General features: G+C 35.2%; 1 protein-coding gene, 1 long non-coding RNA gene and 1 other non-coding gene across 3 annotated transcripts; all 3 read right to left on the bottom strand.

Moving 5' to 3' along the window:
- Positions 1–9,755: 9,755 nt before the first annotated feature.
- On the bottom strand, positions 9,756–9,863 carry LOC122298017. The gene has a single exon (XR_006239075.1). It is a non-coding gene; the product is annotated as a small nucleolar RNA R71 (small nucleolar RNA).
- Positions 9,864–34,395: 24,532 nt separating this feature from the next.
- Positions 34,396–36,597, bottom strand: LOC122295791. Its single transcript, XR_006238272.1, has 2 exons — positions 36,212–36,597; positions 34,396–36,105 (listed from the first exon to the last, which is right to left on the bottom strand). It is a non-coding gene; the product is annotated as an uncharacterized LOC122295791 (long non-coding RNA).
- Positions 36,598–52,391: 15,794 nt separating this feature from the next.
- On the bottom strand, positions 52,392–54,251 carry LOC122296743 (protein FAR1-RELATED SEQUENCE 5-like). Its single transcript, XM_043106541.1, has one exon. It carries the CDS (start codon positions 54,249–54,251, stop codon positions 52,392–52,394), a length of 1,860 nt encoding a protein of 619 aa, XP_042962475.1.
- Between the last annotated feature and the right edge of the window lie 17,838 nt (positions 54,252–72,089).

The raw sequence follows: 72,089 nt of genomic DNA, 5'->3' as shown, positions 1-72,089 counted from the left end.
GACTTGACATTAATTTGATCTAAAAATTGACTTAATATGAACTTGGACTTGAACTTAAACTGAAACTTAACTTGACATGAACTTGAATTTGAACTGAAACTTTACTTGACATGAACTTGAACTTGAACTTAACATAACAGCAAATTATACTCATTTACTGTAGTACTCAGCAGTGCATTACCTTGACTGTAGTACCAAGCATCGTGTATCATCCATCTATAGTATAGCAGATTATACTCATTCACTGTAGTCCTCGACATTGCATAGTCTTGACCGCAATACCAGGCAGTATCATCCTTGACTGTAATATAGCATAACCTATTTGTCCATCTGTAGTACGGCAGATTATACTCCTTCACCTTAGTACTCGGCAAAGTATAGCCTTAACCACAATACCAGGTAGCACATATCATCCTTGACTGTAGTACAAATTACTTGATCACTGAAACTTAATTGAATTCTGACAATCAAACTGATTTCGCTAGAAGTACCTCATGTGAATTACAAATAGAGATACTTAGATAATCATAGTGATTACATCGCGAGTATCCTAGACATAACAAACTTAAACGTAACTTGAGAGACATGACTTACTTAAGATAGAAACATTTCATAAATGACGTAACATGTAACATACAACATTTCATAACATAGCATGTTATGTAACATACAACATTTCATAACATAGCATGTTATGTAATAGACAACATACTTAACATGACATATTTGTAACAATGAATATTATATGAGATAACATACATATAACAGATGACATACTTAACATGACATATTTGCAATTTATAGTAATATGTGACAGAATATCTCACATAACAGATGAATAATTCATGACAGAATAAATTTTGTATAACAAATGAATATATAATGACTTAACATGGCACATATGATAATATACATATATACACTGTATCTTTACTCTTCACACATACGCATTAAACTGATAGTAAGTTAAAAGCTAACTTACCTCGTGTTTTCTAAGCAAATTCAAGCGTGATCATGAGGAACTAAAAAATATTGATTTCTAAAAGTTAGAAATAAATCACTAACAATTAGAAAATATGGGAAAATAACCATTTTACTTCTAATTTAAGGATTTTGCATCTTAACTCAAAAAATCACCAAAATTTACTTACCTTATGTAAATTTTGTCCTAAACTCAAATATTAAATTAGAAAAATTTAAAACTAAACACAACCATGAAAAACCTATAGGGGCCGAAACTTACATAGGCAATTTTCCCTTAATTTTTGTTACAATTCTTTCAATTTCAAAACTCATTATCAAACTAAATTTTTGCAACAAAGATTGCAACAAAGATCTTCATATCCTAAGTTTAAAAGCATACTTAAAACATCCACTAAAAATATGCTAGTCATCAACACCAAACTTTTTAGAAAAAGGATCCAAACTTTTTAACTAAAAATGCAAACCCTTGAATCATATGGTTTGATCTATTTCAAAACATCTCTAAGAACTTCAAAAAATCATAATCTTACTTCTAACATATTCGTAATATACCCTTAAGAATAATCATGTTTTGAATCATGAACAAAAGTCATCAAAATTACTAAAACCATACTTGAACTTTTTGGTTTTTTCTAAGTTCAAAAACAGATTTTTGTTTCTAACTTGTTTTGAATAACCACTTGATCCATGACTTATAAAGATGTGATCTTCAAACCAAAATATTGCATGGTTTAAAAGGTGTCCTAAAACAGATCTAGGCTTCGAACTCAAGATCACATGGTTAAAAATTAACCAAAACATAAATTTAGCCAAGAACATCAACACTTTGGCCTATCCAAATATCTCATTGCATAAAAATTCATATCTTTGAATCTAACATCAAATATATTCAAACTAATATTCTAAAATGTATATAAGAGGCTTAGGATCCTTCAATAAAATTATCAAAGCCATTGGAATAGGTTTAAACCACAAAATATTTAAACTTTCTCAAAACCAAACTTGTTTTTCCTCTTTCAGTTTCAAAGTTTCTAGATCTAAGAAAGTCTTTCATCAAAACCTCTAACCATGCAACAAATTCTCAACCAATAATCATATACACATGTTAAAAATACTCCATAAAAATTTCAAACCAAAATCTATCCATTAGCTTAGTCAAAAACTCCAAAATATAACATACTCTCTAGTTTATCACTTAGAATGACCTTTCTAGAGTTTAAATAACATTTGACTAATCAAAAGATCTTAAAATGGAACAAATAAGGTATCCATGTAAATTAAACTAAAAAATAAACAACTTTCATGAAGGACATGTTGTGAGAAAATACTTAAAAAGGCTTTGAATAAGGCGTGCAAAAAAGTTCAGAAAACTGCCTGAGAGTGTGTTTGGTGTTCTTTCAATGAAAAATGTAAAGGAAAGATGAATTTCATGGGAAGTGGGCTGGGGAGATTCTTGGACAAGACATGGAAGAGGATAGAGCTGAAGTGAAGCTTGAGTGTTGGCCTTTCTTATCCAATACAATACACAAAAATCAGCTCAAGATATTTCCTAATGGTGGAGTGAATACTTGGAAGGGTGAGGTGGCCCTTTAGCTTTTCCCTTCTAGTACCTTCCAGGTCCTATTGAAAACATCTGTTCAACCATGAGGGGGATGAAATTCTTTGGTCAAAAGCAATGCTAAGGTGGCCAATTTTGTGGACCTTAATGGGCCTAAACTGAATGAGCCTGAATTTGTGGTTTTAAGAGGTTTTGGGTTGCTATCAAGGCTAAATCCAATTACTTTTGACTCAATCAATATTCAAAGTTAAAAAGGTTGGATAGATGTTCTAACACAAATTAGAAAGATTAATAACATGTGAAATTAATTTAATCAAGCAATTAAACACAATGCTAAAAATTGATTCAGTTATGTTTTGAGGACAACTTTAGGATTTGAATAAAACCGTTTAGGATTTTGGTTTTAACCATGCTTTTGGGTTCTCATTTGGATTACAACCATATAGGGTTTTACTAGGGTGTAAATCTTCTTTGATTTGGCATAATTTGATTGGTCGGATGGAATAGAGTTTTTGCTTTGATGGCATGTCTCACATATTGATTCCTTCAAATGTTTCTCATGGTACCATGTCTCTAATACTATTCATCATAAGTGGCTAAGATCATTTCAAGTTTCCAAATAAAACTTCTCTAACTTAATTTAGACATTCCTCACTGTGATTTTGAACACACTACACTTAGTGTGCTTATTGAAGTTACTATTTACTACGAAAAAATGATAATAAACTTTATACTAAAAAATTGTAAATATTCATATGAACTTACAGTGAAAATCGTTTACCAATATTTAACCCCAAAGTGCCCCTAAAAAGAAATTCATAATTTCAAACGGGCGTTTCATTCGAAAATATAAAAATTGGTTATTGGGTCATAAAATCCTAAATAATCAATTGAGTTTAATGGTGTGAACCATAATATATTTTGACACTTCTAACTATCTCAAATAATTAAAATTACATTTCTAGCACCATAATGAATTATACAATTGACTTTGTTGTGATAGTCCTTAGACTCCACCACAAGTACATGGGTCATGACAAATAGAACATGGCAAAAAGAGTATCGTTTCCACAATGAGGAGATTCAAGTACCAATTTATAAAATTTCCTATATTATTTAGATGATCCCAAATTGTTGTGATTGACTACAAATTATTTACTTAAAAAAAATCAAATATGAAAGATTCCTAAGGCTTGGATTTCATCAATTGAATTCTTTCAATGAGTTTAAACATGGTTGCTTGCATTAATGTTTTGCTAATTACATGTGACGCCCCCAAATCTCCACGCCCGAACACGGGGAAATTGAGACGTCCGGATGGTGACAACCCGGGTCACCATCCCATCGACGGGTGCCGAGTGTGTGCAAGGCAACAGATGTGTACAGAGAAACACGCAGCGGATAACGAAAGTCATAACTAAGTACCAGAATTTTTCTTTTCTTAACGTAATACAAGCTGTTTAAAACATACATAGGAGAAATATTACAAAATACAAATACAGATTTAAACGAATATAAAACCTATCATAAGCAACCCGGCGGAGCCGCATCCTCGGGCTCAGCCTCCTCCTCCTCATCCTCATCTCCTGCACCAAAAGCTACGGAACCAAAAATGGTACCGCAGGTAAGCAAAACCCAAACACTACCAGATAAAAACACATAGAACTCAAACAATATGCATGATACATGCCCAATGCACCAAGCCCAGAAAACACAAGTTTTCCACACACGCCAAAAACCCATTTGGCCCAAAAACACAACCTTTCCGAAAAACACGCCAGAAGTCACATTTGGCCCAATATCCCGCCAAAAGTCTCATTTGGCCTCTCGAACCATTATTCAATTTTTAACCGTATGCACCATGACCTCCCCTAGGGGTCATCCGCACACCCTGGCTCCAGTGCCACACCGCAGAGTCCCACCACGCATGTGACACCTAACGAGCGATGCCCAGTTCCATGCCCCGCGTGTTCGTAGCCAAACATCCTCTAGCCCTCGCCAGCGAAGGGCCACGGAGTCGGTGAGTAGAGCGATGCCCGGTTCTACGCCCGGCGCGTTCGTAGCCAAGCATCCCCTAGCCCCGCTCCCGTCGTCTAGCGACAACTCAGGGGACGTCACTCAGTTTATTCCGCTCCCGAGTGACCAGAGGAGCTCCACCGGGATAATACCCCATCCCGGCTTGGGGTCGTGATACACACGCACCCGTAAAACCACTCACGCCAATACACAGGCTTTTCACACATTGCCACAAACACACGTGCATGCACCATGTAATGCCATAACAATGCATAATAAAATAATCCAACAAGCATAATTCAAATAAACAGGCAACTCCGTCCTCCATCCATCCGACCCCCGAAACTCCTCGGACTCAGTCCGGAATCAACAACCAACAACAGTAAATAATTGAATGAGCAATATATATTAAAATCTGAAAATAGGGTTTGGAAAATACTTACAGCTCTATATGGCAATTTTAGAAAACAAGCGGCGTTGCAAACGGCGGAAAAACAGCAACGTCACAGTGAAAATTCACTGTGGCCGTGGGTCTGAAAAACCCACTTTTGAACGGGGACAAACTAGGACACGAGATTGATAGGGAATGGTCTAGGGATGGTTGTGAAGCTATTGGAAGTGGTGGTTGGCCGTGGGTGGCGGCTGAATCGCCGGAAATGACCGGATTACCCAAAACGGAAACTAAGCTCGTAGGAGCTGTTCCGGTGGTCGTTGGAGGCCGGAAATGGGTGGGTTAGGACGGCAAGGGACCGGTGATGAAGTGGTGAAGAAATGGTGGCCGGAGGTGGAGCGACGGCGGCGGATCGGAGCAAAATCCGTGCGCCCTTCTTGGAGCTTTTCCGGCCAAACGGCCGGCCGGTTGGGGGTGGGTTTTGGAGGGGTGGTGCACCGGAGGGAGAGGAAGAGAATGGGACCGGTGGGAGGCCGAACGGTGGCCGGACGGCGGCGGTAGGGGCTGGAGAAGAGGACGCCGGCGTGAGGGAGAGGGAGGAGAGAGAGAGCACGGGGGGGTTCGGTCGAGCGGGAGAAGAAAAGAAAAAAAAAAAAAAAAAGAAGAAAAAAGAAAAAGAAAGGAAAAAGAAAAGAAGGGAAAAAGAAAAAAGGAAAAAAAGAGAAAAAGGAAAAAAGATGTGAAAAGAGATGAGGTCCAGTCCTCACTCCGGGAAAACGAAACAAACCGCCAAAAAGATTAAAACCACAAAACAACTAAAAGAAATAAAACACAACCTCAAATAAATTAAATTAAATTAAAAACCAATTTTAAAACGCAAATAAATTAAAATAAATAACTGATATATTAATTAAAATAAAAATAATTATTTCAGCGAAAATACACTTAAAAGCGGGTCATCACATTACAATGATTGAATTCCCTTTTTTTTATGTGATATACTCTTTCAAGGTATAACACATATATCTATATTAATCCTATATCTACTGTCGTGATCATAGAAATTAATATAAACTCATTATGCTCTGTGAAATTCTTGAATGTAGGTCACAAAAGTGTGTATTTATTTCTAAAATACACTGCTAAGGTTTGATGAATTTACTAACTAATATTAAACTTCAACCTTTATTACTTCATTCAACATGTTAAACATGCAATTCATGGTTAGTAAATTGCATGAATGAAAACCGAAATCATCAAATTCCAATTAACAAAGGATATTCAATACAACCATATTCAAATCATATTAAAAATTCAATGACTACATCCTAGCCCTAAAATAAGAAAACTAGCAAATCATAACTGATAAAACAATCCAATTATTTCTCAAACATAAATTCAAATTCAATATCCTTAATAACAATTTAGCAACTAAAAATTATAGAAAGAAAAAAAAAACTTTGTAATTGTAGAAATTGTGAGCTTTGCTTTTCGTCTCAGAATTACAACTGCTCCTTTCAATCCTCATCTCTTAATTTTGTGCCAATAATATACTTATATATCGTATAAAAGAAACCCTAAGGTTTTATTATTTCTCCTAAAAAATCGCCTGACTTTTTGGACTTATTTCGTGCCAATAATATTCTCTAACAAAAGTCTAAATTTTGAAATAATTATTAGAGACAAAGTTGTAGGCCTTTATGATAGCTTTACAACCCATTAAGAATTGAATCAATCTTATATGTGAGCAGGAAGTTACGATCAAAATATTAACATATGGCTAGGCTATCTCCTAGCACATTTCGAATTTGAATTTCTTGTGGATTCCTTCTATGATTTCTTTTTTTTTTTTCTTTTTTTTTTGTTTTTTTTTTAATTTTTATTTTTAAAATCCTCCTTCCAATATCTTCAGGCCATCCAATCCATTTAAAATCAATTCTCTTTTCAAATTTTAAAACAAAATATATTCCCCATATATGCTGCTGAAAATTTAGAATTCTTAGCTTCCCGACTTCTAGCTAGATTTAGAGCATCATAATGACATATTTTCAAGCTAGACCCTCATGAATGTTTTATATCTCATTCTCATATTTTCAACGCACCTAAATTTGCTTTATTCTGACTTCTAGAACTCCAAATACAGGTTGAAAACCAAAACAGGGTCTTGGCTGCAATAAACTTCCAGATAGATTCTGACTTCTCTATTCCTACTAAATTTTGAACTTCAAAAAGGCAAAACTAGTTTTTGAGCTCTTGATAAAATTTTAGGTAAATGTATTAGCTTTCTCCAACAAGCCAAATAAAACATGAAACCAAGATATGTACCTCCAGTTAGAACCCAAAAACCAAACAGTGTTCTGGTTTGACTAGACCAAACAAACTAGGATTTGCTCTCTAAGCCTAGCATAATTTTTGCCTCTTCACATCATTCAAATTCCAACTGATATTAATAATTAAAAACCTGAAAAATATCAAGAATTCTAAAGAATTAAATAAATGTAAAAGACACCTAAAATTCTACACAAATGAGCTATGAAACATACAAAACACTCTGAATCGAAACAATTAGGATTAAGAAAATATGTGAAATAAATTTTCATATCATGTTGACAAACTAAAACCTATGCAATTGGTCGATTCATGAAAACTTTTGAAGTTTTTACAAGATTTCTAAATCCAATAGAAATTTTATCATTGAATTTCTAGCCGGCTGTTACATAGAGTAACCTTCAACCCACGACCAACAGAAGACTCCTCAAGCCACACAGTTCCACCAGTGATGAGTGTGCGAAAGTGCACTCTAAATACCCTATTATTAGACTAAAATGTTAAAATTTGAATAGAAATCATAGGAATTAATGTGTATTTTTAAATTAAATTTTTATTTACGTTGAGATACTCTTAAGCAGTTTTTTTATGTCTAATTTCAGAGTTTATAAAAGAGCAAGTCAAGCCCAGTAAAATTCAAAAAAGGACATTCATGGGGTTTGAGAGCAATTTGGAAGAAAAGAAAAGGAAAAAGAAAATCAGAAAATGAAACCACAAGAAGCCCAAGTCTGAAAGTCACTAGGAGACAGTCTGGATATATTTTAGTCTTTTGACTGTATCTTTTTACTCACATATTAGATTGATGTAATTCTTGATGCATTAGAAAACTATCTTAAAGGGATATAACTTTGTCTCTAATAAGAATTTCTAAATTTTAACTCCTGATGGTCATACATAGCTGCCAAGATAAGTCCTAAAATTTAGGTGATATTTTTATATGGAAATTAAGAGGATATTAGGGTTTCTTTCCTACCCTATATAAGCATATCATTAGCACGAAATGGGGGGCAAGGAGAGGCATAAGAGGCAGATCTGAAGAGAGGAAAACATCACTTCCATGGCCATCGTTCGATTCAGTTTTTTTTTAGAGATTTTTATTGTCCAGTATATTTATGGGTAACTAAATTCTCAAGAAGGGTTAGGGATGAACTTGCACATTAGATGGTATTTATAATTTATTTTTAATTCATGTATTTAATCTTCAATTACTAAAACTCTTTTGTTTTATCATTCTCAATTCATCGTTGATGTTTTCTTCTCCGAATAATTATAGAATTTATTCTGTTTATAGATTCAGTCATGCTTTTTCTATTGAATGGATTAGTTATTTAATTATGTTTGGATCAATTATTTATCTATATTGATTTAGTTTTTTGCTATAATATCGCTCTCTAAATATATTGTCGTCATTGGATTTTCTCAATAGGGCTAGTAATTTATGTATCTTAAAAGTAGTGAATGTTTTTTCAAAGGATTAAATTTGATTTAATTTTGGTTTATAAATCTATACATTTCGATTAAAAATTTCGTAAATTGAGTTCCTAATTGAGTTATCCAATGAATTAAGAATAATTAAAATACTAGATTTGTGCAAGGGATTCTCGACGCTCTACTGTTCATCAAATTTGAATACTTTTTTCCGTTAATCACTTTGCTTTACTTTAATTTACATTTAAAATTAATCTTTGTTCTCCATTACTTATTTAATATTTTTCTTTAGTTTCTTTATTCCTCTTGTCATTCTTTTAATTTGTCTCCCTGTAGAATTGACACCCCAAAGATGTGCTACAATTACCGCATTATTCTTTGGGTGTAATCAAATTTTGACGCTGTTGCCGGGGAGACGATAGAAGAATTGTGAAATAGTTTTTCTTTTTAACAGTTTGTAAAAGCGGTAACTTTGTTCCCTCTTTTAGCTTGCTGCATCTTTATTTTATTTTTTATTTCTTTTTTTTAGTTTTTTAAAGTGTTACATTTTTCTCTACCTTGCATGCACAGGAATTGAGACGCATTGGGTCGGTTTGCTTGTAGACCTGTGTTAGAGTCAGAGTTTAATTTTTCTGATCATTTGTTTGATAATTCTTTTAATTCTGAGAAAATGAGTGAACACAAAGATCAACCCACTAGGACCCTTCAGGATTACCTCCACCCTACACGCACAACCACACCATCATGCATCATGTTTCCAACTAATATTCGCCAATTGGATTTTAAAACAGGGATGATACAAATACTCCCTACTTTTTATGGTTTGGAAAATAAAAATATATATGTGCACGTTAGGGAGTTTGAGGAAGTAGTTGCAACTTTTCATAGTCAAAATGCAATTGATGACATTGTGAGACTTAAGTTCTTTCCTTTCTCTTTAAATGATTGAGCTAAGAGTTGGCTATACTCATTGAGACCACGATCTATTGGGTCATGGAATGAGATGACTCAGGTCTTCTTTAATAAATACTTTCTCCAACATAAAACCAATGCTTTAAAAAGGCAAATCTCCACCTTTGTACAAAAGGATAGTGAGACTTTGTATCAGTCTTGGGATAGATTTAAGGAGCTATTGAGTATGTGTCCTCACCATGGGTAAGAGAATTGGCGCTTAGTGAGCTATTTTTATAAGAAACTTACACCTAGAGAGCGTCAATTTGTGAAGATGATGTGTAATGGTGAGTTCTTACAGAAAAATCCTGATGAGGCCATAAAATACCTCAATGAGCTTGCTGAAAAAGCTCACACTTGGACTGGACCTAGTGCTACTGAGAGCACAAATAGGTCACGACTTGCAGGAAACCTAAATAGTGGTGGAATTTACTATCTTAGGGAAGAAGATAACCTAAAGATTAAGGTTGAGATGCTCACTAGGGAGCTAGAGGTGTTAAAGAATAAAGACTTAACGCCAACACACGTTACTAATCATGCAGAGTCTTTTGGACCATGTTTTGTGTGTGGCGGGGTAGATCACCTTACCCAAGAGTGTCCCACATTTGCTGAGATGAGAGGGATATATGAGGAACAATGTGCCTTAGGTATGTACATGAAGCCTGTTGCACATTTCTATGATACCTACAATCCTAGGTGGCATAATCACCCCAATTTTAGTTGAAAATCTGAAAACCAACTACTTGCACAACCCCCTAGATCATATTTTGTACCATATCATGCACCTTCATCCTCTAGGAGCCCCTTAGAAGATACTTTACATGCTTTTCTTGAGGCACAGAGTAAAACTAATCAAAAGTTTGAATCTTTGATTATGCAAGTTGTTGAAGAGAACAAAAAGATAAAGAGTCATATATCCAAGATAATGAGCTCCTTGAGTGTGAATAAGCATGGCAAGTTTCCTTCTCAAGCCCAATCTGCACCCCAAGGTCATCATATAGCACAAAAAAATTTAAAAGAAGTCAATGCCATTATGACAAGAAGTGGTAAGTCCTTACACATTCCAACAACAAATAAGCAAGAGCATGTTGAAGAGGAACAAAGCAATAATAGTACCGAGTTCCCCAAGGAAGCCGAGGTAATCAAGAGTCCAGTTAAAGTACCATTTCCTCAAGCTTTAAAATCTGGTATGCGAACTTTGGATCCTAGTAATGAAATCTTGGAAAACCTCAGGCAGGTAAAGATTAACCTTCCTCTTTTGCATGTTATTAAACAAGTTTCCACTTTTGCAAAAATCTTTAAAGATTTGTATACAGTTAAGAGGAAGCACCATGTTAAGAAGATAGCATTTCTGACACAGCAAGTTAGTGCTCTAATTGAACAGTGAATTCCTCCTAAGTACAAGGATCCTGGTTTTCCAACCATTACATGTAATATTGGGAATCATAAGTTTGGGCAAGCCTTGCTAGATCTAGGAGCTAGTGTTAATTTGATGTCTTATTCCATTTATTTGCAACTTGGTTTGGGTGAAATTAAGCCTACTTCTGTTGTGCTTCAGTTGGCTAATCGTTCAATTAAGAAACCAAGAGGGATAGTTGAGGATGTTTTGATCCAAATTAACAAGTTTTATTATCTTGTTGATTTCCTAATTTTGGACACTTAATCAGTTATTGAGTCTAACTCTAAGGTTCCTCTCATATTAGGTAGACCTTTCCTTGCTACAGCTAATGCACTTATAAATTGCAGGAATGGATTGATGAAGCTATCTTTTGGAAACATGACCATGGAGGTCACCATTTTCCATATTGAGAAATAGCCAACAGATGACAAGTGCCACCAAACGTACAACATTGACGCACTCATAGACAAGGGAGTTCACACAACTCATGATTTTGATCCCCTTGAATATTCCCTTGTGAATTCTGAGTTTGATACATCTGTTAGTGATTTATCTGATGTTATTGATATTTGTGTTGTTTTTTATGAAACTCAGGATTATGGCACACAAGCTTGGCAACTGAAATTTGAAGAGTTGCCTAAGAAATGTGGAAAACATATTCCTATAAGTATGAAAGTACCAAGAGTTAAATTGAAACATTTGCCTAAGTCTAAAGTATATAAGGTTAAAATGAAAATGTTTCATGATAAAAATATTCTTAAGAAGAGGTTTAAACCTAATGACTGAATATACTTATATGATTTTGGATTTCACAAGCACCAAGGAAAACTTCAGTTTAGGTGGACTGACCCCTTTGTAGTGAAGAATATTTTTGTAAATGGGGCGGTAGAAATAGAAGAACCTAAAGATGGTCGGATCTTTAAATTAAATGGTCAACGCATTAAAATATTAATTGATAGGCAAGTTCCGAAAGTGGAATACATTCCACTTGTGGATCCAGTCTATCAACCTTGACCACACCAACCAGATATGTTTTTCTTTATTTATTTTGTTTTGCTTTGTTTTGTTTTTGTTTTCTCTTATTTTCTTTCTTTTCCTTTTTGTTTACTGTTGTTTTCTTTGTTTTTAATTGCAGGATAGTTTCATTTCTTCATTTCAGGTTACCATCTTTGGTGTTTAGCGAGCTACCCACGTCACTCATCAGGTGTATTCTACCATTTTCAGTTTCTCCCCGTTCAATTTTGATTCTTAAACATTGAGAACAATGTTTCATTTAAGTTGGGGGGTGGTGGTGCAAATTCAGTATTTAAAATACTTGTTGGAACTTTGTGGCATATTTTTATGTGTCAATTTTTTTTAATTTGCATCACACATGCATCATTTTCACATGTGTACTCATTCTCATTCATAACCATATTCGTGAATTCACCAAATCCACCATAATCATTTTTGCTGAAACATTCACAGAATCCTTAATGCACTTATCCAAATTTTGTGGTAAGATAGTGGTTTGACACATGTAACTAGAGAACTTTTTTGCTTAAGTATTCATGTGAGTTTGGAAAGGATCGAGAGCATACAAATATAGTAAATTGTGATAAAAGTTCATTGATCTGTTGAATTGGGCACTTCTTTTGAGAATATCATTACATGGTTTGTGGTACGATAGTGGATATACTTGGGATATGACGAAGGTCAACTTAGGATTAACGTTTGAGCCTTTCAAGCTATCCTTTTCCATCATAGACCCCTAGTAGCCAACTTTGAGCCAATAAACACATGTAGCTTTTTTTTTTCTTTTCATATGCCCATATCATCCATGCCTCTCCACATTGGAGTATAACCTATACACTGATTTTCTTACTCTTTTTACTTCCAAGTGTATATTAGGTGTGGAATTTGTATTTTCTTTCTTTTATTTTAGCATTTTCAGTTTTTTAAAAAAGAAGAAGAAGAAGAAGACGACAGAAAAAAGAGAAGAGTACAAGTTGCAAAGTGTTCAATTAAGTGAGCTCCGAAAAAAAAAAGTTGGTAGAAATGGAAAGAATACAAAACTGGCATGTGTTTGTCCATCAAATTGGTGAAAAAAAAAGAAAAAAAAAAGAGGAAGAAGACGGAAAAGTATTATTATTTGATGATCTGAAAAATTGGAGAGTACATCAAGTGAGAAGTGTAGTCTATTGAGATATTTAATAAAATTCCCTTTGTATACACTTGGAAGTTTTTGAATCCCTTTCATCCTTTTTTTTTTCATATAACCCCGAAGCTAAGCTACATTACAACCTTTTGTGTTGATCGTTTTGATCCTAAGTAAGCTGTTGGAAAGACTGGTGGAAGTCTCATTCGTTAGTGTTCCTATCATAAGATCAATGTTTGCTTGTTACTTGTATATAATTGCCTAATTTTTCATGAGAGTGTGTATACACCCATTCTCAACTCTATAGAGAGAGTCCTTACACCAAACACTATTATACCCGTGAGTTATAGAGTTGAACCTTTTGGTTGAGATGTTCTTGATGTTGCATGTGTCAAGGTTAGTGGTACGATGGTTATGGCTTGGAGAACACACACACTCTCTGTGAATTGCTATAGGTGGATTGATCTTGATGGGTTATTGGATTCCTTAAATTGTTTTGATATATAAATCTAGAAAGTGTGATTTGATGGCCTTTATGTGTGATTTTATTTGGTTTCTTTCGTTGTTTTGACATCAAAATTGATAGGGACTAGCAATGAATAAGTTGGAGGGTGTGATGAGTGTGCGAAAGTGCACTCTAAATACCCTATTATTAGACTAAAATGCTAAAATGTGAATAGAAATCATAGGAATTAATGTGTATTCTTAAATTAAATTTCTATTTACGTTGGGATACTCCTAACCAGTTTTTTTATGTCTAATTTCAGAATTTATAAAAGAGCAAGTTAAGTCTAGTCAAATTCAAAGGAGGACATTCATGGCGTTTGAGAGCAATTTGGAAGAAAAGAAAAAGAAAAAGAAAATCACAAAATGAAACTACAAGAAGTCCAAGTCTGATATTCGCTAGGAGACAGTCTGAATATACTTTAGCCTTTTGACTGTATCTTTTTACTCACATATTGGATTGATACGATTCTTAATGCATTAGAAAGCTATCTTAAATGACTATAACTTTGTCTCTAATAAGAATTTCCAAATTCGAAATCCTGAAGGACGTACATGGCTGCCAAGATAAGTCCTAAAATTTAGGCGATTTTTTTTATGCGGAAATTAAGAGGACATTAGGGTTTTTTTCCTACCCTATATAAGTATATCATTAGCACGAAATGGGGGGGAAGAAGAGGCACAAGAGGTAAATCTGAAGAGATGAGAAAATCACTTCCATGGCCACCATTCGCTTCAGTTTTTTCTGAAGATTTTTGTCATCCAGTATCTTTATGGGTCACTAAATTCTCAAGTAGGGTTAGGGATGAACTTGCACATTAGATGGTATTTCTAATTTATTTTTAATTCATGTATTTAATCTTCAATTGCTAAAACTAAAAGTTTTATCATTCTCAATTCATCGTTGATGCTTTCTTCTCCGGATAATCATAGAATTTATTCTGTTTATGGATTCAGTCATGCTTTTTCTATTGAATGGATTAGTTCTTTGATTATGTTTGCATCAATTATTTATCTATATTGATTTAGTTTTTTGCTGCAATATCACTTCCTGAGTATATTGTCGTCATTGGATTTTCTCAATAAGGATAGTAATTTACGTATCTTAAAAGTGGTGAATATTTTTTCAAATGGTTAAATTTGATTTAATTTTGGTTTATAAATCTATACCTTTCGATCGGAAATTTCATAAATTGAGTTCCTAATTGAGTTATCCAATTAATTAAGAATAATTAAAATACCAGATTTGTGCAAGAGATTCCCGACGCTCTACTGTTCGTCAAATTTGAGTACTTTTTCCGTTAATCACTTTGCTTTACTTTAATTTACATTTAAAATTAATTTTTGTTCTTCATTACTTATTTAATATTTTTCTTTAGTTTCTTTGTTCCTCTTGCCATTCTTTTAATTTGTCTCCCTATGGAATCGACGTCCCAAAACTATGCTACAACTACCGCGTTATTCTTTGGGCGTAATCAACTAGCAACCGTCGAATCAAGCCAAGAAAAAGAACCCCCGGCAACTCCAAGCTCTCACCAGCAAGGACGACAACCCCACGTTCAAGTTTTGTTTACCACGACAACCATCATAGCTTCATCCTCCAACACACCCTTCATGTAGCACCTCCCTCCTTGCCAGGACCCAAACAACCATAATCCTTCTCCTCCCTACAACCACCAAGTGACACCAAATAAGTGGAAACCAAGAAATTGAGTCGATATCAACATGCACCATGACCACATACGATGCAGTATAGCCATACGTGCCCACAGCCTTGCACCACCTCAAACAACATTAGAACACAACCCAAGCTCATTTGCGATGCTTCGTGAGCCACCACCAACCCATGGCAGAACCACCCTCGCATTTAGACTACCACAAAGTTGATGTGAACAACAATACTTGTCTCCTCCATTGAATACTATCGAAAAGAGCCCAAACTCATGAACTCAAGGTAACCACCACCCTCCTCGACGGAATCCCCAGGGAAAAATACAGAAATCATTGGAAGGTTCACCCTCATCACCTTGCGCCACTCCATGATCTGCAGTCATGCCATCCACTGTCAATCTTGTTAGTATTTTTTAATAGATTGTATTTGTTAGTAAGATTTTTTAATATTATTACCGTTGCTTTCCTTACATTTTTTTGTTGAGGAAGTTGAAAAGCAAATGATTCAAAGTGCCTAACAATCTGGTGAAAATCTTCAAGCTTGTTTTTAACGAGTATGGAAAAGGATAGTTGTTTGGTCTGTTCAGGTGGTTTTCTAGAATCTAGGAGTAAGACCATTTATCGCACATGATGGGATCTGGAAAAACTACTAACGTATAGCATTTTGAAAAAAAATTTAGTTGCCTTTATTCTAATTAATTCCCTATTGCATTTCTAGGTCAAATGTCTCCTTTTCATTATGGTGTTATTTTCTTTCGGTACAAAATAGAGAAAAACCAGTAGAAAAAATATGTGTGAACTATATAATTTTGAGAGTAATTTTTCGAGATAAAAGAGAGGTGTTTTTTTGGTGGAACTTTGGGCTTAATCACTTGTACAGAATTGGTTTGAGTTATATAACGATTAGTTAGGCTATTGTATCCTGGAAGAGACAAGTTAGGAAGCGATCTGCTGCATCGGTTCAATTGAAACTTTATATTCCCTAAAGGGCTTAGATCTCCTTAAAGAGAGTGAAATTTCTATGCCTCAGTCCAAACTGGTTTTGTTTGAATTTTTATTTCATTGTAATTTTTATTTTATTACTATGTATTTCATTGGCAATTTAAAGGAGAATCAAATGGAGCCTACAATAAAAAAATGCACGGAAAGCATTGGAGATCTTAAAAAACCCTTTCGTTTCAAGGGAGCCTATTTCAAGAGATAGAAGTGCAGGGTGCTTTCTTCCATCTAAGCCTTTTGAACGTCTCGTACGTTCTCACAACAAAGGTAAATTTAATTTATGAAAATTGTGTCTTGCCCAAATGTTGGGATTCAAGAAATAGTCTTTTGAAGCTACGAAGAAAATTTTTTAAAAAATTTAGTATACTTTAAAATGGCTTTTCAAGCCAAAAAGAATAAGAACCAAGAACCCCCTTCACAAAATCAAATCTTATCTTGTTTGTGGTAAAAGTGGGCAATATACTCGAATTTGCAAGTTTTTGAAGTGAGAAAATAATCTTCAAGTTAATGTAACTAAGGAATAATTTGTAGCAATGATTATAGACATTAACATGATTCGATTTATTGAAGCATGGTGGGCAGATTCTAGTGCCAGTAGGCATGTATGCTATGATAAACAATGGTTAAAAAATGTACTCCCTTTGAAGAAGAGAAAACTATAAAGCTTGGTGATTCAAGTAAAACCAAGGTTGTTAGGAGTAGTAAGGTTGAGCTGAAATTCATATCTAAATGTATATTAATGCTTAAAGATGTGCTCTATACACCGTCTAAGAGGAAGAATTTAATGTCGAGGTTTTTACTCAATAAAGCGAGCTTCAAAGAAACTATTGAATCTGATCAATATGTTATTACAAAAAATGGAACTTTTGCGGGAAATGGCTATGTTTAAATTGCATGTTGAGAATAAAGCATCGAATGTTTCTATTTATATGCTTTCTTTAAATTTTTGGCATTCACGTTTATATCATATCAATAGTAGATATGTTGCTATCATGAGTAGTTTAGGATTAATTCTCAAATTGGCAAAGGATTTTAAAAAATGTGAAATTTGTAGTCAAGCAAAAATTGCAAAAGGACCTCATAAAAGTGTTGAAAAAATACTAAATTGTTAGATTTAATTCACACCAATCTTTGTGAATTTGAAGGAATTTTAACTCGTGGAGGAAATAGATATTTTATCACTTTTATTGATGATTTTTCAACATACACGTATGTTTATTTATTAAAAAATAAAAGCGATGCTTTTGAAAAATTCAAAGCATTCCTCCATGAAGTTGAAAATCAATTTTATAGAAAGATTAAAAAATTTAAAAGTGATAGAGGCTAAGAGTATGATTCAAATAAGATTAATTATTTCATTTAGTCATTGGAAATTATCCATGAAACTACTGCACCATACTCACCTGCATCTAACGGTGTGGTTGAGAGGAAAAAATAGAATGTTGATTGAATCAACGAATGACATGCTTATTGATTCAGGAGCTCCCTCAAGTTTTTGGGGTGAAGTAATTTCGACTGTTTGTCATGTTTTAAATAGGATGCCTTATAAAAATTCTAACACTACAACTTTTGAATTATAGAGAGGGTGTAAGCCAAGTTTGGGATATTTTAAAGTTTGGGACCATTTGGCTTTTGTAAGGCTAACAAATCCTAAAAGGCCTAAATTAGGTGTTAAAACTATCACTTGTGCCTTTCTTGGATATGCAAAAAATATCAAATCCTATAGATTTTTTTTTTTTTATATTGAAAAAGAAAAGTGATTTTTGAATTAGGCGATGCAATTTTTCATAAAGAAAAATTTCCTTTCAATTCCAAAAAAAGTAGGAGTCAAGAATTTAGATAAAATATTTTTTCTGAAAACAATTCTTCTACTCCTCCAGAAAATGAAGAAAATTTTGAATTAAGGAGTAAGAGAACTAAAATTGAAAAAGATTTTGGTCCTGACTATTATATTGATAATATTGAGGAAAACTCAAATACTTTACAAGAAGGTTTAGCATCACCTGATTCTATGTTTTAGAAAGAGACTGTAAATGATGAGATGGATTCACTAATTTCTAATAAAATTTGGAAATTAGTTGAGTTACCATTGGGTTGCAAAACCATAGGGTGTAAATGGGTCCGTAGAAACAAATTTAGACTGTATGGAACAGTTTAGAAATTCAAGGCTACACTTGTCGAAAAAAGTTTTAAACAAAAAGTTGATCTTGATTTTTTCGACACCTTTTCTCCAATTACAAAAATAACATTTATTAGATTATTGATTGTTGTTGCATCAATCTATAATTTAAAAATTAATCAAATGGATGATAAAAGAGCCTTTTTGAATGTGGACCAAGATTGAAAAATTTATACGGATCAAGTCAAAGGCTTTGTAGAGCCTGGCCAACAAAGAGAAGTGTGTAACTTGACAAAATCCCTATATGTCTTAAAACAAGCCCTTAAGGTGTGAGAAATTTGACTCTTGCATGATCAAGAGTGGCTATAAGGCAAACGAGAGTGATAAATGTATTTATTGTAAATCTTGGGATAATTTTCATGCACGGTCCCTACTCATCACTTCTTAGGTGTGCACCATGTCGAGGTCTCCCCTCAACCATGCACCAGGACCATGGCTCTTTTGCCAGTACACGTCCATGCCACTTCCCCGCCAACCTCTTCAGCTATTGGCCAGCAACTAGCTCTTCTGCAATATGCTTCTCAACCATGAACTCCTCTGATAGACTTTCCCTGACCATTCAAGCTCCTTGGACAGATGCTCGTCGACCAGCTACTCCTCGCCCACGACCTCCCCTCCCTCGACCTGAGATCTATCTCAGCTTCCCACTCAGCCATACACCTCGCCTACTGGAGTTTCTCTCTCACCCATGTATCCCGCCCACTGCATCCTACCATGCATGGGTGGGCAAGAGCATAACAAACTGCACCATGGCTACATGCAAGCGACCATCACAGCCAATGCACGTGGGCAAACAGACGATCGTAAGTACCAACGCCATGCATCCCGGCCCCCTCCATTGCCAGGCACGACCTCACCATTACTTAGACCCAGGTAGCCATGCCAAATGCACTTGGCCAGCCCATCTCAGCCGGGGGGCAATGAGCCACCAAGCCACATGCGAGCAATGGACAACGACCACCTGACCACGACCACACTGTTAAAAGTCGTGGACAAACATACAACTCAGCCACAAAGGAAAAAGCAAAAAAGAGGCTCGAGGGGGGAAGAAAGAAAATAGAAAAGTAAAAGAAAAGCAAGGAAGGGAAAGAAATAGAAGAAATGACAACTGGTAGTAGGCAATTTTCAGTCAAGTAAAAATTGGCTATAGCAGCTAAAATACTCTGGTTTGTCTCCCTCAAAACTTGTGTGAATTCTGTTTTTACTAACACAATTGTTTCCTGTGGTGCAGAACACCAAATGTATAGCCCCACTTCGACATTGTCCGGACGTCTCCATCAACGTTATCTCCATCAACGCAATCTCCCCCAATGTTATTTCCATCAATGTAATCTCGATCGACGTAAATCTCCATCAGTGAAATCTCCAATGACTATTTACCTCCCCATGAGGCACCAAAGGGATGAGTTATGCCAAAGTCTGCTTTATCCTTCTCATGACAAAGTGCGGGCCAGCCCTCGGCTGCAAAGCACATAATCTCCACCAACGAAATCTCCATCAATAAAATCTTCATCGACGTTATATCCCCTAACATTATCTCCATTGACATAAATCTTTGCCAAGGGAATCTCCAACAACTACTTACCTCCCATGTGGGGTACCAAAGGGACAATGATAATGCCTAAAGATGCTTTATCCCTCCCACGGTGGAGTGTGGGCCAACCCTCAGTTGCCATACGTTTATCTTCCTCGGGAGCGTCAACAGGCGAGAGTGAGTCCAATTCCAAATTGCTCGCTAACTTTCCTCCCTATGAGGGGTGGTAGGTAGGCCTAACCTTTGCGACGGCCCAACCTACCTCATGGAGGAGAGTGAATCGAGCCCCTCAACTACCCAAAAACTTACCCTAACTTCCACTGCAATGAAGACTAGGATAAACGCTATCCTAAACCAACACTTACTTTCCCTGTGGTGTCAATGGGCGAGAGTGGGTCTAGTCACAAATTACCCAATACTTACCTCCCCGTAAAGGTTAATAGGTGGGCAGGTGGCTCAAGCTCCTCATGCAGGAAAGCGGGTCCAGTCTCTCAATTGCCCAAACAACTTACCCCACCCCCATCATGGTAAAGTGCAGACCTGCTGCTCAGCTGTTCGACACTTACCTCCCCTGTGGGATACCAAAGGGATGAGTGTAATACCTAAGACTACTTTATACCTACTATGGTGAAGTACAGGTCAGCCCTCGACTGCCCAATATTTACCTTCCTCATGAGAGTCAACAGGCGGGAGTAGGTCCAGTCCTAAACTATCCAATAACTTAGCTCCCTGTGAGGAGTGATAGGCAAGCCTAACCCTTGCAGCGGCCTGGCCTCTCTCCATGAGCGAGTCCATCCCCTCGGCTACCCTACAACTTACCCTACCCCCATCAAGGTGAAGTGCGGACCAGCTGTTCAACTGTCCAAAACTTACCTCCTCCACGAGATATCAAAAAGATGAGTGTAATGCTTAAGGCATCTTTATCCCTCCTATGGCGGAGTGCAAGCCTGCCCTCAGCTGCCCGACATTTACCTTTCTTGTGACCTAAACAAGTAGGAGCAGGTCCAGTCCCAAACTGCCTGGAAACTTACCTCCCCATGAGGGACGATAGGTAAGCCTAACCCTTGCAAAGGCCCAACCTCCCTCACGGAGGAGAATGGGTTCAGTCCCTTGGCTACCCGATAACTTAACTTGCTCTCTACCACGACGAAGACTGGGATCAATGCCAACTTGACCTAACACTTACCTTCCCTATGGTGCTAATGGGCGGGAGCAGGTCTAGTCACAAACTACCCAATACTTACCTCCTTTTGAGGGGCGATAGGCAGGCCAAACCCTTGCGGCAGCCAGGCCTCCCTCACAGAGGATAGCGGGTCTAGCCCCTCGGTTACCCAACAACTTACCCTGCCCCTATCATGGCTAAGTATAGACCAACTCCTCAGCCATCCGACAGATTACCTCCCTGGAGGGACCAAAGGGGTGGGCTTAGCCTAAGGCATCCCTTCCTTCCCCCGACAGAGTGTACGTTTAGTCCTTCGACTACCAGACACTACTCCGAAATGCCATCTCCTACGAAGGAACGCCAAATGGATAACACCTCAGACCTTCGGTGCACTTTAGCAAGACAACTCTGGTTTATGAATTTCAAAGATTGTTTTGACTAACTAGTTTGAATTTTGCAGGATGGACAAACATCTCCTAGTTACTTTCCCGTTGAGGGTCAATAGGTCAGTTTAGGCTTAAGGTGGCTTGGGCTACCTAACGGTGAAGTGTGAGTTTAGCCTCTCGACTGCCCAACGTTAGTTAAGGGATCTAATCTCCACCAGCAAACACCGATTTCCTCTAAAGAATTAGGCCCAGTCTAGCCTTAATGAGCTACTCGACCTCCTCCAAAGATAGAGGGCGAGTCCAGCCTTAACGTCTGCTCAACCCCCCTTGCTAAGCGTAAGGGCAAACATGGTGAGTCCAACCTAAATGCAATACTCAACCTCCTCTAAAGACATAAGGCGAGTCCAATCTTATGAATTGCTGGACCTCCGTTACGCCAAAGAAGCAGGTCTAGTCTTTCAACTACTTGGCTTGTCACCATTTTTATAACAAGCCAACAAGCAGAAAAAGTCAGGGACCACCCGACCTCCTAGGTGCTCGAATAGACAGGCAAGTCACTTGACTACCCGACCACCTTCGTATGAACTTTAGGAGCTAAGTGCTTGCAGTTTGCATGGTACAGTACATCTCTCACCATAGTTGAGCTACACACTTGCACTTTACGCAGTCGAGCCCATCTCCCTCTATAGTAGAGCTACATGCTTGCACTTTGCGCCCTAGAGTACATCTCTTACCATAGCTGAGCTAAGCACTCATACTTTACGTGGTTGAGCCCATCTCTAGCCATAGCCAAGCTAATCACTCATACTTTGTGAGGTAGAGTACATCTCTTGCCATAGCTGAGCTAAGTGCTCACACTTTGCGTGATAGAGTACATCTCCTATCATAGCCGAGCTACGCGCTCACACTTTATGCGGTCAAGCCCATCTCCCATCATAGCTGAGCTAAGTGCTTGCACTTTGCATTGTTGAGTCCATCTCCCACCATAGCCAAGCTAAGCACTGGCACTTTGCGCGGTAGAGTTCATCTCCTACCATAGCCAAGGTAGAGTATATCACCGGCCATAGTCGAGCTAAGCGCTCGCACTTTACACAACAAAGTACATCTCCCCATAGCTGAGCTATGTGCTTGCACTTTATGCATTCGAGCCCATATCCAACCATAGCTGAGCTACATGCTTGCACTTTATGCGATCGAGCCTACCTCCCACTCATCTCGCCAAGATGAGCCCTATGCTCACACTCTATGTGGTCGAGTCCATCTCCTGCTTACCTCGCCATAACCGAGCTACGCGATCTAGCCCATCTCCCGCCTAATCCCACATTCGAGAATCTTTACTGCTTAACGCGAAGAGACTGAATGAACCAGGACCAACTCCCAAAAATTATTTCTCTACAGACTGGGGCAGATCAGTTCGATTGTATATTTTACCTTTTAAGATTCTCAAGGTCTTCTTTTTGGAGCAAATTGCCCTTAAAAATCATGGTCATATGTAAGGGGGTAAAATACACCAGGCCCAAAATAGTTCTCAAGACCCAGCTCATCAAAGGGTCATTACTAGATAACAACGGAAGAGAGAAGGAAAGGGGACAAAGAATGGACAAGAGAAGGCAAGGTGTCAGGGTGTCACGAGGAAAAGATGGGAGGGGACATAAAGGAGGAATAAGGTGACCTAAAGCAAAGGGGGCAGGAGATAAAAGGTAGGGGCACATACAGCTTCAACGACTTTTTTGGCCAGACTTCTCTAAGAAGGTTCCTTCAACTTAAAGATAGGGGTTCCAGTGATGAGATTTGGACAAGAAGACGGACCTTCGAGATTTTTGTACAGTGAGGATGAGAGACCATGAGAGACTGTAACACAAGTTTATTATAATAGATTCTCCCCTTCCAGAACCCCCGTGGACATAGGCTCAGTACTAAACCACGTAAATCTATATGTCTCCCTCTATTTATTTTGTTGCATTTATTTACTGATCACTACCATGGATGTACGCATGGGTACTGTACAACCGCATTGGACCACTACTGGAGGCCTACACAACATCGATCCAGGCCTTGAACCACCTCATCAAGGCCAGGAATGGATCTTTCTCCCATTCCAGATTCCTGTACCATTTTTACGTGTTAACAACTAGTATCTATGGAAGAATGCAAGTTTTATTTTTTTTTTCTTACTCATTCTTTAGGTATTCCTAAAAAATTTCAATCCAACTATTTATTCCAAATGTAAAAGTACACGGCGCCTCCAAACTTATAATCACTGATTGTTGGTACCAAGATGTAACGCCTGCCTTTATGGTGGGACTTTAGAAAATAAGAGGGAAATTATTGACCATTTTTTAAACTTTTTACCTTTCCTTTTCAGGATATGACAGATTCTAGGTTCAAAATTAAAATCTACTCTATAAATCTATGATAGAGTCTTGCAACAGAAATCATAAATTAAATATAAAATTCATTTTACAAAAAATCTACTTTCTTACATTATTAAAAACTTGCCTAGACTTCTGTCACTCTTCCTTTGGACTATATTTGTCCTAATGCTTCTTCCTCATTTTGTCCCTGGGAGGAGGAGAAACATACATAAAAATTAGAGTGAGTCAAATACTCAATAAGCATTATTCCATACTATAAAAATATACTAATATAGGTTTTCATTCATGCATTTTACATTCATCTACATACTTTATATAAAGCATTCATTTCATTTAAAATATTGTCTGGTGGAGTTTTCTTTAAAAAAAGTTTTCCTTTCTCATAAAACATTTCTCACACCTAGGACATTCATTCATAAAGAAACTAAACATTCATACATTCAGTTAATTCTTTTCACTTTTCCTCTAGCTGATACTGTTACGTCTTGTGTGTTAGGGGTAGTAGTTGGTCTTTTGGACCCAAATTCTGCCCATGGCCATAGATTGGGAATCTCTTTCACTCAAGAGGTAGCACTGGGTGCACTACCAGTACTACTTACCTTGCATCATAATCTACCATGTCCTTTCGTACCATCATTCATTCATTCAGTCATGGTCATTACGTATTTTCATACATTAAAACATTCAATCATTTCCTTTCCTTTCCTTTCATTAATTCCTTTCGGTCCTTTCATTTTCATTCATTTAATTTATCAGTCCATTTTATACATAAACATCATTTAAAAGCATAAGTTTAAACATCATCATAAACATAATTTCATAGTGTCATTTAAACACAGTATCATCGCATCATTTAAATATCATTTCAAAGCATCAAGCATAACTTTAACATTTCATTTCATGGAAGATAAAGACAATAGCTACTACATATAACATCCATTTACATGCATACAACTATTACTTTGGGTGCATAAATAGGGCTGCCAAAACAGGCCGTTGCATACATATACCTTTAAATAGTAATACATAGTATACTTTCATAAAACATTCTTTCCATTTCATTTCATAAAGCATCATAAAGATAAACATTACCTTTTCATTTTCGTATCATTTGAAAAATCTAAAAGAGTATGAACGTAATACTTACTTGGACTCCATGCTATATTTATTTCATACAGTCCATTCATGTGTGTGTTAGTTGACAACCTATATGTATACATAACTTAATGTCAACCTCTCTTCCAATGCATAAGTAACTAAAACTTAGAATTTACATAAACTACTCTTGACTTGGACCTCCTTCACTTAGACATACTCTTCCATCCAAGTCCATCTTCTATACTTTCCTTTATCATATTTCCTAAATCTCAAGGTCGTAGCTTGTGACCTACTTGAGGTCACATTTCCAACACATAGCCTCATACTTTATGTTCTTATCCTTTAAAGTGAACCTCCTTGATTCACTTTAAAGGTTAAGACACATCATCACTTTTTTCATACTCTTTCTACCAAACCACCCATTTCGATGCATAACTCGGACCAACCAAGCTATACAACCCAATCCTAGTCAACATACATCCCTTCCTCCATTCAGGTATAACCTAACCAACACTTCATTGTAATCTTAACCAAGCATAATACATAACTTTAAACCAACATTGAGGCTTAAATATCGTGTACTCATGTTTAGGATAGGCTGTCGATTACATATGGTAAATCTGTCCGGTACATATATCCAACCAATTTATACATGTACCTCACCCCTTTATCACGTAAGGTCAACAGATAATCCACAAAAACGCCCGCTTGTGCATACAAGCTTCATACACTTTGACACTAATGTCCAATTCAAACCCAACCAATATATCACTTCATGCAATCCATCCAAACTAAGTGTCCTATCCCAACACTTCACACAACATACCACTACATCATAACTACATCACATCCAACCATTTTACACAACACTTCAAACTACGTGGCTCATCCCAATACTTCAAGTGGCATCCTGCCATTTCACATCTACACCATACCTCATCACTTCACAGTTTGCTACCACGATACCAACTACATCACAATGCACAACTCCCCGTCACTTCACACTACACAAAGCCACACACAACTGCTCAATAATCCCATCACTTCAAACTACACAACCACAGAACACACTTCACAACTACACAATAGTGCCCAACACTTGAACTATACAACCACATCACAACTACTCCATTCACAAGTCCACAATTCACAACACACATCTACAACTACCAACAACAGTGCACCATTCATAACACTAATTAAACTTCATAAACATAATAGTTCCAAAGGAAAGGGAATAAAGATTATACCATGCTGAGGGGCTGAAATCGTCGCATGCTACTCACTGTCCGGCATGGTCTCATGGTGGTGGCTACGTATGTGCAAGTAGGGGTTGGTTGAAGCTTGTCGTGACCTTAAAATATGGCTATTTGGGTGGCTAGAGCTAGGATTTCATGGGGCTTCATGGTGGTGGCAGGAGGTGGGTTTTGGCATATGGTGGCAGTGCTGCCGTGAGGGTGGCAGAAAGGTCGTGCATGGTGGAGAGTGGTGTGTGCATGTGTGCTAGAGGCTGATTAAGGAAGTTGGGAAGAAAGAGAGAAATGGAGAGAGGGGCCAAGGCATCTATAACACCCCATTCCCATAGGATAGAGATGTTACTAACGTACATAACATAATGCCCGATAAAAAGACTTAATATTCTAAGATACCTCATTTATTAAAAAACATTAAACTGAAATGAGCATAAATTGTCTTTGGAACTTGAAACTGAAAACATAAACTAGTCTTAAATAAGACTTTTTATTTAAATGACATGAAAGAAACTAATCCTTGTGAAAAGAACACTTATTCAATTCTAAGTCCTTATATTAGATCTACTCCTGGCCATCCAACTCTGTATCATCATAAACTTCATCTATGACAGTTAAACAAAGAAGAAAACAAATAGACAAAAAAAAAAGTTGAAATCTCAGTAAATAATACATCATACTGTAAATTATAACTTAGCTTAGACTTCATTTTTGAAAGAAAACTCTTCAAATATACATATATCATTCACAGATTCTCATAGCATGTCTATCCATCATCAACATGAGCGGAATCATACATAATCATGACAAACTTTTAATGTGAATGCATAAATTTCTTGTTTATCATGTCTTTTACTTATTATGTGGTGAACCATGCTTGAATCTGTGGCATCCCATAACTTGTCATAACATGGAGTGAAGCACGCTTAAATACATGTTTCACTTAACATAAGGTGAACCACGCTTGAGTCCGCGGTACCACATAACATAACTTGTGGTGAATAGGCTTAGGTCCGTGTCACCCTTAACATGACTTGTGATAAACACACTTAGCTCCGTGTCATCCTTAACATAATTTAGAGTAAAACACACTTAGTCCATATTTCACTTAACATATGGTGAATCATGCTTAGATCCATGGCACCGTCTTAACATAGCTTGTGGTGAACACGCTTAAATTCGTGTCATCCTTAAACATCTTATCTTTCTTAATGCATGAGAACTTATTGAATATCTTGAACTTTTCTAGCATGGCATATACTTGTAGATGGCATAGCATAACATGGCATAATATGATCTAAACATAAACATTCCATGGCATACATGTGATAACATATTATACATCAATCAACCATCCATCCATAATAACATGACATACATAAGCTTACTTACATGTCTATCATCATAATTCATTGAAGATCGTGAAAGAGATCTAACCTTGACTTAGCTCGTAGCGTAGCGTAGACAAATATCATATTTTCATATACCATCAGAACATTTACATAACATATGCAATTATATGATCATACTAATTACCTCTTAGCGCTACTTCCACATACTCACGTCATAGCTCGTAACCTATACAAGGCACTAATCGTCACTGACTTTTCTAGAAAGATGTGTCATAGCATTGTTAATACTTAAAATAATACCAAAAAGATAATTTAATAAATATTCAATTATACAAAGATTACATAAAATAATATTATTCAAAACTCATATCATATTACTTAATATTTTGTGCAAACATATAACTTAATAACTTTATAAAAAATAAAAAACTAGTTAAAAGTCAATTGGAATATTAACTAAAATAATAGGCTAAAAATAGTATAAAAAGAATACTTTAAAAAATATACTTTAAAACACGCTTAAAATCCTTTAAGAAAAATAAGAAGGCCCAAGGCTCAATTAAAGAAAATATTCCACTTAAACACTCAAATAGTTTCTGAAATATAGTAAATCAAGCCCAATTTAAAATAATATGAAAGTAACCCCTTTAAGAAATTAGGGAGGCCCAAGACCCAAGTGAGGGGCCAGCCCACGTAAATAAAACACACTTAAAGCTCATTTTGTCATATACCCTTGATTAAAAGGCAAGAAATATAATTGGCTTTACGGAAACTCAACAACAATGGTTTAAGGGCAACTCTAGAGGCTTCTTACAGAAGTTAAAATATATGGTTTGAAAGTCAAGTTGGTGATACACAACAAAACTCAGGGGGTCATTTTTGGAATTAACTTAGAACAACATGGATATTTTGGAAAAAGTAGACATAAACCATAAAAGGCGAACCCATGTTTCAATTTGATTGACTGGAAGTTAAGCCCAACGCCCACTTTCCTAATCACATAATTTCTTTCTAGAAACTCCAAAGGCTGGAATAAAGCAAATGAAAGTAAAAAACTACAAGTGGTATTTGGTGAGAGAGTTAGACCGAGAACTAGAAATCATGGGGAAAGAGAGAGATCCCATCAGGGACTTACTGGAAAGGAGTGGATTCGACAGGGTTGGGCTAGTTAGCGATTTCTGTGCAGCTGGGAGGTGGTTTGATGTCCTTGTGGTGGTTGGCAGTGGCTGAGAAAAACTAAGGGACTAGGCGAATGAGTTTTTCTCAAGATATTTTTGTGTTTATTTCTTAAAGGGTCTTGGAGGTTTTATAGGCAATGAGAAGGGCGGATACGTGAGTGATCTGGAAATTGGATAAAGTTTGGAGTTGGGAGTTAGTTTCAAATTGAGAAACTATGCAACTAGGAAACTAAATGGATCACTAAAAGGAAAAGTAAACTGAGAGGTTTGAGGCATGAAGGGTGAAAGGATCCCAATTCTACGAGATTATAAATACTGAAAGGATAATGGTTTTCAAGTGTTTGAGTTGAAAGTTAATTTCAAAACAAAAGACTACTCACTGACAATAAATTGGAAAATAAAATAGGCGTATAGTTTAACAATAAAGAAATCATATTCAAACCAAATTACTACCTCAAAACGTATCTAATAAAAACAACAACAACAACAACAAAAAACAACAATAATAATAATAATAATAATAATAATAATAATAATAATAATAATAATAATAATAATAATAATAATAATAATGATAATAATATCACACTTTTGGGGTCTGGATGTTACAAATCGAAGATGGGCATTGAGCTGCTGAGGTTGCAGACTGTGGCTAAAGGTGCTGCAAGCAGCTATGGGTGGCAGGCAAGCATAAGAAAAACAGAGAAAGGGAGAAGGGAGATAAAGGCCTCAAGTTTGTTAGGGTATGGTGATGGCACCACGGCTTGGAGGTATATGTTAGGAACCTCAGTCAAGTCCTAAACACTATGATCTTTTGGTCTCGCTTCGCCTTGTAATGACCGAATGTTCCTCGTCGTCTTGCTTGGTTTTAAACAAATTATGGCAATGAAGGGTTCCTAGGTTAATGAAGGTTTGGTGTTTAGTGATGGATTTGATGATGATAATGAGTTTGGGTGATCTAAGTGATAAATTTGTGTGTTTGATGCAATGTAGGAAGGCTTGATGATGACCCTTGGTGTTGGCAACACTTGAGTGATGTTTTGGGTTGGTATGGTGAAGTGAGAATAGGGTTTGAATGGTGGATGGATAGGGTCACGAATTTTGGAAGAACTGTTTAGGGTAGTCTAAGGTTTTGGTTAGGTCAAAAATGGAAAGAATCTTAGGGTTTGTGATGTGTAGGATGAGATCCAAAAGTGGAGAAAGTGTTTTAGGGTTCAAGGGAATTTGGCTAGGGTATAAAGAGGGAGGGTTTTAGGATTTAAGTGAGTTTTAGAAGAACTTCTAAGATTTAGGAATTGGTGGAGGCTAGAGTTAGGGTTACATAAAATATAAAAAATCCTTACGGAATTAGGGTTTATAGCTAGGCTTGTTGGAGGAATAGATCTAGGATAGATCTAGGATTTTATGGCTTTATGGAATATATCTATGATGGAATTTGGATCTATGGAGACTTATGAAGTGTTTGGTAGGTGAGAAAGTATATGGAAAGTATGTGGTAATGAGTAATTTGGCTAGATCTCTTGGAAATGGTAGATCTAGGATGTTATATGAATGGAGAATTAAGGAATTATGGAATTGGAATAGACTAGGTATGATTTATGTTTGGAATATGAGATGATGCAAGAAAATTTAAGATCAATGGGAATTTAGATGAACAGATAGGAAAATATATATGAATAAAGAATAAATGACTCAACAAAAGAAAGATGAAGACTCTCTTTTTGATATATACGGATATTTTGAGAAATCAAAAAATATAAAGAATAACACTTAGGATATGATTGATACACAAGAAAATATAGATGAACAAACTAGGAAATAAATAAGAACAAATATACGTAATTAAATGGAAAAAGGAAAATACTCATAAGGTTGATAAATAATTCACCACCGATTTATGAATTGCATGGTGATGAAATAAGATAAATGAATCACCACCTATTCATAAATTGCAAGATGATGATCCTCTCATTAGGATTCAGGAATTGCATCCAAGTAGCCCAAGTGTCAAGCATCGCAAATAATCTCAAGAACAATGTAGTTGTCCTATAAGGAAATATGCCAAAAGATCAAAGATCAAGAAATGTTAAATGAAATGCTAAGGGTTATATTTATAGACTAACCTAGTTGGAAACCCTAATAGGTTCCCTAAATAATAAAATGACTAGAATAAATAAATAACTAAATGATTGTAGTGTGGGGCCCATGGGGGCCCACGGCAATGGCCCCCATGGGCATTGGCTTGTTGTGGCGGGGATGTACCCGTGCTGATGGGTACAAGCAGATACCACGCGCAGGGATGGCATGGCCTAAGCAAGGGACTAGGCGTTGCAGTTGTGGAGCACGGGTAGGGGCCATGCGCAAGGCTGGCATGCCTGTTGAGGCATGCCTGCTGAGGCATGCCACTAACCTCATTGGGCTGCTGCTGCGCACGCTAGTCATGTCATGGCATGGCCCTGGCATTGTCATGGCCAGACTATGTGCTGATGTGGCTGAGGCATGTCACTAGGCATTCTGGTGGCCTGAGCGTGCCACTGGACACGCTGCCGCTGTGTGCATGGCCCAAGCAGGTGACCTTGGCGCTAAGTGCTAATTCTATGCACATGACCCAAGCAGGTGGCCTGGGTGTTAGTGTTGCAAGGCACGGGCTGGAGCCATGCATTGGATAGCATGCCTGATGGGGGCATGCCTAACCTCGTTGCTGCTGCTGTGCATTCTGGGCATGTCTTGACCCTGGCCTTGGTGTGCTGATGGCCAGGCAATGGGTTGTCAAGGGCATGTCATGGCTGGGGCCATGGCATGCCTGATTGGGTGCTACCGCGTGTTAAAGGCATGTTAGGGCCATAGCATGCCTGCTGGGCTGTTCTGGGCGTTCCATGGCAAGGGCCATGGCATGCCTGCGGCATGTCTATGGTGTTGACATAGGCGTGGGCCATGGCATGCCAGCTGGGGTGTCCTGGGCTTGCCATGGCACACCTGCGGCATGTCTGTAGGGCTAATATGGGCGTGCCATGGCAGGGGGATAAGGCATGCTAGCGGTGCTATCAAGTGCATGCCATAGCGAGGGCCATGGCATGTCTATGGGGCTGTTATGCATGTGCCATGGGAGGGGCTATGATGTGTTGGTGGTGCTATCAATTGTGTGCCATGGCAGGGCCATGGCATGCCTACGGAGCTGTCAGGGGTGTGCTATGGCATGCCTGTCGGCATGCTAATGGGCTATTAGGCATGCTGATGGTGCTGGGCATGATAATGGCTCGTGAGGCTATCAGGGCATGCCAACGACAGCGTCGTGGGGCTATCAGGGCATGCCAACGGCAATGTCGTGGGGCTGTCGTGGCATGCCAACAGTAGTGTTGTGGGGCTGTCAAAGCTGAGCTATGGCCTAATCAAATGGAAACATGTAAGCCACGTTCCAATTGACCCATGTCATTCTTGCAATCTTCCTAGGGTATGCACTAGACCCCTAGAGAAGTCCTCTAAAGCTAGGCTCGACCCCATAAGTGGCCCGATCTCAAATGTCCATGCATGTCTAGTATCTTGTCTTAGAGCAATTTTTGTTGGAGTCTTGACAGAATGACCCATGGTGGTGCTTGGCTAAGGCTATAGTGGAGCTGTAGCTGTGCATGACGTCAGTATGGAGATCGAGTGAGATCTGTGAGGGAGAGAGGGGTAGATCAACTCTGAGAGTGAGGGCACTGAGGAAGAGGAGGGGTGGTCGGCGAGGCTAGATGGCAGGGGGCCATTCATGGTGGCAGTGCATGACACCATGGAGAGAAACTCGGGGAGAAAGGGAAAGAAGGGCTACGACATGGGCTTCGGGGAGCAACTATGGGAGATCTGTGGTGAGAGGGGATCGGAGGTGGAGGGGGGTTCGCTAGTGTGAGGTGGTGCCATCGAGATGCAGCGACGACGGGCTGAGCAAAGGAGGCGTGAGGGTGATAGAAGATTGGAGAGAGAGAGGGGGATGATGTGGAGGGGAGGAGAGAGAGGGAAGGGAGGAAAGTGAGGGGGATTTAGTTCCTAGGGATTTAATCTAGACCCTACATATATGGGTCTCTAAATCTAATCTAACATTGGAGATTTAGTACTTAAAAATAAACTAACTAAAATAAGTAGAAGATGAAATGAGACTATGTTTAAAACTCAACTTTGTTTTCTTAAACCCAAAATAATATTTTTCATCATAAAAAAAATAATGGAGTTCACTAAATATTTTTAAGAGAAATAAAACCATCTAAATAAATAGAGTTTTTAACATAAAATGAAATAATGAATATTAAATAATATTCTTAAGGAACTAAAATCATTTAAATAAAATGATTTGCTAAAATTATATATTATTTTCGGGGCTCCAAAAATATGAAGACGCTTACTGTCCAATAATACTAAAATACTTCATTTAAATACTTTTAGACATTTAAAATATTTTGAAGACTTTAAATGACTGGGCTCCCTTTAAAAATCATCTGCTAAATCTAAAACACAACTTCAGGATTTAAAACATATAGACGAGACACGTGACCAATCGAGAGAAAAATAAGTAGTTAGTCATACAAAAAGACAAACTCGATTTGTTTGGAGTGAACAAGCGAAAGACACAATGACACTTGCGACAATCGTAATGCTTGGAGGAAGAGGGTGCTTGTATGTGAGGTAGTTGTGCATGACCAAGAATTGGGTACCATTGAGGTTAAGGGCTACCTGAGCGGCAACCAATATTTTAAGTTTCGGTTTGGTGATCATCTTAGTTTACGTACTAGAGCAAAAAATCTAGGTATCGTTGTGTTCCGGTATACCATTTCAGGATTAGCTACATATATATATTATAAACTAATAATTAATAAAACAAATACACATATATGTAGGTGTATATCATATATGTATTTGTGTGTGTATATTAGAAGAATTTAAGATTTTATATATTTAAGAATTGAGTTCCTCTTTGTAATGGATATGCCAATCATGGGTTTAACAACCTTCAATACTCGTATGACACCTCAGCACTCCATACACTAATTTCATGAGCTGCATCACATATGATTAAATTGAAAATAGAAGGTCCTCATCTTCCATCTTTTTTCCTCTAAAAACACACAACTACATCTCAACCCGCCGCACCCCCTCCTCACGGCTGCATGACGCATGACTTCTAGACCGGTGCACCCCCTCCAGACACGATGTATTTTTGTTCGTTGAAATTGGTCCATGTTATTCGAGATAGAAATTTTGAGATGGTTTTTGTTAATTGGATATGGTTGATCTAAAAATGTCAATTGAAGATTATGATGTTGTTTTCTGTTTCTTTTGGTTGATTTTATTCAGTTATAGGTTCTTTTAATTTTCAATATGATGCCCCCAACTCCAACGTAAGGACACGTGAGAATCAAGGCATCAAAATGATTACAACACGGGTTACACACCCCAACGACAAGTACTAAGTGTATGCACATAAAATACATGTAAAACAAAAGACGCAGGAGATAAGTCAAAGTCAATCAACTAAGTACCAGAATTGTTTAAATATAAATTCGCTTAAATACAAACATATAAAAAATAGTACAATTATCCAATGAAAACCTAAATAAACTAAAATACAATAACCGAAAGAAGGAAACAAATTTCATCCCATGAGAAAGTGATCCCGATCACCTCTTCAGCGGAGCCGCATTCTCAGGCTCAACCTCCTCATCATCTGCATCAAAATCTACGATACCAAGAAACGGTACCGCAGGTAAGTAATAACCCAAACAGCCTACAAGATAAAAATGCATTCATGCAATAGTATGCATGCACATGATGACAGATGTGGGAGGCCCAAAAGTCATCACTTTCCAAAAATGAATCATTTCCCACGCACGCTAAAATCTCATTTGGCCCAAAAATCCAATCCATTCAAACATCCGCCATTTTTCCAAAAATGGCTCAACAGAAATTCCATAATTTTTCTAAAAAATGGTTCACATATCCTTTACCCAAATCTTGTCATTTTTTCAGAAAATATCCCATTATCCATTTTATCGTATGCACTATAATCTCCCTTAGAGATCATCTGCATATCCTGACTCCATTCGCCACACCATAGGTAACGACCATGCATATAACTTCGTAACAAGCGATGCCCATTTCCACACCCAGCACGTTAGTAGCCAAGCATCATCTAGCCCCTGCCAGCAGAGGGGCCACGAAGTCAGCAAGAGAGCGTTACCATTCCGTCCGATCCCATTGTCGCCCAACAACAACTTAGAGGACATCACTAAGTATATTCTGCTCCCGAGTGACTAGAGAAGCTCCACCAAGATATCTCATCTCAGCTTAGGGTCTTGATACATATGCACCCAAAAATTCATTTATACATGAAACCTCAATTTTCATTTCCAACACATAAACATGCATATAATATGTGAAAACACAATTTTTATTTTACAAACATGAACCCATTGCACCATGCAATGCATATAACAAGACACAAAAATATCTAACAAATTCTAACATCATCTAATCACACAAACAACTCAGTTCTCTATTCTAATCGACCCCCGACTCTTTAAACTTAATCCGGCATAACTAAACAATTTTACATAATATTTGTGAATGCAAAAATATATTTAAATTTTAAAAATTATTTAAAAAATACTTACAGTATTTTAAAAGTCGCTTTAAAGGTAAATTTTGAGAGATCAAGCACAAGTTAAATGTCAAAAGTGAGCCCGAAATTAAATCACCAAAAAATCACAACTTTTGGGATGGAAAATAGGTTTAAAAAACAAGGAGATTTGGAGTAATATTTTTGGAAAACAAATGGCTGATTTACTAGGATAAAATGAGAATATTGTGGCTGGAAAATAAGGCTACGGTAGAGAAAATAACCAACTCAAAACCCAGCTCAAAGTCCACGGCTTGGGATAAAAAATAGGGCAAGGATTTGACTTAAAATACAGCACGGTTTAAGGCTATAATAGAGCACGAAAAGGGGTCAAACAACTGGAAATGCAAGAGAATAAATCACAAGCTTGAATAACGAAAATTACTAAGGGGAAATGAGAGAGAAAACGAGCATGATAATGGGCCCAAACAGGGTAAGGGTCACGGTTTTGGGGGAGAAAACAAGGTATGGTTTGAGGGGAAAAACAGATGGAAATACAAGAGTTTTACACAAAACAAACTAAGAATACAAAAGAAAAGAAGAAGAAGAAAGAGGCGCACAAGAGAGCTTCGGCCAAACCTGCAAAAAATGGAGAAAAATAAATGCAAGAGAGGAGAAGAGAAATACACGGTTTTACAGTAATAGAGGAACCGAAAATCAAAGAAATCAAAAATGGAACTATTACCAGCCGAATATGGAGGAAAGAGCTGCGGCAGTCCCAAATTTGCAAATCAAAACTTGAAAATGAGATGGAGAAGAAGAGAAGCAGATGGTGCGGCAGAGAAGAGGAAAAGAAAATCAAACAATAGGAAGGAGATGAAAGAAAGGTGTAGAAACAGGGAGAAGTAGCAGCGGCAACAAGAATTGCAGAAGAAAAGGTAAGGAACCAAAAAGAATAAGGAGAAGAAGAAAAGAAGCAGCGTGCGACAGAGGAGAAGAAGGAAGGAATTAAGCCCGACACCGCATGGAGGAAATTAAAGGGGCTGGGTTCAATATGCAGGCTGGGCTTGGAGACCGCATGGGCTGGGCCCAAAAGTGAAGGAAAATCCCAAAGTCTAATCCCAAAATAAAGGTCTAAGAAATAAAAAAAAAATAATAAAAATATATAAAAGATAAATAAAAATATTAAATGTTAATAAAATAAAATAATTAAAATCTAAAAAATAAAATAATTTATACTAAAGAGCAGTTTAAATATAAAATAATAATTAATATCAAGAAAGTATATTAAAATAATTTTATAATTTAAAATTATAAAATAATATCGTAAAAATTACATTTAATTTAAAATAAGAAAATTATTAATTATAATAATTTAAATAATCATTCAATAAAAATACATGTAAATATATATATCATATCGAAAGATTTGACTATAAGACCATGACGACCACGAAGGTGTAGAAGAAGAACCAATGGAAAAAAATGGAGGTGCGGGAGTAAATTAAGGATGTGGTGCCGGATCAAAAATACGGTGAGCGGCATATGCACAGAAGTCCATCAATGTGAGGGAAGAGAAATGGCCTGGCATTCTGGTCGTGATGGCTGGAAGAGAAAGGGTCTATCCATCTTATGTTATGCGGTTCAAGATAAGTTCCCTAGGAGGTCTACGTGGCAATCCTTCATTAGAGCTTGTTTTTTGGGCATCTACGGAATGGTCGGATAGAAGATTTTGCCTTAAGAATTTAGGACTTCTAAAATGAATATACGTTGCAAACATTAAAAAAAATGTATAAATATTGGTGCTAAAAGATAATATTAAACAAACTGCAACCTTGAGTTGAGATTAAAAAAATAATAATAAAGAGGCTAGAAATTATTAAAATAATGAGATTAAAAAAAAAAAAGAATGTGGGGACATATTTAGAGTTACAAAGAACTTAAATTATATAATTTGTTTTTTGGATTTTAAAGTTGCCTGAATGCCATCTATATTTAAAATTTACAAAAATATTATCCAAACTCAAGATAATTACAAAATTGCTATTAAAACTTACAACATTGCCAATAAAACAGTCTAGATAGAATGTAGTCTGAAATTGATTGAAACATACTAGAATTTGAAATGAAACAGAATAAAAATATATAGTGTATCAAATACTACATCAAAATGAAAAATTCAAACCGATTAGACCGGAACTTAAAGGAATTCAAAACTAGGTGGCAATCCTAAACAAGAGGGAAGAAGACGTGCAATGCTGGCGGTTTCCGCTGTGAGAATGGGATCAAATACAAGATGGGCGTTCTCATACCCTTATTCTTGGCTTTTAACGATCTTTTTGGAATTTAACAAATGGGTTGAAGTATTTAATGGTCCTAATTGAGCTCTAAAGCTATCTATATTTTCATGGATAAAGTATTTAATAAATTTTAATATGCTTAGTTTTGAGTCTCAATAAGCCAAATTCGTTCAATAAATATTTTGTGGTTATTTAAATAATTCCTCAAGCTCATTACGCAATAAAAACCAACTTGTTGGGCCCAAAAAAATCCATAGTGAATCAAAATAAATTGTGTCCATGGCTTGTCCAATATTGTCAAGTAACTGTAGTTCTAGACTAAAATGATAAACTTGAACAATGGTACAAGTTAAAATCCTAATAACAACATCATCCAAAATATTGCCCTAAACTTCGAAAGTAACAATACTAAATATTAGGCCTATGCAAAAAATGTGATGGACCCGGCACACTTGATAGATCCGATCCAACCCACCCGATAAATGCAGGTTGAAATTAAATGCAGGTTGGACATCATCCAACCCACTGTCTATCAGACGAAACCGTAGTTCGTGCCCCTTCAACTCTTCCAGTCTTTCTACAGCAAAAGAAAAACCCTAGCTCTCTCTCTCTCTCTCTCTCTCTCTCTCTCTCTCTCTCTCTCTCTCTCTCTCTCTCTCTCCACATCCTTGATCGCCACTCCAAGATTGCATTCCTTCTCCTCGACCCTTTTCTCTCTCCTCTCTGTCCAGCAACTTCAATTAATCTATTTTCTCTAGATTCGAAGACTCAACATCGACTCAATTTGCTGAGGTATGTTGGAAGTTACTCGATTCCTAACCCTTTTCTTGTTTCATATTTTAAGTTACTCATATTTGTAAGTCTCTCTTTCACATTTATTTGCTGATTTTGTATATCATTTAAAATTTATCCCTGATTTCTTATTTTCCCATGTCATTGCATATTGGGTGCATTTCTTTGGCAGAGATATTTTCAACTTTTTTTGGCTGCTAGCCGGAACTGGTTGTTGTGAGTGGTTGGGAAGCATACAGTGGTTGGTTGCTGTTTGAGATTGGTAGTGCAAACTTTGATAGCATACGGTGGTTGATTGCAGGTCATTGCTTTTCCTATTCCATTTTATTGTGATGTGAAACTTGTTTGCCTATCTTGTTAGAAACAAAGCTTATTATTTTGGCAATGAACTGTTGGTTAGTGGGTCACGTATTGTAGTTGTAATAGATATTTGATTTTGCTATTGGGTCACACAATAAATAGTTATTGGGTCAACCTGCTGGTTATTGGCAATGAACTGTTGCAACTTTGTAGTTCATCTTCTTGTTGTTCATCTTCTTGTTGGCTTTCATGAGTAGGGATACAATAGGAACATTTTGAATGCTACACCCATGTATACTTTTCCTTTAGGTCATTCGAATCCATGTATCTCATGTTGGTGATGAGGTTTGACTTCACACACACACACTCATGAATATGGGTTGTTGGTATATGGTGTATATGTATATGAAAAAATCTACACAACCTCCCAACACCCCAACATCCCACTATTTTTTTAATTTTTATTATTTTATTTTTTATCAAATATTTAATATATAAATAATGAATAAAATAATTAAATTAATTTAAAAAGAATATATTCAAAAAAAATATTAAAAAAATATTAAAAAATTAAAAAAAGGTGGGATGTTGGGAGGTTGTGTAGCAAAACCCTATGTATATATGGCCTAAGCGCAAATCTCAGTTATGCACGCCTCTCAAGATGGCAAGACCATTTTACTCTTTTGTAGAAACCCCATTCCTTCTGCTATCAACCAGAAAGAACATTTTTAGTTCAATTTATGAGCCCCTGCCAAAATCTGTATTGAGATATTATATATTTTCCTCTACTTACACATTGGTTGAAATATTTTTCTGTCATTAACCATTTTGTTTTGCTGGTATTTGTTTTGTTGGGTTATAGGCATATAATCTTAGATAATGCATGCTCATGCCTAATTATTATATTTTCTCATGTTTTTATATGATAATTATTATATGTTAGTTCAAATCATGAATTGCTTCAAAAGTGACACTCCTACAAGTTTAAGAGATGATGAGATTACTACTCCTTTAGCTTTAACATTAACTTGTCTGGTAGTAGTAACACCAGTCTCCTACCCAAAAGGAAGGTAGGTAAGGACCCTTCAACGGTGTGGGAACACTTCCATAGTTAGTTTTTGGACAATATTCTAGTCTCGTTAGTTGAATTACACGAGTTACTCGATGAACTTTCTCAATAGTATATTTTGGTAATGTAAATATAGAGTTTGGTTTCCTATGTTTTTGAGATTATAGTATTCTGAGGCTCGTACTGAAATCGTGGATGTTTATTTTGTTAAATATGGTTGGTTTATGCTTTAATTATTTGGAATGTTATAATTGTGGTGCACAATATTAAAAAAAAAATATCTACTGTGAATATTGCATAATGCTAGATGTATATTCAGAACATTGCATCTTATATGTCATGAACGGGGGCAGGTAACCTTATGTTACATGTCCTGAAGTTTTAGATGTCCATCCGATCCCAAACAGAAATCTGTGGGCGTCACACGGTGGATTATTTAAGATTTTATGGCGCAATAATACATTTTCATATTTTCGAATGGAATGCCTGTTTGAAACTGTGAATTTATTTTTTGGAGCACTTTGGGCTGAATTTTGATAAATAATTTTCACTGTAGGTTCATATAAATATTTAGAATTTTTTGATACTAAGTTTATCATGAAATTTTTCGGAGTGAATAGTCACCTCGATAAGCACAGTAAGTGCAGTATTTTCAAAATTATAATGTGGAATGTCCAAATTAAGTAGGAAAATTTTATTTAGACACTTGGAAAGATCTTGGTCACACATAATGAATAGTTTTAGATACTTGGAACCATGAGAAATATTGATGGATTTCAAGGAATCAAGGTGGGAGATCATGCCACCTAAGCAAAAACCCTATTCTACCCGACCAGTCAAATTGTGCCAAACCAAAAAGTATTTATATCCTAGTAAAATCCTATATGGTTGGAATCCAACTAAGAACCCAAAAGCATGGTTGAAACTGAAATCTGATGGGCCCCAAGACAGACTAAGTCTTAAGGATCAATTATAAGATTAAGAGCCACAAAGATTAAGGGAGCAATGCAAGAATTGGTACAATCCAATTGAGATGAATCTAGCAAGAGTCCAACACACACGATGGGCTTGAAAGAAGGAGAATAAGTTTTGATCCACTTGATCTAAGCTATAGAAGACATGACTTGAGCCTATTATTATTGAAGGCCACGAATTTATTTATTTCATTAAAATGGCTTATTTTATTAGTCATAGAAATTAATCTAAAATAATTAGGCTTGGGGATGTCCAGCCCACACGTCTTATTTCTAATGAACTAGGGTTTTTGGGAAGACATTGTATTTTGGCCAAGGGTATATTTAAAAACTTATTAATTATGTGAACTAGAATTTTATAAGTTACTGTAGCACGGTACTATTTACGCTACAGTACGCTACAGTACCGCGGCTCACTTAGGATTTTGGGGGATTGTTTATTTAAACCAATTGTAGTTTCTTTTGAGAAGGTAAGAGATTATTTAAATTGATAAATTTTATTTATTGTGAGTTGAGTTTATCTCCTCTTGTTCTTGATTGAACGTTTGAACTTCTCAAAAGTAAATCACAACCTTTGTGGCGTTCCTCCTTTGTAATCTGGGTTCTTGAAACAGGTTCTTCAATGGGTCTAGATTTTAATATAATATAGGTTCTTGAAACGAAATCTCAACGAGTCTTGATTCTCCATCCATAGACTTGAGTTTGGCTTTCTTGGGTAAGTTTCCAATATTGTTGTTGGGTCTCAAAGCGAGTCGATTGGGATTCACATCATTTGATATTCAGAACAAGGTTCCAATCAGGTCTGATTCTATCTTTTATTTATCGCATTTTTAATTTTTCATTGTTCTAGGGTTACCAAAAAAAAAGAGCAAAAATTTGTTTTTCCTAGGGCTACCAAATTATTCTATCATTTGGGTTTCATATCCATCATCATAGGGTGGCTAAATTCCTTGTTTGAGGGCTGCCTAAATCTGCACCATCTAGAGTTTGAAATTTCTAGGGTTTCATTGATTCCTTTTTATTTCCTTGTCAATTTTATGTATTTGAATTCAATTGTTTAATTGTCACAATTGAATATTGTTGTTTGTGATTGAATTGGTGAGAAAAGAAAAGAAAAGAAAAGAAAGGAAAGGAAAAGAAAAGAAAAGAAAAGGAAAAAGAAAAAGAAAAAAAATTCAAAAAACAAGGAAAAGAAAATGATTTTGGGTATAGTTGTTTGAAATACTTTGCCATATGAAATTGATTTGGTATTGATTGAGCTTTATCTTTAAAGAGGCTGAATACATCTTTCTAGTTGGTATCTTGTCTTATAATTATGCTTCCATTCTAATAATTTCCTTGATTCCTTTGTCGTTTTATTCCTTCTGTATTTCTCTTATTTTTGTTTCTTGGATCTAATTACTAGTTGAAATAAAACAAGATTGTATTGTCTTGACTTAGTTCAATTAGTTCTTCAAAAACTTGAGTGAGAAAACTATTGAGGTAAAATGCAAGAGAGTTTGAGATCATTTTCGGGAAAAAGTCAATTAAGAGTGAAATACGAGTAGAGTGTCATTATTCGAGTGTAAACACGTCAGGAAGCCTGTGAGGTTTTCCTCCTCTAACATTCTTTTTTGTGCAGAGCATACGATTGCTCATAAAAATAACTCATCACCAAAGGGGATGGTAGATAACTCATTCTTTGTGTTGCAGTTCATGCAGCAAAAGTTTGAAAGGTTAAATTTAAAGTTAGGGAAGGTAAGAGATAAGATGGAACAACAAGGTGCATTAATTAGAAATTTACAGAGTAGGAGAGATAGAAGGAGACGTGAGCCTAGTATTGAGAATAGGTAGATAAGAATGAAAAGTATGGCGAGTCTCTTGTTGTTAGGTGTGCTCCCAATACAAAATTTAATATGGATGATATAAAGCAACAAAGAGAGAATATTTTTCATACTAGATGACACATCAATAACAAAGTATGTAGTATGATCATTGGTAGGGGAACTTGTACTAATGTTCCTAGCACTACCTTAGTTGAGAAATTGAATTTACCTACTTTAAAACACCCTAAACCATACAAGTTGCAATGGTTGAATGATTGTGGGGAGGTTAGAATAAATAAGTAAGTGTTAGTATCTTTTTCAATTGGGAGGTACAAGAATGAGTTACTTTGTGATGTAGTGCCTATGCATGCTGTCCATATTTTGTTGGGGAGGCCGTGGCAATGTGATAGGAGAGTGATCTATGATAAGTTTGGGAACATGTACAGTTTTGAAAATGATGGAAAAATAATCAAACTTGCTCCTTTAACTCCAACACAGGTCTATGAGGACTAACTGAAATTAAAAAGTAAGGTTGACCAAAAAAGAAAAGGAGAAAGTGAGATTGATCAAAAAAGAAAAAAGTGAAAGTGAGATTATGGAAAAAAAATAGTGAGGCCAAAACCTCAAGAGAATGAGAGAGTGAAAAGAACAAAGAGAGTGAAGAAAAAATAGAAAGTGAAAAGAAAATAGAGAGTGAAAAAAATAAAGAGACTGAAGAAAAGAGAGAGAGTGAAAAGAAAAAAGATAGTGAAAAGGAAAAATAAAGTAAAACAAAAAAAGAGAATGAAAAAAAAAATGAGAGTGAAAAGAAAAACGGGAGTGAAGAAAGTGAGAGAAAAATAAAGAGAAAAATGAGTTTTATGCTAAGGCAAATTTTACTACTAACGGATTTAATGAATCTTTGCCTAATATTGTTATCTCTTTGTTACAGGGATATAAAGTCGTAATTCCTAACGGAGTGTTTAGTGGATTGCCACCTATTATTGAGATAGAGTATTACATTGATTTTATGCCAGGTGCGACAATCCCTACCCTACCTTTCTTTAAATAACATGAGTCCTTGATGCACTTGAAAGGATACTGTAAGTTGATAAGAATGCATGCTACGTGGGACGAATGTATTAAGACTTTTCCTCATGAAATTAAATACACACATGATAAGGAAAATCTTGTATTTGATGCATTATCAAGAAGGTATGTCCTTGTCTTCATTTTGGATGCAAAGTTGAGACTTGAATATGATAAGAACTTGTTTGTTAATGATGATGACTTGGCTAGTGTGTATGGATTACGTGAGAAAATATCGTTTTCTCATTTATATAATCTAGATTGGCACTTTTTTAGAGAGAAAAGATTTTGTGTGCCTACTAGTCTTATGCATGAGTTGCTTGTGCATGGATATGGTCTGTTGGAAAATTTTGATATAAAGAGGACTTTAGACGTGTTGCATGACCATAGGTGGGAGTACTACTTGCCATTCATTAAGTTTGCATATAGTTTGAGTGACCACTTTGGTATAAAGAATATTTTAGGCATATTGCATGAACATTGGTGGGAGTATTGTTTCCCATTCATTGAGTTTGCATATAGTTGGAGTGGTCACTTTGGTATAAAGAAGAGTTTAGACGTATTGCATGAATACTTTTGGGAGTATGGTTTGCCATTCATTGAGGTCGCATATAATTTAAGTAGTCATTTTGATGTAAGGAAGATTTTATATTTTTTTCATAAATGTTTGTAGGAGTATCATTTTCCATTTATTGAATTGTTGCATGAATGTTTGCAAGAATATCATTTGTCATTTATAGAGTTTGTATATAATAGGACCATACATACTACTACTTCATATTGTCATTTCGAAATTGTTTATGGTTTGAATCCATTTATTTCTTTTGATTTAATGTATTTACCTGTTAATGACAAAAATAGCTTGGATGGACATTTCCAAATTCTTGATAAAATTAATGATACTTCATATCTAGTGGACCTTCTAGGTAAGTATTATGTGTTTGCTATTTTCAATGTTACTGATCTTTTTCCCTTTGATCCAGGTGGAGATTCGAGGTCAAATTCTTTTGAGGAGAGGAGGAATGATGGACCCCAAGGCATATTAAGTCTTAAGGATCAATTACAAGATTAAGAACTATGAAGATTAAGGGAGCAATGCAAGAATTGGTACAATCTAATTGAGATGAAGCTAGCAAGAGCCCAACACACATGATGGGCTTGAAAGAAGGTGAACAAGTTTTGATCCACTTGATCCAAGTTATGGAAGACACAACTTAGGCCTATTGTTATTGAAGGCCACAAACTTATTTATTTTATTAAAATGGCTTATTTTATTAGTCATGAAAATTAATCTGGAATAATTAGGCTTGGGGATGTCCAGCCCACACGTTTTATTTCTAATAAACTAGGGTTTTTAGGAAGGCCTTGTATCTTGGCCAAGGGCATATTTGAAAAGTTATTAATTATGTGAACTAGGATTTTATAAGTTACTGTAGCACAGCACTCTACATGCTACAGTATCGCAGCTCACTTAGGGTTTTGGGAGATTGTTTATTTAAAATCAATTGTACCCTCTTTTGAGAATGTAAGACATTATTGAAATTGATGAATTTTATTCATTATGAGTTGAGTTTATCTCCTCTTGTTCTTGATTGAACGTTTGAACTTATCAAAGGTAAATCACAACCTTTGTAGTGTTCCTCCTTTGTAATCTAGGTTCTTGAGACAGGTTCTTCAATGAGTCTAGATTTAATATAATCTAGGTTCTTGAAACGAGATCTCAACGAGTCTAGATTCTCCATCCATATACTTGAGTTTGGCTTTCTTGGGTGAGTTTCTAATATTTTTGTTGGGTCTCAAAGCGAATTGATTGGGGTTTCAATTAAAATCCTAAGCAGTTTTATCCAAATCCTAAAGTTAACCTCAAAATCCTAACTGAATCGGTTTCTAGCATTGTGTTTAATTGCTTGATTAAATTACTTTCACATGCTATCAATCCTTCAAATTCATGTCAGAACATCATTATCTAACCTTTTTAACCTTGGATATTTGATTGGACCAAGAGAAATTGGATTTGGCATTGATAGCAATCCAACCCCTTTTATAATTCCTAATTGAGGCCTATTCAGTTTAGACCCATTATGACCCGTGAAATTGGGCACCTTAATATTGTTTTTGACCAACAAATTTTATCCCCCACATGGATGATCAGATCTCTTCAAGAGGGCTGTTGAACCTAAGATTTTAAATTTTGTGTAATTATATATTTACATGTGGATTTTGATGATAACAAATGAATTCAAAGAATAAAGAAGTTTCAAACTTAAGTTGTCTACACAATGTAGTCAAGCACATCAAGGAAACAAGCATGAGCAAGAAGGGAACAAATTCACATTAAAATCATAGAGCAATGTTGTAAATCTCTTAAAAATTCAAAATTAGAATTAAGGATCAAAATTAATATTTTTTCATAAAGTATTAAAATACATTTTCCACATGTGCATGAATTTTTTGAAAATTAAATTTGAAAATTTTGAAAGATGATTGATTATCATCTTTCACATGTGCATACCTTAATTAAAAGGTTGAACTTTGAAAATATTAAAGATAATTGATTGTCATCTTTCACATGTGCATATTTTATTTGAATATTTTCAAAAGTGATTGATGCTTTTTTTTAACTTATGCAAACGGTAGATGATTTTGTTTGAAAATTTTAAAAATTAAAGTGTGCTCCTTTTGTCATATGCAAAAAATAAAAAAAAAATTAGGTTTGAAAATTTTGAAAAGTAAAGTGTGCTCCTTTTATCATATGCAAAAAGTAAAAAGATTCGGTTTGAAATATTTGAAAAGTAAAGTGTGCTCTTTTTGTCATATGTCAAAAGTAAAAGATTAAGTTTGAAATTTTTGAAAAATAAATGATGTTATTTTTTATAATTGAAAAAGAATAACCTTTTATTTGAATTTTTAAAAAAAGTGAATGATGTTGTCTTTGACATGTGAATCTTTTTAAATTTGAATATGAAGTCTTATATGTCTATAAATAGATCATTTGAGAGTTTCATATTTACAACATCTAGAGCATACAACTTTCATTCAAAACTTTCATTCTCTCTTCTCTAAGTATTGAGCCTTAATGCTTATTCATTTTGAGAGAGATATAGTTTGCGTTGTATTGTTCTTATTTCACTCATTGAGGAGTGTTTTCTGATATCCTACCCACTATCAGCTCTTGTATCAGTAAAAGGGTATGTATAACTCTTGTGTGTGTAGAAAGTGTTCTACACCGGGAATAGTTAAATCATCACGTATAAGGTGATTGTAAATGTAGAGGGTGTTCTACACGGATCCTATGTAGCGGTATTGTTCAAAGGTATAATAGGTTCCTATTTCCACCTGAAGGAGGTTGAATAGTGAATTTGGGATCCTCAAGGGGTAGCTTGAGGCGAGGACGTAGGCAATGGGGCTGAACTTCATTAACATATTGAGTTTGCTTCTCTCTTACCCTTACTCTTTATATTTATTGTTGTTTCATATTTTGTTTATATTTTATATTATATATTTGATTTATAATTATTATTTTTTTTAATACAACTTAATTCACCCTCCCTCTTGTGTTAGTCATCTGGGCAACAATTGGTATAAGAGCTAGTTGACCTGTACTGTTCATATAGACAGATCACTCATGGAAACTCTCGCTTATGACTGTGTCACCAAAGCAAGACTCTCCGACTATGGGTGACGATGCACCGGTAGAGACGGTAGCCGGCTAGTCTGGTAGGTACAATTGTTAGGTAACATAGGTGTTGTCTATGATCAGTAACAATTGGTATCAAAGCTAAGAGCTCTGTTATAAGATTAACTATCTTTTGAGTTAAGATCTTATGATTAAGATTGCAGCTTCATTTGGTGAAGGTCAATCTAGCAGCCCGCCTCCACTCTTTTGTGGAGACAATTACTCATTCTAGAAAGTTAGAATGAGAATATTCCTTCAGGCTCAAAGTCGAGAAATCTGGAAATATATTGTAAATGGATCTTATATTTCAACAAAAGTGGTGATGGGGTAAAGGTCAAAAAGAAAGAAGAAGAATTTGATCGTGAAGACGATAGACTCTATACTTTGAATTTAATTGGTATGAATTTATTATTTAATGCTCTCAATGGAAATGAGTTTAATAGAATAATGACTTGCGCTATGACAAAAGAAATTTGGGATAACTTGGAAGTTATTTACGAAAGAATTTTGTAAGTCAAGGAATCAAAAATTTATATTTTTACACATGAATATGAAATGTTTAAGATGAATGATGACGAATCTATTTCTAATATACACACTCGTTTTACTAACATCATTAACAGCTTGATAGCTCTTGGCAAAATTTATTCCAAGGTGGAGATAGTAAAAAAAATTCTCATCAGGTCACTTATCACCCATGAGTACACATTGAAAAGAGGAGAAGAAGAAGGAAAGCCAAAGAAGAGCTTGACACTTAAAGCTGTTCCTCATGAAAGTGAAAGTGATGAAGATGAGAAAAATGAAGATAAAGATAAAGAAGTTACGATGATAACAAGAAAAATTCAGAGATTCTTAAAAAAAAAAATAAAACTCATCCGAGAAAATCTTTCAAAAAGTTTTCCAAGAAAGATTTAGGTAAAAATGACACTTTAATTTGTTATAAATACAATAAGTTTGGTCATACCAAGCCAGAATGTCCTCTGCTAAAGAAAGATCGAAATAAGGGCAAGAAAGTAATGAAAGCTACATGAGATGATGATTCAAATAGGTCAGATAGTGAAGCAAGCAATGGAGAATCAACAAATCTTTGTCTTATGGTTAAAGATGACATTGAGGTAATAAATTTTGATAATATTGAAGATCTTTCATATGAAGAATTGCAAAATGTTTTAGAAGAGGTGTATGAGGAACTTGAAAAATTGGGTATCAAGTATACTGCTTTGAAAAAGAAAAATTCTTCTTTAACAAACGAAATTGATATTTTAATAAAAGAAAATATCGTTTTGAAAGATGAAAATCTTGAGTTGAATAAGAAGAAAATTGATTTAGAAAATATTGTTAAAAACTTTATAAATGGAAAAAAAAAAATTGAAAAACTTCTTTGTAGTCAAAGATGTGTTTTTGACAAGACAGGCTTGAGATATATGCCAAAACAAAAATACAAACCTTATAAAAATTTCTTTAATAATCCTTCTATATCAAAGACCAATATTCAAAATTCTTTTCATAAAAATAATTTTTTCAAAAAAAGATACTATTTTAATCATTCAAGTTCTTCATATATGTCACATGTTATTTGCAATTTCTGTAATAGAAATACTCATAATTATCATACTTGTCCTATTAGAAGAAATTATACAATGACTATTAGGGCTATATGGGTACTTAAAACTCTTGTTTCTTCTAATACTAATAAATAAAGGATTCAAAGAACTTGGGTACAAGAAAAATCATTTTAATTGTTTTTATAGCTATGCATGAAGTCCTCCACAAGCAAAAACAAATAGTTTTTAGATAGTGGATGTTCAAGACACATGACGGGAGATAAGACTAAGTTCTTTGATCTTAAATCTAAAGAAGAAGGATTCGTGACATTTGGAGACAACTCGAAAGGGAAGATCGTGGGAATAGGTAAAATTGATAATGAATATTCTCTCATAATTGAAGATGTTCTACTTGTTGAAGGTCTAAAACATAATCTTTTGAGCATAAGTCAATTATGTGATAAAGGATTTACAGTTACTTTTAAAATGGATAAGTGCATTAGTTTGAATGATCATGATTGTAATATTTGTTTTATTACTTTTAGAAGCAACAATGTTTATACAATGGATTTTGAAGAAATTACCTCACAAGATGATATTTGCTTTTCAGCTCAAAATGAAAGTAGTTGGCTATGGCATAGAAGATTAGGTCATGCCAACGTAGAACTTATTTCCAAAACTTTCAAAAAATGATCTTGTTAAAGGTTTACAAAAAATAAATTTTTTTAAAGACAAAATTTGTGATGCATGCCAATTTGGTAAATAAACAAAGAGAAAACCTTCAGGTCGGTACATCTGAAGTAGGCTTTAAAACAGCCTCCAATGAAATAAAGCCACGTAGCCTACCCAGGAATGAACAAATGGGCTTGTACGCACCGAAGCGTCTCTCTCTCTCCCTCTCGAAAACTCATCACAGAAGCTCTCCCTCGTGCTCGTCTCTCTCTCTCTCTCACAGATCTCGTCTCTCTCTCTCTCATCAAATACCCATCGATGCCGGCACCGAAGTTCATCTCTCTCGAATCCAAAAAAAATTTCGACGCTAGCCAAAAAAAATAGTGGGCATCGAAATTCATCTTTCTCAAATCCAAAAAGTACCACACGGCCCTCTTTCTCGTCTATGTTTCCCAATCACACCGAAGAGCTCGTCTCTCTCTCTCTCTCATCAAATACCCATCGACGCCAGTCAGCCCAAGAGTGGTAAGTATTGAGCTGGATTTTTAATTTTTTTTTAATTTTATAGAACGTTTATCTTTATTTGGTTTGGACTGAGTTAAGATCTGAGATAGGTGTAATACGTTAGTGATAAGTGATGAAATTTAGATGTTTGTTGTGAATCTGGGTTGAGTATGTATCGTTTGTGAATAAGGGAACCAATGAACTGTATAGAAGTATTCGGTAAAGAAAGAACATTTTATGTAGGGAAGGTGTTTGACAAATTTCCTCAAAGACTGTTACATGTTACATATTTTTCAGAAAATACCATACCCAAAACAGGGAGCCTTCAGGCCTCAAATTTGTTCACTGTCCCAAAGATTGGCTCCTTTTTGCATGTCCCGTGGATAGTTTTGAGTGTTTGGTAAAAACCACCTCAAATTTGCTGCATGTTCCAAAAATATCATAGCCTAATCTTTTAGGAATTATTCTATCTATTGTCTTAAATGAAACCAATCACTAATTAAGTCTCCCTTACAACTCCAAGTTATGTTATGTATATGACAGTGCATGAGTGCATATATTCTTAGCAGTTTTAATCACATTTCTTGGTTCACAATTTCAGAATTTTTTTTTCTCAACTGTACCGTGTACACAAACACAATGCTCTTGTGTTTATCCTTGCCTAAATACAATGCTTATCTTGTGGTTCATGCTTCACAATCTTGCCTAGCTGCTAAAAATAGAAAACTAGAGTTATGCCAAGTTAATTTACTCTGTTTTAATTTGCAAAACCCGAGTCTTGCATTTGTGGTAATGGTTTTTTTTTCCCCTCTCCCATGTTGTGTACTGATGATGTAAAATGTGCAACTATATTTTAGATTTTAACATATTTTATCTATATTTCAGTAATGAATACTTCAAGTTCTCATTCCGGTTCAAAAGCTCTTGGACTACAAGAGGGAAAGATGTGGCTACTTTTGATTGACCTTTTTGCTAATGAAAGAGGAACGACAGGATACATGATGAACAAGCCAAATTACAAGTCATAGAGAAGAAGTACAAGGGAACTATTAAAGTGTTGTTCTTGTCATGGTTGTTTTATTGTGATTATAAGTTTTATGTATCCGAACAAAAAGAATGTAATTCAGTCATTGCTAAGACTCATGTAATCATTAAGTTATTTGTAATCATTATTTTGTAATGACAATAATAGTTTTATACAACCTGACTTGGTTTTCCCAAGGTGAATGACACCTTAATGCAGGCCCTCTTTCATTACCTGATGTAATTTTCTTATGAATGTATAAGTCAAATAATGCCAACTGTATTGATGATTAAAAGATACAAAAACTCCACATCCCATTAAATATTAATGATTAAAATCTCATTCACTACACAACATAAAAAACATAAAATAAATGTCTTCACCATAAAAATTCTCAAGTTTCACAATGAGTTACATAAACTCCACAATATCATCAAATAAGTTGACGACCAATACATCCTTCTTCATTCATTGTAATATAAGCCAAAACTCATCCATAATGCAAAAGCTTCACCATTTAACTCCAATGATTTTGCACTATAATATTAAAAAAAAGAAATCAATTAATACAAATACCACCGTAACATAAAAATAAAATCAATACAAGTATTACATAATCACAAATAAAACACAAATAAGTATTACCATCGTAATTAAAGATCCAAGTTCTGATCCAAGTTCTGAGACACGTTGTCAGTCGTATGCCCAAGATCCCTACAAAAAAACACAATGGCGAAGTTGCTCTCAGATAAAAAACAAGCAACAAAATTTTAACATTAGATTAAAAATTTGTATATATGTATACCTCACTGAAGGACATTATTCTTAGTATGTCCCTCATTCTTGCAAATGCTACAATGTCTTTTCTTTGGTGGTTGAGTCTCTTTTGGATTCTTATTTCTCAAAGATTTTGGTCGTCCTTTTGTTGGCACCCGTGGAGGATCCTGTATCATTTGTGAAAAATTTGATACAACCTGACTTCTTAACATCACAGAATCATTGGTTGAATTTTTTTCCTGACCATCTTCAATTAAAAGCAACTCTTTGTGGACCTTGTCTAATGCAAGAGAGAGGTGATTGAATTTTTGTATTGATTGTGACCCAAGTTCTAAAATCTCATAAAATTGCATCGCTAACTTGCTTTTCCTCATGGTAGGATCATCTTGTGTTGTTACATGTGCTTCAGAAGTTGGGATTTCAAGAATTGGCTCGACTCTTAGCATTAACTGTCCATCTCTCTAGAATATATTGCCGTGGCAACATATCTAATTTGAATTTCTTGCCAAAGACACATAGAATGTGCCTACAAATAATTCCATAAAACTCATACATGTGGCATGTGCATGTTGCCTTTTCTTGTCCGGACTCCAATGTCACATAATAGACAGGGCTTTCTTTACACTGAGGTGTCACTCCATATGTCTTGCTTTCACCATCACTTTGATGTTTGGTTGACTTGTATCGTTGGCTACTGAAAAGCTCATCTTGAAATTTCATAAAAGACTTTCTTGTATAGACTAAGGCCGCCTCTTCTTCAATTTTGTAACCCGTTTTCAATATTGCTCGTGTAGATATTGTTCGCACATCCTTTTCTTTCTCTTTAAAGTAACGTGCATTTAATGTTTTCTCATATTGATGCACAAAGTCACTCACCATAGTGCTTGAATGAACATAATCCTTGAAAAACTTGTTCATGCTTTCACTCCTTTGAGTTGTTGACATACCAGCACAAAATGTACTTCGCAAGTAAGCTGGAACCCACATTTCCCGTCGGTTATAAAGATTTTGCAGCCAAGTGTTATCTATTAGCCCATACTTAAGCAATATTGATGTCCATTCTTCTTCAAACTCATCAATCGTGATAGTCTCATGGATACAATGGCGAAAATCTTTTTGGAAGTCTGGAAATTTGTTATACACATGGGCTAAATGTTCAAGAAATTTTTGTAAAATATGCCACAAGCACAACCTATGAGTTGTGTTTGGTAGTACTTCTACAATGGCCTTTGCCATCGCCTTGTCGTCATCGGTAATTATAGTTTTAGGAGCCTTCCCAAGCATTGCCTCTTGCCATGTTCTCAACAACCATGTATAGGATTCTGCTGTTTCATTAACCAATAAGGCACAACCAAACATTATGGTTTGGTGATGATGGTTAACTCCAGAAAATGGCACAAATGGCATCTTATATATATTTGTCAAATACGTGGCATCAAAAGTCACAACATCCCCAAAGTATTGGTATGCAGCCCTTGACCTTGCATTTGCCCAAAAACAAGATCCCATACATCCATTCTCATCAACTTGCATGGAGTATACAAACCCAGGTTCTTTGCATTGTCTATCAAGAAAGTAAGTATATAACCTTTGTGCATCTCCCTCTTCAAATAATTTTCTTCTTTTATTTCCCAAGAAATTTTCCACGTCCTTGCCAATGCATCCAACGTTAAAGTCACCACCTGATTCTTTACTTAGCACTGACATTATCTTTCTTGTCGGTACACCAGACTCATTCAAAGTGAGAATAAGCTTTTTTTGAGCACGTGTCACTCCTCTATGTCCACGTAGCAAACTAGTACTTCTTAGTGTAAGTAGCTCGTGGTTATGTTCGGGAACAAACTTAGTTACTGCCCACTGTTCACCGTCTTTTCTTATTGCCATTATTGCTTTACATCCAATTTTTGTCTCAGCAGGTTCAGGAATGGTTCGTTCCTTTTGTTTGCGACTTTCATGCCGAAATCCTTCCCTTGAACAAACATAGTCCACCGCAATCAATTTTTTCTCTTCTTTTGACAATCTAGAATGGTTGGTCCGCATTGAAAAACCTCTTCGTCTTGCATACGCCTTATAAAATGTCTGGGCATCTTCTACGTCATCAAATTTCATACCGATAAATGGCTCTAAAGGACCACTATTAGAAGAGGAAATCACATTCCCCCGTTCTTCCACATCCACATCTACATCACATTCTTCTTCCACATTTTCATTCTCATTTTCAGTCACAATTTCAGCCTCAGAACCTACATCTCCAACTTCTGGACAATTTTTACTTATCATTACCTCAACTTCATCGCTATCCCAACTTGATATACGATCCTTCAATAAAATAAAAAATAGTAGTATAGAAAATCAGTACTTCACCCTGACTCTTACATTAATGAAAGCTACGCATGCACATTAAAATAGTCTTGGTGAGAAGGTTCAACACCTAATTTGGGAGGTATTTAAGTAGTGAGCACCACTAACATTAAAACACATGCTCTATCAGTGCCAAAATCTTTTTTTTTTTTTTTCAAAAGCAAATAACTTTATTTGATAGTTATTTTCATAAAAATAGGGGGTAGATGGATGAACTCTCTAGTAAAAATCAAAATCAAAATCAGTATTTCATACCAAATAAAAACAGAGTGGATTTATACGGCCCTAGTGGTACAAACATTTTACTCCCCATAAATCAGGTAAGTTAAAATTTATATGTTTCTCAAGTTAGCAATAAGATGTATTCCGATTACTACACTGGCAGTGCACATTTGTTTTCAATGTTAATTTCATTTGTCTTTCATGCAGTGTAAATTGTAATGAAAACAATGACCCACACCTATAATCAGACGGACAGAAAAAAAGGAGCTGTAAAAACAAACCATGGAGGATGACGGTGGTGGCTGACTGCGTTGAGGTGGTGGTTGCGTCGGGCTGGTGGCTACGTAGGGCTGGTGGTGGCTACGTCGGGCTGGTGGCAGCGTCTGGTAGCAGCAGCGAGCTAGCTGGTGGTCACGTCTGGTGGCGGTAGCAACTGGATGGGGCTGGAATCGTGTGGCTGGGCAGCGTCTGAATGAGGTGAAATCTGATCGAGGGAAATGTTTTGGGATTTTGGGGGAAAAATCAGATGGGGTGATCCTCATGAAAGATTTTACTACATTAATGACGTGGCAGCCTGTTATTAGAGGCTGGTTTCACTAGAAAAACGGTACGTACCGCTCCAAAGCTCTTCTCATAAACAAAAACTTCTTTTAAAATCAAGAAACATATTTTCACTACTAGACCATTGCAACTGATACACATTGATATTTTTGGACCAAATAGAGTTGCAAATCTAGGAGGAAAATATTATGCATTTTTTATTGTTAATGATTTCTCTAGATATACTTGGGTCATCTTTCTTGCTCATAAAGATGAGACACATAATATTTTTACCAAGTTATGCAAGAGAATTCAAAATGAAAATGGTTATGCTATTTCATGTATCTAAAGTGATAGGGGAAAAGAGTTTGTTAATAAAAATATTGAAATATTTTGTGATGAAAATGGTTTTGTACATAATTTTTCTGCGCCTCGAACTCCTCAACAAAATGAGATAATAGAGAGGAAAATAGATCTCTTCAAGAGATAGCAAGAACAATGCTCAATGAGAACAACTTGCTTAGTTATTTTTGGGCCGAAGAGGTAAGTACTGCATGTTATGTTATAAATAGAGTTATGCTAAGGTCTAAATTAGATAAAACTCTCTATGAGTTTTGAAATAAGAAAAAGCTCAACATTGGTTACTTTCATGTATGTGGATGCAAATGTTTTATTTTGAATGACAGGGATAATTTAGGCAAATTTGATGTAAAATTTAATGAAGGTATTTTTCTCGGGTATTTTACTAATAGTAAAACTTATAGAGTATTAAATAAAAAGACTTTGACTGTACAAGAATCTATGCATGTAGTATTTGATGAATCTAATTCTCCACTCTCCAAGAAATCTATTAATGAAGAAACATGAGGTATAAATAACACAAAAAGTCTCAATCTCAACAAAGAGAACACAATAGAAGAAGTTCAACATGGAACCATGATGCAGGGGGATCCGAGACAGATGATGTTGAGCTATCAGATTGCACCTTGATGGCTCTGAGATACCATGAGTTGGCAGATTAGCGCAAAGGCAGGAATTGATTGTGATATGTTCCTCATTGGGGCCGTTTTGAGTGCGTTTCAGTCTTTTGGCCATAACTTTGGCTACGGGTGTCGGAATCGCACATAAGACCCCAATTCGGAAAGCTCTTTTCGGCGCGCAGGCTGTCCACATTGAGCATGGCTCCATGTGTCTTTTCTTGGACCTCAAATTCTGCTATTTTCTTCTCCAAATCACTAGTTTTAGTTATTTTTTTCTATTTATGGTAATATTTCGCTTGTCAGTTAGGAAGTCATTTTTTGCAGATTGCTTATTTTATTTCGAATTTCAATTTGGAGTGATTTCTGAAATTTTGCTATTTTTGGCAAAATTCGGATAAACACGATTTTTGGCTATAATAATCCGGCTTGTGAACTGATTTTGATCATTGCTTGATTTTATAATATTCCGTTAAACCCTAGAGACTTTTCTCTCTGGTTTTGGGCGATTTTTCTCCTGTAAATCATCTGTTGGAACTAGCCTGCAGAATAATCGCTATTCTATCCAACGTCAAACCATCAGGAAAGATCATCAAAATTTAATATAAGATGCAACCAAACAGTGAAAATTTGTGAAAGATCATCCAGTGGAATAAATTTTGGGAGAACCTTCATGAAGTGTAAGTACTCGATCATTCCTTAGAAATATTTGCAATCATACTACTTCTTTATATCATATTGAACCCAAAAATATTGATGACGCACTTCTTGATGAATCTTGGATTCTAGCTATGCAAGAAGAGTTGAATCAATTTGAAAGAAATGATGTTTGGACACTTGTTCCTAGACCCAAAAATCATACTATTATTGGAACAAAATGGGTTTTAGAAACAAGAAAGATGAGTCTGGAGTCATTACTAGAAACAAGGCTCGACTTATAGCCCAATGTTTTAATCAAGAAGAAAGAATCGATTATGATGAGATATATGCACCAGTCGCAAGATTAGAAGCTATTCGAATGCTACTTGCATATGCTTGTTATAAAGATTTCAAACTTTTTCAAATAGATGTTAAAAGTGCTTCTTAAATGGTTTTATAAATGAAGAGGTATATGTTGAGCAAATTCCAGGTTTTGAAAATCATATTTCTCCAAATCATGTTTTCAAACTCACAAAAGCACTATATGAACTCAAACAAGCTCCTAGAGTTTGGCACGAGAGACTCAATAATTTCTTGATTGAAAAAGATTTTTCAAGAGGAAAAATAGACACAACTGTTTTAATTAAATATGAAAATGATGATATTCTTTTAATTCAGATTTATGTTGATGATATAATATTCGGTGCTACTAATGAAAATATGTGTCAAGTTTTTGCTAAGACTATGCAGGAAGAATTTGAGATGAGCATGATGGGAGAACTTATATTCTTTCTCGGATTGCAAATTAAGTAAGTAAAAAAATGAGACATTCATCAATCAATCAAAATATATTAAGGAATTTCTGAAAAATTTTGGGATGAAAGGTACTAAGGAAATTAGAACACTAATGAGTCCATCAACTAAACTTGATAAAGATGAATCCGGTAAACCAGTTGACTCGAAGATATATCGAGGTATGATTGGTAGCTTATTATATTTAACAGCCAGTGTTTAATGTGTGTTTATGTGCACGCTTTCAATCATCTACAAAAGAATCACATTTAATTGCAGTTAAGCGTATTCTTAGATATCTTAGTGGTACAATTAACCTAGGGTTATGGTACCTTAAGCACACATTTATCGATCTAATTAGCTACACAAATGCAGATTATGCTAGCTGTAAAATAGAACAAAAAAGCACTAGTGGAGCATGTTATTTCTTAGGTCATGCACTAGTTTCCTGGTTTAGTAAAAAATAAAATTCTGTTGCACTATCTACTGCTGAGGCAAAATATGTTGATGTGGATAGTTGTTGTACTCAAGTTCTCTACATGAAGCAACAACTTGAAGATTTTAAACTCATGTAAATCACATTCCAAGCAAATGTGATAATACAAGTGCTATAAATCTTTTAAAGAACCCAGTACAACATTTTAGAACTAAGCATATTGAAATAAGATATCATTTTCTTCGAGATCATGTACAGAAAGGCGATATAGTACTAGAGTTCACAAACACATATGATCAGTTAGCAGATATTTTCACAAAACATTTACCAGAAGATAGATTATGTATGATCAGAAGAGAAATAGGTGTGATGCATGCTATGAATATTTCTTAAAAGATAGACAAAAGTCAATAAAAATAAAGAGAGAATTTTTGAATATTTTTACATAAACTTGAGATTCTTAGTCTCATGTTTGAGACGTTCATTATCTTCATACAATATCATATCATTCTTATCCATGAGAACTGGCAAGCAGAATGAAGAATTTAATAAAGATTTCAACTGTTTATTCTTCTTCCGAATGATTCATTCCCTTGTATGAGACTCTTGAATAATTTGTTGAAGTACAACAATTTGTTTTTTAAACTTTTCAACTTTATGATTTCTGACTTGTAGCCATTGAGAAAAAGTAACAATAGAGGAGGAGTGGTAAATCCCAAGGCTCACCAACTCGTAGATAGCATCGGAATATGACTTATTAGTCAAATTATTATTTTCTTGCTACAACATGGCACCAATGGCAGCTGCAGAAAGGACAGGAGGTTGAGGTGCATAATGTCTCATGGATGGATCTTGAGAAATGTTAGAAGAATGAGCCTTTGAGAAAAGAATAGAAAGCTTAAAGCAAGAATGTTGAAGGAATACATATGAGTTATAGAGATGAGAAGAAAACTTGATGCGGATTGGATGAACTTTAAGACTGATTTTATGGAGATAACATAAAGAATAAGACGAGTTATCATTCAAGTCAAATAGCAATGTGATTTTTTTTACCGATCGGTGAAAATGACATTTTTTTAGAAACTCAGAGCCTTCAATCTCGTCTGTCAACAACATCAGGCAATTTTTTCAAATCTCCAGCCACACTTGTTTGGTCACGGACGGATCCATTTTTTCAACTATCTACAGTTTCTATCAACGCACCGTTTTCTTTAGTCCATTTATTTGGTACAGATCCTTTTTAATGATGCCAAAAGGGGGAGAAGTATTAGGTTAGAACATTAACATTGTTTGAATTGCTAAACTTGTTATATATGCTTAGAATTATATTTATACTTTTACTTAAAAAACTAACGCACATTCTCAGGGGAGCTTAAGTATTAATACAGGTTTCAGATTCTATCAAGTATTTGTGATTATCAAACAGGGAGAGATTGTTGAACCCAAGGTTTCAAGTTTTGTGTAATTATATATCTACACATGGATTTTGATGATAACAAATGAATTCAAAGAATAAAGAAGTCTCAAACTCAAGTTGTCTATACAATGGAGTCAAACACATCAAGGAAACAAGCATGAGTAATAAGGGAACAAGTTCACATTAAAGTCATAGAGTAATGTTGTAAATTTCTTAAAAATTTGAAATTAGGATTAAGACTCAAAGCTGAAATTAGGATTAATACGGATTCTTTGTAGCGGTATTGTTCAAAACTGTAATAGGTTTCTATCTTCACCTGAAGGAGGTTGAATAGTGAATTTGGGATCCTCAAGGGGTAGCTTGAGGCGAGAACATAGGCAGTAAGGCCGAATCTCGTTAACATACTGAGTTTGCTTCTCTCTTACCCTTACTCTTTATATTTATTACTGTTTCGTATTTTGTTTATATTTTATATTGTATATTTGATTTATAATTGTTATTTTTTTAAATACAACTAAATTCACCCCCCCTCTTGTGTTAGTCATCTGGGCAACAAGGGCCTAGAAGGTTCTAGAAGGGAAAAGTCAAAGAGCCACCTCACTCTTCTAAGTCTACACTCCACTATTAGGAAATATCTTGGCCTGATTTTTATGTATTTTATTGGGTAAGAAAGGCCAACACTCAAGCCTCACTTTAGCCTCATCCTCCTAACATATCTTATGCAGAAATATCTCCAGCCCACTCTCCACGAAATTATCTTCCTTTATACTTTTCATTGAAAGAACACCAAACACTTTCTTAGATAGCTTTTAGGTGTTCTTTTGCATGCCCTGAAGCTTTTTAAGTGTTTTAACATAAAGTTTCTTTCATTAAAGTTGTTTCTTTTGGAGTCTAGTTTACGAGGATATATTATTTGTTCCATTTGAAGATCATTTGGTCAGTCAAATATTATTTAAACTCTAAAATAGTCATTCTAAGTGATAAACTGGAGAGTATGTTATATTTTGGAGTTTTTGACCAAGCTAATGGATAGATCTTGGTTAGAAATTTTTATGGAATATTTTTAACATGTATATATGATTATTGGTTGAGGATTTGTTACATGATTAAAGTTTTTGATGAAATATTTTCTTAAATCTAGAAACTTAGAAACTGGAAAAGGAAAGACAGTTTCTGTTTTGAGAAAGTTTTAAATCTTTGGTGGTTTAAACCTATTACAATGACTTTGATAATTTTATTGGAGGATCTCAAGCCTCTTATATACATGTTAAAATATTATTTTGAAAATATTTGATTTTAGTTTCAAAGATATGAAATTTTATGCAAAAATATATTCGGATAGGCCAAAGTGTGGATGTTCTTGGCTAAATTTATGTTTTGGTTTATTTTTAACCATGTGATATTGAATTAGAAGCTTATATATGTTTTAGGACACATTTTTAAATCATGTGATGGATTGGTTTGAAGATCACTTCTTTGCAAGTCATAGATCAAAAGGTTGATTAAAACTAGTTAGAAACAAAAATCAATGAAATAAAATACGGAAATTTTGGCCCTATAGAGTTTTTATTGTTGGGATTAGTTTTAAATTTTTCTAAATTGATATTTGAGTTCAAGGTAAAATTTACATGAGACATGTAAAGTTTGGTGACTTTTAGAGTTAGTATGCAAAATTCTTAAGTTAGGGGTAAAATAGTCATTTTTCTACAAGTAGAGGGTAAAATGGAAATCTTACTCTAAGTTAATATTTAAATTTTTATTGATTAAGTTCTAACTTTTAGAATTACTATTTACAATTTCTCGTGATTGTACTTGAGTTTTCATAAGAAACATAGAGATCGAGGTATGTGTGCTAAGTAAACGAACTACAGTATATGTATATGTGTTATCATATATGCTATGTAATGCCAAGTTATCACATATTTATCTGTTATATAGAATTTATTCTGTCATGCCAAGATATTTTGTCACGTATTACTATACATTGCAAGTACATCATATTAAGTATGTCATCTATTATATGTATGTCATATCATGTTCACTGTTGCAAGTATGTCATGTTAAGTATGTTTTCCATTACTTTTGATACCATGTTATGAAATATTGTCTGTTATATGTTTATGCATATTACGAAATGTTTCTATATCAAGTTAGTCATGTCTTTTGAATTATGTTCAAGTCATATTATGTTACATTAAGGCTTCTGTCCTTTCGTATTTCAGTCACGTTTCATCTTGAGTTGTGTGTATTTCAAGAACAGTCGAGTCAAGTTATTAATGTCAATCACAACCCTAAGTGCTAGGATGGGGTAATATCCTAGTGAAACTCCTTTATTCATGCTGGAGTGTTTAAATAGGTGTGAAATTCTCTAAGTTGACGAAATACTGTCAACGACTAGCGAGTGAGGACCTAACTAGCTGGTCATCAGAGTGCGTGAGGTACTAATGCCAATAAAGCCACATTCAGTTTTGTGGGGTCCACAACAATTGTGGTACCGAAGTATGGAATCAAAACAATTGTAATAGATACACTACGTGAGACACAACAATTGTGATAGGAACACATGGCTCTAGGGGCCACAACAACTGTGGAGTATGTATTAATGCACTCACAGTTGGTTCAGATACTTGTGTTATGATGCTGTAATTGACAGGAACACGTGGCTCTCTAGGAACCATGTAGTACGCAAGAAGTTGAGTTTAAGCAGTTAAAGAATAAGTTTAGATCAAGTTCAAGTTAAGTCAAGTCTTAGAGCAAGTTCATGTTAGGTCAAGTTTCAGATCAAGTTTATGTCAAGTCAAGTTCAATTCACATTTTAATTTAAGTTATATCAGTTATGCTATATTGTATGTCAAGTTATACTATGATTACCTATGAATTTGATTATGCATTTATACTTTTACTGTCATGTATGCATCATTAACCTGTGTGGAGGTTTTTTATTAACTTGCTAAGATTTATAATCAAATTTCACTGTGGTAGTCACAATTACCATTCTCCATAAATGACAGATTTTGTTACAGGACCTGAAAGAGAATCAGGAACTAACCAACTGGACATAGTAATTGAGTGACAGTGCCACGTCAACGTAAGTATAGTAGTTAACTTAAATTACTATTTGTACTATGCAGTTGCATCTCTAGTACTCGTTTGGATCATAGCCATTTTGGACTAGTGTTATGATCCTAGTTGTTCAATGCATCTTTATGTATGAAGTATGTTTTAAACATTTGGGATATTTTCAGTTTGGTGCATAGTATTACTAAAGAAAAAAATTTATCCGCTGCGAATATTGCATAATATAGATGCATGTTAGGAAAATTGCATCTTATATGTCATGAATGGGGGTAGGTAACCATGTGTTGTATGTTTCAACGCTTCAAATGTCTGTCCGATCCCAAGCAGAATTTGGGGACATCACACCATAATTCGAACTTACTATGATTGAAAGCCTCTACCTCTAGATTGGCTGAAATTAAATGTGCATGGAGCTGTTTTGTGACGCTCCCAAATTTCACTTAGGATCAAACGGACATTTGAAGCGTTGAGACATGCAACACAAAGCTACCTACCCATGTTCATGATATATAAGATGCAATGTTCCTAACATGTATCTAATATTATGTAATATTCACAACAGATAAATTTTTTTCTTTAACAATACTATGCACAAACTAAAAATATCACAAATGCTTAAAACATACTTCATACATAATGACTCATTGAACAACTAAGATCATAACACTAATCCAAAATGACTAAGATCCAAAACGGTACTGGAGATGCAACTCCATAGTACATATAGTAATTTAAGTTAACTACTATACTAACGTTGATGTCGCACCATCGCTCAGTCGATTTTGTCCAGTTGGTTAGTTCCTGATTCTCCTTCAAGTCTAGTAACAAAATTTGTCATTTATGGATAATGGTAGTAGGGACTACCACAGTAAGATTTGATTACAAATCTCAGCAAGTTAATAAAAAATTTCCGCACAAGCTAATAATGCATACAAGATAGTAAAAGTATGAATGCATAATCAAATTCATAAGCAATCATAGGATAACTTGACATATAACATAGCATAACTAATATAACTAAAATTGAAGCGTGAACTGAACTTACTCCGAAACTTGACTTAACATGACTTCCTCTGAAACTTGACTTAACTTGAACTTGATCTAAAACTTATTTTTTAACTGCTTAAACTCAACTTCTTGGGTGCTACATGGGTCTCCTAGAGCCATGTGTCCCTATTGATTGTCGCATCATAATACAGGTATCTAGACCAGTTGTGAGTGCGTTAATACATACTTCACAGTTGTTGTGACCCCATGTATTCTACGTGTCACAATTGCTGTGTCTCACGTAATGTATGCGTCACAATTGCTGTGACCCTATATTTCGTGTGCCACAATTGTTGTGAACCCCATGAAACTAAATGTGGCTCCATTAGCATTAGTGTATGGCACGCTCTGATGACCAGCCAGTTAGGTTCCCGCCAGCTACGCGTTGACAGCATTTCATTAACTCAGAAAATTTCACACATATTTAAACACTCAGCATGAACAAATGAGTTTCACTTGGATATTACCTCATTTTACCACTTAGGATTGTGATTGACATGAATAATTTGACTTGTCTGCTCTTGAAATATACACACTGTACTCAAGATAAAACATGACTAGAAAACAAAAGGACAGAAGTCTTGACGTAATATAATGTGACTTGAACATAACTCGAAAGACATGACGAACTTGATATAGGAACATTTCATAACATTGTATCACATGTAGCGGAAAATATAGTTAATACGACATACTTGCAAAAATGAATATGATATGACATACATGTAATAGATGACATATTTAACATGATGTACTTGCAATATATAGTAATATGTGACATAATACCTTTTGTAACGGATGAATAACTCATCACAGAATAAATTTTGTGTAACAAACAAATAAGTGATAACTTGGTATAGCATGACATATATGATAACACACATACATATACTATAGTTCCTTTACATAGCACACATACACAATAAATTACTAGTAAGTTAATAGCTAACTTAACTCGATATCCGCATTTCTTATGAAAGCTCAAATGCGATCACGAGAAACTGTAAATAGTGATTTTAAAAGTTAAAACTTAATCACTAACAATTTTAAAATATGAAAAAATACTAACTTAGAGTAAAAGTTCCATTTTACCCTCTACATGGGAAAAATGTCTATTTTACCCGTAACTTAAAAATTTTGCATGCTAATTCTAAAAGTCACCAAAATTCATTTAAATTTTATCCTAAATTCAAATATAAATTTAAAAAAATTTAAAACTAATCTCAATTATAACAACTCTATAGGGCCGAAATTCCCATTTTTTATTTCTATTGATTTTTGTTTCTAACTAGTTTTGATCAACCTTTTAATCTATGACTTGTAAAGATGTGATTTTCAAACCAAACCCTCACATGATTTAAAAAGTTGTCCTAAAATATATATAAGCTTCTAATTCAAGATCACATGGTTAAAAATCAACCAAAACATAAATTTAGCCGAAAACATCCACACTTTGGCCTATCTAAATATCTCTTTTCATAAAATTTCATATATTTGAAACTAATCTCAAATATTTTCAAAATAACATTCTAACATGTATATAAGAGCCTTATGATCCTCCAATTAAATTATCAAAACCATTGGAATAGGTTTAAACCACCAAAGATTTAAATTTTTTCAAAACAGAAACTGTTTTTCCTCTTCAATTTTCTAAGTTTCTAGATCTAAGCAAAGCTTTCATCGAAATCTTTAATCATGCAACAAATCCTCAAAAAATAATCATATACACATGTTAAAAATACTCCATAAAATTTTCGGACCAAGATCTATCCATTAACTTGGTCAAAAACTCTAAAATATAACATACTCTCCAGTTTATCGCCCAAATGACCTTTCTAGAGTTTAAATAATATTTGACTGACCAAATTATCTTCAAATGGAATGAATAAGATATTCACATAAACTAGACTAAAAAAGAAACATGTTTGAAGTTTCCTTCATGATAAAATATGTACAAAAACTTCGAAATAGGCATGCAAAAGAACACCTAAAAGCTGTCTGAGATAATGTTTGGTGTTCTTTCAATAGAAAGTGTAAAGGAAGATAATTTCTTGGGGGGTAGACTGGAGATATTTTTGCACAAGATATATAAGAGGATAAGGCTAAAGTGAGGCTTGAGTGTTGGCCTTTCTTACTCAATAAAATACACAACAATCAGCCCAAGATATTTTCTAATGGTGGAGTCTAGACTTGGAAGAGTGAGGTGACTCTTTGACTTTTCCTTTCTAGAACCATCTTGGCCCTCTTGAAGACATTTGATCAGTCAAGTGGGCGATAAAATTACTTGGATAAAAACAATGCTAAGGTGCCCAATTCCGTGGGTCTTAATGGGCCTAAACCGAATAGGCCTCAATTTGGGATTTTAAGAGGGTTTGGGTTGCTATCAAGTCCAAATCCAACTTCTCTTGTTCCAATCAAATATTCAAGGTTAAAAAGGTTGGATAATGATGTTTTGACATGAATTTGAAGGATTAATAGTATGTAGAAGTAATTTAATCAAACGATTAAAAACAATACTAGAAATCGATTCAGTTAGGATTTTAAGGTCAATTTTAGAATTTGGATAAAACCGTTTAAGAGTTTGCTTTTGGTTCTTAGTTGGATTCCAACCATATAGGATTTTACTAGGGTATAAATCCTCTTTGGTTTGGCACAATTTGATTGGTCGGGTAGATTAGGGTTTTGTTTAGGTGGCATGATCTCACACATTGATTCTTTCAAATCCATCAATCTTCCTCATGGGGCCAAGTGTCTAATACTATTCATCATGTGTGGTTAAGATTTTACCAAGTGTACAAATAAAACTTCTCTAACTTAATTTAGACATTCTACACTGTGATTTTGAAGACACTGCATTTGGTGCGCTTATCGAGGTGACTATTCACTCCAAAAAAGTGCACGATAAACTAAGTACTAAAATATCCTAAATATTCATATGAACATACAGTAAAAATCGTTTATTGAAATCCAGCCTCAAAGTGCCCCTAAAAATAAATTCACAGTTTCGAACAGGCGTTTCGTCCGAAAATATGAAAATGTGTTATTGTGCCATAAAATCTTAAATAATCCACCGAATCTAATGGCACAAACTATAATGCATTCTAATACCTCTAACTATCTAAAATAATTAAAAACACACTTCTGACATCATAATGAGTGATAATACTAACTGTGTGGTTAGACTAAAACTTATATGATTAATTGCTTCGTAAAAACTTATGGGGTTTTCATGATATTCCTAAAACTAATAGAAATTTCACCATTGAATTTCTAGCGGGCTGTTACAATCTCCCCTCTTAAAAAAAGGATTTCGTCCTCGAAATCGATGCATGTAAGAAATAGCAAGTTAAGGAAGACATGTTGCTTACCAACCTACTGTCTATCATGTATATATCTACTTTGAGATTATGTCATTCCTTAACTCTCTCAATCAACCATCATACTATAATTCTTTCCAGAAAGTTGGTCAAGTTGTAACAACATACTCTCTAAATCTAAAACTTCAAGTAAATAATCTTCTGAAACTCTTTCTTAGAAAAATATAAGCGATACACTTTAAGTGTTCTTATTAGTTGAAAAATATTTTATCCATACACAATTGAATTCACTTTTGCTATTTCCTCAAGGAGTTCTACTAGTTTAGGACTAGCTTACTCCTTCATAATCACAACGAATCATTCCTCCTCCTAGGTGGTACTTCGATAATTGACTAACTAATAACTTAAACTCAAGACTTTCTCTCTTATGATTAGCATAGCTCTTTCATCCATCATGAGCTGTCTCCTATTTTGATTCTAACTAAAAGGATCTATTCCTACTATTCACGTAAATCTTCAAGATCAAGATTTTACTTCCCATACATTAGTCTCAAAAAGAAGAGCAATCTACGTATCCATAAAGACAGTGTTTCGCCATAAACCTTTTACTATTGGCATGGTAAAACTATTATCATAAATGAATCCTGTTAAAGCCAAAGTTTCTTCTAATCAATTTACTCTTCCAAACACAAATTCCATCGTATTTTTAGAATCAAAACAGTTCTCCAAATATGTAAAATACTATTCATCAACCTTAAATATCTTTTCTCATATCGCTAAAAGTATTATATATCTACATTGGTATGAACAATAATACTTCTAAGGAGAAATGTTACTCTTACCCCCAGGACAACAATTCGGCTTCCAAATTGAATTCTCATGTGCTACCACAATCACTAAAAATAGGGACTCATTTGAATCAAACAATGTACAAGTTACAAATCTCAATGACTTGACATTCCCCAAGATAACAATAATGCATTAATACCATCAATCGCAATCCAATCAATCTTAACTAAGCTTAACAATATAGAGGTCTTAAAAATATACTAGGCAAGACACCAGCTCCTTTTATTTTTGGGACGTCAGCATCGATATCACTTGGGGTTATAGCATACACGCATGTCGGGATGTGGGGTCTTGACTTGTGATCACCAGCTCCACTGCCTTGCATGGCGTTGGGACAATCTCTGATCATATGTCCAGGTTTCTCGCATCGATTATAGACTCCATATCTCCTATGACATTCTCTAATATGACGCTTACCACACTTGGGGCATGGCGAATAAAAAGACAGCACCTGCCCTCCTGTCATTATTCTCTTGCCTTTCTCTCGGCTGAAAAAAGACATCTTCTTCTCAGCACTATCGCTTACAGTAAATGGCATGACCCTCTTTCACTCGATAATGTTCTGAATCACCGGATCCCTCTGCTCAGCCTCTGCTATTGCGGCCATATTTACTAACTCTTAGTAATTATCTATTCTAAGGCAAGCTACTTGACTTCGGATCTTAGGCTGAAATCCTACTTGAAACTTCAGTGCCTGAATCTTTTGAGTTGAAATCAAGCGAGGTGCAAACCTTCCTAACGCCATAAACTTAGCGGCATACTGCTCTACAGTCGAACTGTCTTATGTTAAGGATGCGAACTCTTGCACCTTTAGTTGTTTGACAGAGTCTGGGAAGAATTTGTCTGTCAAACTCTTCCTTGAACTTCTTTCAAGACAATGCAGCCTCACTTCCTAATTCCCTAACTAGAAGTTGCCTACGTGTATCCCACCATATTTCAGCTTCTTCTTGGAATAAGTATCCAGCATATAGAACCTTCTAGTCCTCAATACATCCACAAATCTCGTACGTCCTCTCGAGATCTATAATCCATTTCTCGGCTCTCAGTGGCCTTTCATTACCAAAAAAATTCAGGTAACGGTGAATCAAAAACTTCTCATATGGACAACCTCTAACTTCGGGTTGGGTACATGCACTTGCTATTGTTGCTGATGTCTAAGCATGTTAGTCAGCATATGTACAATTTCAACTAATCCTCCATCCATTAGGGGATTCTGATTCTTCTGATTGAAATCTCCTTTAGCGTTCTGAGGTATTCTACCGTGAGTCATGTGTCCCTTTCTGAAACACACGAATACACGTATTACAACCACATACTACCTCTCATACCTTAAGAGATTCAAGCTTAATGACGACTAAAATTTCAAGCCTAATATTTGGTGCATTTCCTAAGCACATGTGGATTTATAACCCAAAGATGTATTGCTCTAATACCACCCTGTGACTCCCCTAAATTTCGCTTGGGATCAGAAGGACATTTGAAGGGTCGAGACATGCAACACAAGGTTACCTACACCCGTTCATGACATATAAGATGCAATGTTCCTAACATGCATCTAACATTATGCAATATTCGTAGCGGATAAATTTTTTTCTTTAGCAATACTATGCACCAAACTGAAAATATCCCAAATGCTTAAAAATGCTTCATAAATAAAGACACATTGAACAATTAAGATTACAATACTAGTTCAAAATGGCTATGATCCAAAAGAGTACTGGAGATGCAACTCCATAGTACAAATAATAATTTAAATTAACTACTACACTAACGTTGACGTCGCACCGTCGCTCACTCGAATGTGTCCAGTTGGTCAGTTCTCAATTCTCTTTCGAGTCCTGTAACAAGATCTACCATTTATGGGGAAAGGTAGTTGGAACTACTACAGTGAGATTTAATTACAAATCTCAGCAAGTTAATAAAAAACTCCACACAGGCTAATGATGTATGTATGATAGTAAAAGCATGAATGCATAATCAAATTTATAAGCAATCATAGCATAACTAGACATACAACATAGCATAACTTAAATTGAAGCATGAACTGAACTTGACTTGATATAAACTTGATCTGAAACTTGACTTGACATGAACTTATTCTGAAACTTGACTTAACATGGACTTGTTCTGAAACTTGACTTAACATGGACTTGCTTTGAAACTTGACATAACATGGATTTGCTCTGAAACATGACTTAACTTGAACTTGATCTGAAACTTATTCTTTAACTGCCTAAACTCAACTTCTTAGATGCTACATGGGTCCCCTAGAGCCATGTGTCCCTACCAATTACCACATCACAACGCAGGTATCTAGACCAGCTATGAGTACGTTAATACATATTCCACAGTTGTTGTGGCCTAATGTATTCTACGTGTCACAATTGCAGTGTCTCACGTAATGTATGTGCCACAAGTGTTGTGATCCTATATTTCGTATGCCACAATTGTTGTAGATCCCACAAAACTAAATGTGACTCCATCGGCATTAGTGCCTAGCGTGCTCCGGTGACCAGCTAGTTAAGTTCCCGCCCGCTACCCGTTGACAGCATTTGGTCAACTCAAAAAATTTCAAACCTATTTAAACACTCTAGCATGAACAAAGGAGTTTCACTAAGATATTACCCCATCCTAACCAATGTTTTGAATACTGTACCGGATGCCGTACCGATCAAGGCACTGGAACGAAATATTTCGGTACCGGTACCGTTTCGGGATAGTCGATATATAAATAAATTATATATATAAATATATATATTAATTATATTTCAAAATAATAATTTATATATAAATAAATTATACATAAAAACATATATCTATATAAATTATAAATAGTTTAGTCTAAATTGGGGGTAAAAAAATAAATTTGTAGTTTGAAAAAATGAAAAAAAAAAGAGACCGAAATACCGGCCGGTACAGGTCGAAATATCGGCCAATACGGCCGGTATTTGAACCGGTACGAAATATATAGAATTTCTGTACCGTCTGGTGGCTGGTATGGAATATACCGACCGTACCGGCCGGTACGGTACGATTTTAAAAACAATGATCCTAGCACTTAGAGTCGTGATTAACATAAATAACTTGACTTGACTGCTCTCAAAATACACACACTATACTTAAGGCGAAATGTGACTGGAATACAAAAGGATAGAAACCCTGACGTAACATAATGTGACTTGAACATAACTTGAAAGAAATGGCTAACTTGATATAGAAAGATTTCGTAACATAACATAAATATGTAACACACAATATTTCATAATATAGTATCATATGTAGCGCAAAACATACTTAATATGACATACTTGCAATAGTAAACATGACATGACATACATGTAATAGATGAAATATTTAATATGATGTACTTGCAATGTATGGTAATACGTGACAGAATTTTTGTGTAAAAAATGAATAACTCATGATAGAATAAATTCTGTATAACAGAAAAATAAGTGATAACTTAGCATGGTATGACATATATGATAACACACATACATACACTATAGTTTCTTTACTTAGCACACATACACTGTAAACTGCTAGTAAGTTAAGAGCTAACCTACATCGATCTCTGTGTTTCTAATGAAAGCTCAAGCGCGATCACGAGAAACTATAAATAATAATTCTAAAAGTTAGAACTTAATCACTAACAATTTTGAAATATGTAAAAATACTAATTTAGAGTAAAATTTCCATTTTACCCTCTACATGGGGGAAAATGACTATTTTACCTATAACTTAAAAATTTTGCATGCTAATTTTAAAAGTCAGCAAAATTTATTTGCCTCATGTAAATTTTATCCTAAATTCAAATATTAATTTAGAAAAATTTATAAAAACTTTATAGGGTCGAAATTCTCATTTTTTATTTCCATTGATTTTTATTTCTAACTGGTTTTGATCAACATTTTGATCTATGACTTATAAAGATGTGATCTTCAAACCAAACTATCACATGATTTAAAAAGGTGTCCTAAAACATATATAAGCTTCTAATTCAAGATCACATTATTAAAAATCAACCAAAATATAAATTTAGCTAAGAACATCCACACTTTAACTTATCTGAATATGTCTTTGCATAAAATTTTATATCTTTGAAACTAACATAAAATATCTTCAAAATAATATTCTAACATATATATAAGAGGCTTGAGATCCTCCAATAAAATTATTAAAGCCATTGGAATAGGTTTAAACCACCAAAGATTTAAACTTTCTCAAAACAGAAACTGTTTTTCCTCTTTTAGTTTCTAGATTTAAGAAAATATTTCATCAAAACCTTTAATAATGCAACAAATCCTCAATTAATAATCATATAAACATGTTAAAAATACTCCATAAAAACTTCAGACCAATATCTATCCATTAACTTAGTCAAAAACTCCAAAATATAACACACTCTTTAATTTATCGCCCAGAATGACCTTTCTAGAGTTT

The sequence above is a fragment of the Carya illinoinensis genome, chromosome 15 (genome assembly GCF_018687715.1).
Source record: "Carya illinoinensis cultivar Pawnee chromosome 15, C.illinoinensisPawnee_v1, whole genome shotgun sequence".
Lineage (NCBI taxonomy): Eukaryota > Viridiplantae > Streptophyta > Magnoliopsida > Fagales > Juglandaceae > Carya > Carya illinoinensis.
The sequence above is the reverse complement of the archived record's forward strand: the minus strand, read 5'-3'. Positions and strand labels throughout refer to the sequence as shown.

Coding starts and splice junctions, on each gene's coding strand:
- LOC122296743 (XM_043106541.1), bottom strand. CDS start 54,251: ATGATAAGTAAAAATTGTCCAGAAGTTGGAGATGTAGGTTCTGAGGCT.